The sequence below is a fragment of the Vigna umbellata genome, chromosome 4 (assembly GCF_029865625.1).
Source record: "Vigna umbellata cultivar VRB3 chromosome 4, Vumbellata_1.0, whole genome shotgun sequence".
In the NCBI taxonomy this organism is placed as follows: domain Eukaryota; kingdom Viridiplantae; phylum Streptophyta; class Magnoliopsida; order Fabales; family Fabaceae; genus Vigna; species Vigna umbellata.
The window spans coordinates 60,165,119-60,237,207 of NC_142168.1; the positions used below are offsets into that span (position 1 = coordinate 60,165,119).

General features: G+C 33.5%; 1 protein-coding gene and 1 long non-coding RNA gene across 4 annotated transcripts; both read right to left on the reverse strand.

Annotated features, from left to right (window-relative positions):
• Positions 1 to 41,765: 41,765 nt before the first annotated feature.
• Positions 41,766 to 47,182, reverse strand: LOC148200757 (receptor-like protein EIX2). Of its 2 annotated transcripts, none has more exons than XM_088114695.1 (2): positions 45,072 to 47,182; positions 41,766 to 42,764 (listed from the first exon to the last, which is right to left on the reverse strand). In XM_088114695.1, exons 1-2 carry the CDS (start codon positions 47,137 to 47,139, stop codon positions 42,721 to 42,723), a joined length of 2,112 nt encoding a protein of 703 aa, XP_087970821.1. In that variant the 5' UTR covers positions 47,140 to 47,182; the 3' UTR covers positions 41,766 to 42,720. The 2 variants fall into 2 exon arrangements, with proteins under 2 accessions (XP_087970821.1, XP_087970820.1); XM_088114694.1 differs by having other exon boundaries at positions 41,775 to 42,764; positions 43,722 to 47,182.
• A 1,610-nt stretch (positions 47,183 to 48,792) lies between these two features.
• Positions 48,793 to 53,421, reverse strand: LOC148200758 (uncharacterized). 2 transcript variants are annotated; one of them, XR_015785666.1, is made up of 4 exons: positions 53,173 to 53,421; positions 50,118 to 50,198; positions 49,959 to 50,034; positions 48,793 to 48,996 (listed from the first exon to the last, which is right to left on the reverse strand). It is a non-coding gene; the product is annotated as an uncharacterized LOC148200758 (long non-coding RNA). The 2 variants fall into 2 exon arrangements; XR_015785665.1 differs by having other exon boundaries at positions 49,962 to 50,034; positions 53,173 to 53,419.
• Positions 53,422 to 72,089: the final 18,668 nt, after the last annotated feature.

A 72,089-nucleotide genomic window follows, 5' to 3' on the forward strand; every position in this document is an offset into this window, starting at 1 on the left:
TTTAATTTTCTGTTATCGACCCTCTGCATGGCAATGGTCGGATTTAAATTTCTGTTCTGTGAGTTTGGCCCTCTGCGAGGCAATGGTCAAATCCAGGTTTTAATTTTCTGTTATCGGCCCTCTGCATGGCAATGGTCGGATTTAAATTTTTGTTCTGTGAGTTTGGCCCTCTGCGAGGCAATGGTCAAACCCAGGTTTTAGTTTTTGTTACTGATACTTTACTTGACATTGGTCGTTTGGCATCGTGACTTGAATCATTTTGTTCGTTTTGTTTTCATGATTGAAACCCAGACAAAATTAGTGTTTTTATCTTTACTTAGTTTTACTTAAATAATACGAAAAGATTAAATTTTCATATTATTTAGTAATATCTAAGTAAAGAGGGGCAACTGTCAAGACTCAATTTTGTCCGGGTTGTAAAAATTCTATTGGTTATTTATTATTTTCCTTTTATCTTATTTTACCTTTTTGTTTTATTCTATTTTTATGCTTTTAATTCAATTTCTATTTTATTTCTTATTTTCAATTTGTTTTAATAGAGTTAATTAATCAAAATAATTAAAAAAAATTAATTAATTAAAAAAATTGAAAAATAATATTAAAAATAATTGAAAAATAAAATAAAATAGAGATAAAAAAAAATAAAAAAAAATAGAAAACGTGGAAAAGGGGATATGGGGGACGTGTCTGAAGGAGGGAGACAAGGTTGTTAGAAAGGATTTTTCTAAGATTTTTTTTGGAAAGAGAAAAGGGGGAGACCAGGTGGTTGGGGAATATTTTTCCAAGAAGGCAGGAGGATTTTGGAGAGAGAAGAGGAGAGAAATCGGAGACGAGGGGGTGAGGAGGCGTTTTTCCAGATTTTCGGAGAGAAGAAAAGGAGGTTGTGGCACATCTCTGTTCTTCATCTTGGAGGATCCATCGCTGAGGAGTTTTTCACCATTTTCGCATCTGCAAAGAGAGAGAGAAGGCAACCGGAGAAGAGTACTCAGTGGAAGCACGATATTGATCAAAGCACGTAGATCTTCGAGAGGTAAGTAATGCTGTTTAGAGAGTTATTTGGCTGCCTTTACACAGATCTCTGTTGAATTTGCTATTTGTGTATTTGTCTGCATACACTGTATATGTTCACTGTTGCATCGCCTTACTCTTCATTCATCAAACACCTTACGACGAGCTTATCATCTTTATCCCCTCATGGTACTGACTCCTCTCTGCTTATCACCCCCATCCACATCCATCATACACCTCATGACCACGGTCCATTATCTTCATCCCTCTCCTCTTCATTTCCATCTTCAACACCTTATACCACGGCCTGACCTCAAACTCCTTGACCCCCTCACCCTTAACCATCCCAACCTCACTGCCTAGCCTCCACTAGGCTCCCATCATCATCTCGCCAACCCATTTTTACGTATGATCTTCCTAGAGTTAGTAGAGATCTCACACAGAGCACTACGAAGAGTCATCCCAGGGAGTGCGTTTTTGTCATTCACGAGAAGGGAAAGAGAGAGTTGAACGCCGCAACCGGCGGTAGCTCCGGTGGAGTGTGGTGTCGCTGGCGACGTCGAGACTAATAGAAGGTGGTGGCGCGGTGGCTGGTTCGAAGGCATAGTAGTGCATATGCGAAGGAGGTGGGGAAGCAGAGCTTGGCCGCTGTTAAGGGCGCTACGATGTTGAGTTCCGGCGGCCTGGACTGTGAGGAAGGTGGCCGAAGAGGTAGACGGAGATGCGGCGCGGGGAGGTAAACCCGTCCCTGGGTTGGCGTTTTCGAAGCGAGGAGTTCAGGTTGTCACCGGCGAGGCCAAGTCGTGGTCTTGGCAGAGGTGGCGGTGGCTGGTTCCAACCGAGGTGGCGGCAGCGTGCCTCCCAGATTTAGGGTTTTCCTGGTCAGAGAGAAAGAAACTTGGGTCTCTGGAGAGTGTGTGAGATAAGAGAGGGAGCTTACGGGAGGGTGTTGGATCTGAGTGGGTGAGGAATGAGAGCGGGAAGGTAGAACCCCTAGGAAATTCTAGGTTAGAAACCATTCAATTGGGCCAGGCCCAAAATTAAGCGTACGTCCAGGAACCTTTGGCTTTTTTCGAACGATCGTCATCCAGCCTCATCATCCCAACGAACGCTCGTCCATAACGAGCGTTCGTCATCCAACCTCATCATCCCAACGAACGCTCGTCCATAACGAGCGTTCGTCATCCAACCTCATTTTCCCAACGAACGCTCGTCCATAACGAGCGTTCATCATCCAGCCTCATCTTCCCAACGAACGCTCGTCCAAAACGAGCGCTCATCATTCGGTCTCCACTTCTCACATCTTCCCAACGAACGCTCGTCCATAACGAGCGTTCGTCATCCCGCCTCATCATCCCAACGAACGCTCGTCCATAACGAGTGTGCGCCATCCAACCTCATTTTCCCAACGAACGCTCGTCCAAAACGAGCGCTCGTCATTTGGCCTCCACTCACCTCATCTACCCAACGAACGCTCGTCCCCAGCGAGCGCTCGTAGACTAGCCTCCTCTTCTCAGCGTCCGTTCGTCACATCATCCAATGAACGCTCGTCATCTACCTTCCTGTACTCAACGTACGTTCGTCGTATCACCCAACGAACGCTCGTCATTCAGTCTATTTTTCTCAACATACGTTCGTCAACTCTCCCCAACGAGCGCTCGTGACTCTGAGTCTTTTCCCAACGTACGTTCGGCCTTTACCACGGACCGTTCGTTATCCAAGCTTTTCGGCTGACCGTTAGACATCATTTTATTTTTATTTTGGTACCCCCATTTGTATTATTATTTAATTATTCATTTGCCTTTTTATTTATCTTATTTCATTTCATTTTTTATTTTATTACTTTATTTTATCCACTTATTTCAAAATATATATATAATAATTTTACTTATATACACATATAAAATAGAAAATTACAAGAAAAGTTTTAAAGGTTTAAAGCGCACGTGTGACCGCTCGCGTCGTCCTTGTGCTAAAAACCTTTTCTTCTTCCTTAAATAAAATTTCAAAAATACGTTTTAAAGGTTTAAGCACACGTGTGACCGCTCGCGTCGTCCTTGTGCTAAAAACTTTTTCTTCTTCCTTAAATAAATTTACATAAAAAATAGGTTTTGAAGGTTAAGTACACGTGTGACCGCTCGCGTCGTCCTTGTGCTAAAAACCTTTTTCTTCTTTTCTTAAATAAAATTTCAAAAATACGTTTAAAGGTTGAACACTCGTGTGATCGTTCGCATCGTCCTAGTGTTCAATACTTTTCTCTCTTATTTACGTAATATTAAACGAGGGTATGAGTGCTCGTGCGATCGTCCGCATCAGCCTAGCACTCAATACTCTCAAGTCTTCCTAAATAAGTAGATAACGGTATGAGTGCTCGTGCGATCGTCCGCATCAGCCTAGCACTCAATACTCTCAGGTCTTCCTAAATAAGTAAATAACGATATGAGTGCTCGTGTGATCGTCCGCATCGTCCTAGTGCTTAATATCGTTATTTCTTTTTTTTTTAAAAAAAAGAAGAAGATGATTAAAAATATTTAAATATCATTTTAAGGGTATGAGTACTCGTGCGACCGTTCGCGTTGGCCTAGTACTCATTACCTTCTTTTTCTCAAAAATATTAAAAAATATAAAATCTCCAAAAATTAAAAACATCTGCTTTTCCAAACAACAAACAATCTCTTAACTAGAACTACGTAACCCTGATTTCTCATTTTGAATGAGAATACGTAGGAGCAAGGTCAATCCTTGTCGGGCCCAAAAAAACTAAAAAATATGTTTTGTTTATTTAGAATTTTATTTTAGGGGATAATTAAACATTTTAAAAAACCACATCATATTCGTGCATTTAGTGAAAGGTACTGCCTTAGGGCAGGCGTTGTGGGGTGCTAACACCTTCCCCACGCGTAACCGACTCCCGAACCCAATCTTTGGTTTTCGTGGACCGTGCCTTATCGTTTTGAGGTTTTTCCATAGTTTTCCATAATAAACTATGGTGGCGACTCCAAATCTCTTTTTAAAACCCGTTTCTTATTTGGATCGTCGTCCCGTCGCGATTCTGGTTGCGACATTGGTGTTAAACTAGTTTGTTGTTGAATTTTTGAAAATTGGTATGTTGAGATGTTGTTTGAACTTTGGTTGAATTTGGAGTCACTGATGTTAACTCTCGGCAAGTGTACCGAATCGTATCAAATAATAATAAAATGGTAAGACCAAGTATCGTTTCCCAAAAGACTCACGGCCTAGACAGTTATGTGATTTCTTGATTAAATTAGACTTGTGAACAAACTCATTGTGTTTGAATTGCGGAAAATAAATATGAATGCAAGTTTTGATCAATTGGATTGAAAGATGCAAAAGCGATTGATGTAGAATATGAATGATTATGTTGTTGGGGTTTCTGACGTATCCTATCCATTCTCATGTATTCATGAATTCATCTTTCTTCATTAATGTTAATGTCACTTTCTAATTTACCTTAAACCCGATGTCTCGGTGAAGAAAGCCTAATCATAATCACTAGTTTACAATGTCTTGTCTCCCTAGCAATTATTCATGCATTACATTCACACAGAAGCTTAAAGGCAACCAATCCTCCTATCCCTATGTCTAGGTAATATTGCTTTTGGGAGAATTTCCTCAGTTCTAGATTTATCTATATGTGTCCATATAAATAACATCAATGATCATGCAATTGAATGAGTTAAACAAAGCATGCACAGAGCGTAGAAGAAAAACCCTAACAATAAATGAAGCAAAGCATATAAAATAAAGAACCAATTCAATACATGATAGTTTCAAAGGATTACATCGTTTCCCTAACAACAATAAAGGTTTAGTTCACCATAGACATGGCGAAACTAGATGAAAATAATGAAAGAATGAAAGATAAAACCCTAAAACTTGAAGATCGGAGCTTTCACATCCAAAATCCGCCTCTAAAGGGTGAAGAAAGTGTGATTTCTCCTCTTTCTGCCCAAAGATACAAACCCTAGGTCGACTAAACCTTATATATTTTATTAAAAATTACAGAAAATAGGACCAAGCCCAATTAAATGGCACTCAGTGATAGTTTTGGCGCTCAGCAGTAAGTGTGGTATTTCAGAATAACGCTAAGCGGTAAAAGATGCTGAAAAACAATTTATATATAACATAAAAATATTAATAAAAGTGAAATACACAATTCATTAAAAAAAATTTAATATTAATTTATTTCAGTTGTTTATGACATTCATTTTCATATGACTTTTTATTTCGTTTATACTATTTTATGTGAACGTTATTTTATTTAGATACCATGAGGCAAGTAAATAGAAAAACTTTAGAAAAGACTTTGACAATCCCGTTTCATACGTGAAATTCTATTTAAGTGCATTGTCCCTTATATCACATTCCACAAAAACAAACAAGAAGACTTAATCGTGTATAATGGGATGGTCCCTTATATACCACTTTCTCCAAACAAAACAAAAAGACTTTTAAAATTTCATCTTCAATCAACCTCAACTCAATTTAACCATTCAATACTCAATATACACTTTAATTAACCAAATCTAATTCTTCTCCCAAATTTCAAATTTCAATTAAAACTGATTTTCTATTCAAACATCACAAATACAAATTTAGTCTCCACTTAAAATTTCAATTCAACTCTAAAAATAAATTACTCTGATTATTCCAACTACAATTTAATCTTCAAGAACAAATTCAAATTTATTTTAATTCAAAATAATTAATTTTTTTTATAACCGTTAAACTTCAAGATACTTGTATTCCATTTCCCGTAATTACTAGTTCATACCGAATATTGTTATACATTTTTGGAAGTTCTCTCATGAACCTAAAATGTAAATATAAACTCATCCATATATATAAATTTTTTCGAGTTACTAAGAATATATATAGAAATAATTTGGAGAGATGATTAAATTTAGAAATGAATAATTAAATAAATAAAATTTTAATTTAAGTTGCGATAACTATTTTTACTTTTTAAAATAAAAATATAAGTTATTCTATTTTTTAGTACATTTTTCATATGTAATTATGAAAATGAAAATCTTATTTTATTTGATATTATATAGTATATTTGCTTAAATAATTATAACCATTATGAAAGGGATACACCAGTTTTTTTGTCCATACATTTATTTTATGATTATACCCTTAATATTGTGATAATTATTTTTACTTATTTTACACATCATTTCACAAGGGATTATGAAATTCGACTCTTATTTTATTTAGGATTATAAATGTGTGTGTATATATATTTATAGAAAAATTAAAATAAGACAAATAAAAACAAACATACATCTTTTCATAGTTTAACAATTTCTTTTACAGATAAATAAGGAAAAGATAAACAATTATTTAGTACGCGTATTCTTAAGTATACTTTTTACATTTTACATTTTCATTTTTTTTGTTATAATAATATTTGTGTAAAAAATTAATTTTATTCATTATATTTTACTATCATAAAATAATTTGAAGACATTAACGCAACTATAAATACGCGCGTTTCCGATAGTTTTAAAAGAAATTAAGGCTACCGTATTCCTGGAATCTTTAAAATGTCTAAAATATTAACAAATTTAACTAACTAAATTACTATTGTATAAAAGCAATATAAGAAAATAGGGTTCATTAAGCAAATATATAAAAATCAATACTATTTTAAACTTGAAAAGGTTTATTATAATTATAAATATTTAATTGTAAAATAATATTAATACTTATTTTTTTTCTTATTATAAACATAGCAATTTGGAGTGATCATACATCTGAAAAAGTATATACTAAATCATATTATCTACTCATAAACACAATATTTGTAAACATGTAATCGACTTAAACGATGGTCTGAATATGAAAACGTTGTCCTCGGATATTTGCTTGTAATTCACGTCCAAATTTTGAAATATTTTCTAAACATCAAGTTTAGAATTTCAAAATATGATATTATTTCTTTAAGTCTAAATGTTTCATATGATTTTTTTTATTGGAATGTTTGAAAAAAAAATGTTACAAAGAACATAAACATCGTAATAAAAGTGAATTACAGAAGTCATTTAAGAAAGAAAAATATCTTATATTATTTGTTTTGAATTTTTTATGATATTCAAATCATATGATTTATTACGTTTATACTACTTTATGTGAACATTATTTCATTTTGTGATCCCATTCCAGACGTGGAAATTTTTGTGAAGTGCATTGGCCTCTTACGTGACATTCCACGAAAGAAACAAAAAGACTTGGAAAAGACTTGTAAATTGTATAGTGGAATGGTCCCTTGTATCAATATTTATCAATATTTCCGAACAAAACAAAAAGGCTGTCAAAATTGGATCATCTCATTAAAAAAACAGAACCACGTATACAATACATTTCATATTCAACCCAGCACCATGGCACTTATTTCTGTCACATAATAAGATTCCACACATGATAAATTTTTAAAATTGTAAAATAAAAATTTTAAAAATTCATTTATGACACATAAATTAACATCGTTAATATTGTATTAATGAAAATAATTAAATTATATCATATTTTTTAAATGAAATAGTAATTAAGATTAATTAAAATTTGATCACTGAATTAAAATTTTCAAACAAACATGAAAATCATACAAAAATTTAAACCTTTAATTAATTCATAAATAGTTCATATGCAAAATCCACTAAAAATAATCAAGTCCGGATATGATAGAAGAGAAAATCTTATATGATTGCAAAATTTGAGAGGTGGAAGGGAGATACTTTACCTTATAGTGGAGAAGATTTTTTCGTAAGAAATTGCACAGTTATTGATTGTAAAGGATGAATTTGAAATAAGAAAAGATTATCCTGTAGATTGATATATAAACATTTGAAATTTCATTAGACATGGATAACAATAGTGTCGTTCAAATTGGATGAATCAAATTATTGTGTGTGACATATATCATTTGTTAACCTTATAGTCAACAACCAATTTCGTTAAGATGAAATAATTTTATTAATGAAAAAAAGACATTTTGTTTTTTATGAATGGATTCTGTATATTTGATTAAAGATACGGTTTTCGGTGAGCATTGTAAGGGGCTAACACATTTCCTATGTGTTAGCACATCTGGACCCAAAATTTGGTTTTTACTTACAATGTCTTGTTTTTTATTGTTTTTGTTATTTTATATAATAAATTATATAAAATTCTGTTTTTTAATTATTTTTTGGTTAACAAACTTAAGCATGTTCTGACCAAAATAATCGATGATTTTACATGATATGCGTTCATTACTTAATAGCATTGTAGTAGGTAATAAAAGGATTGAGAAAGTGAGATGCAATATGAAGCAATGAGTAATAGTCAAATTGAGAAAGTGAGATGCAATATAGATGTAACACATTTTTTATTTGGTTACATTAGATTTACCGAATGCTCAATCTAATTTTTAAAGATCAAATTAAGAATGTGTTACACACATAAGAACCGAATTAAGAATAAGAATTGTGTTTGGTGTATCAAAATTTTCCCATCTGAATCAGACACTTACCGTTACATTATCTTTGATAAGCTCAGGTATACATTAAAAGGCCTAGTCAGAGTATTAGCTTTTCAAAATTTACTTAATCACACTTGAAAATTGATGATAAGGAGTCATGTCAGGTGTAAGTTACATACAAATCCTATATTCTATCCTCAACCTCTTTAATTTAAACATTCTACTTTTAGGAGTGAGAAGGGATCACAAGTTCAGATTTTCTTGGTTTTAAAACATTCCAAATTAGATATATACCTATAATCTTGTAATCATAAATGTGTGATAATTATAAGACTCTATTTATAAAAAATAATGAATTAAAAGATAAGTTTGTTATTAGATATGTTTAATTAATTGTGTTTGATCATTAGACCATGATGCCCCTCACCGGAATAAATAACGGAAAATAGTCTCCTTCTAACAACCTCCACTTACACATGCAACCTCAGCTTCTCGATTTCCCTTCTTTCTTCCCTGCCTTAGGTGTCATATGCCCCTTTCAGCCCATAAACTTGTTGGCCTCCAACAATGTGTATACTGTATATATTAATGGGGCTTTTACCATGGATATGATATTTTTAATTTTGCTAATCAAGTTGAGTTTTTTTCACATTTTGAATTTGGATTTGGGTGTTGTCTTTTCCTTTTATCACATATGCAACCTATTTTCCAAGTTATTTTTTATTTCGTGACAATAATTTTAACTTTGACTCTTCCTTGCTTTAACGCAAATCTATGTTTTTTTTTTGTGTCTCCAAATTTTTGCAGCTTGATAATCACTCTCATTATATAACAACAAGTAACTTGCCGTTTCTAAGTTTCATTATTTTTACTTAATAGTCTAAAAAATAACATTTTAAAATTGATAAAATATTCTAAATAATAAGACTCAATTATTCTAATAATAAAAAGTTAAACGTATAAATAAAATTCTCAGTTAGAGTTTCATCATTTAGAAAACACTATTTATCTAAAACTTTGTCTTGAAGAGTCTTTTATCCTCTCTAAGTGATTATGATTCCTTTATAATCTGTTTGAAAATCAGAAATTGTCTCACTGATCTTTGAGGCAAGATTTTCTACTTTAACCGATCAACTTCCTTAAAAGAGTAATTTAATTTCTGTTTTTTTTCTCAATTCCAGCAATTTTTATCATACATGTGAGTCTAGCTCAATTGGATGTACCATATAAATCTTCTATTAGATTCTTTATTAATTAGTGGTTCTAATACTCATAATGATTATGTGATTTGTGGGTATAGATAGAGTTCTTTAATAAGTGGAAACAATTTTAGGTTTTATATTGAGTGGTTTACACTTCTAACAGGTAAGTAAAACTAACTATCTAATTTTAAATATGTTGTTGTGTTGTTTATCAGCATTAAATGTTTGGTTTGGTTTGGTTTGAATTTGTCATTTTGGTATGTTCAGTTATGGTTGTGTTTATTGTATGAAATGTACATGTTTTTTTTATTGAAATTGAGGTCGAATTAGAGATATGATCAATTGAATGAATTTGTGTTCAATCTGACATCTAAACCTATTAGAGAACTTTTAAATGAATCAGGAATACCAATTTGATCATTTGAACATGTCTTTGATTCCCCAAATTCACAGTGTTGAAGTTTATAGTCTCTGGTGTGGTGTTGAGCATCATTGATACAGCGTTGAGCACCAAAGTTACAGAGGGATCTGCTAGCATTTTAGCTCCAGACCGTTAATCGCCACATTGTTGTCGTTGAGCGTCAGCATTGCATAGAGGGGTCTGGAGCTTATTTTGTGTTAATTCACTTAGTGCCCTTTCTAGCGCTCTTTGTAGCAAAATCAGTGCAAGTTTTCTATGATATTTATGATTTTGATGGTTGAACTAATTTAGGTAAATGTATTTACGTTGAATTGTGAATCATTTATGTTTGTGGGATGTGAATATACTTGAATCATGTATAATTTGTATTGTGAGATAAGATTTCAAAGAGAGATTTAATGTATTGGTGAATGATTAGTGTCTGCATCTCCAAATTTTTGCTGCTTGATAATCATTCTCACTATTTAACAAGTAACTTGTCGTTTCAAGTTTCATTATTTTTACATAAACCAGACATTGAACTAACATTGTTTTCACTCTTATTCAAATGTTTGAGAATGGTAACCAAAGTAAAAGTAAAAGCAAAGTAACATTTTTGCAAGTAAAAGTGAATGAAAAAAATATGTTCTGCATTCGAACAATATTTATAACTCCGTCTCTCTCTCTATATGAATTGTAAATCTCAATTTTGTTCTTACGTATGCAACTTTACTAAATCAGTCTTAAATGTTCTAGCACCGCATTAAGGATTTGTATTTTTTTTAAATATTAATTGTTAGTATGTTGATAGTGGGAGAATTGATCCGACAACATCTTTTATTTTTTTTCTCAAATCCTTCAAACCAACTTTATATTTTTCGAAAAAGTGTTAGAATATCCACAATCTCTCATATTTTTTCCAACTTTTATCATTAAACCAACATTATAGCTCCTGTCAGATATCTACCCTTTTACACGAGAATGAATGAGACCTTTTTCTTGTAACATCCCAATATCTCACAATGGATAATTCATAATTTATATATTGTAACATTATATTTACGGTAACATCCCGTAATCTCATATTTAAAAATTCATAGTTGATATATGTCTATACATATTTTAAACTTAGATTTCAACTATAAACTCCTAAATATAACTCGAATTCTTCTAACTTATTCTTCGATCTCTTTCTTCATTGGTATTGGATCAGACGACATTCCTTCATCTACTCCCGTATAACGAATTATACGATCATCGTACATACTCAAACACAAACAAGTAGGGTAAGCTAACATGCAACAAATCATTTATAAAACATGCATAATTGCTTTGATACTAACATCATATAATAATTATGTCAGACACCCTCATACCGTTATACCACAATTCATATTAGACATTCGTCCCATAATACCCAATAAACACCACAATACCCAATGGACACTCATTCGGATGATACGTTGATGAGCGGTCACGGGAGGTTATGCACTTGTGATGACTTCTACTTCTTCTTACAAATACACTTTCAAAATACTCCATACCATTCACAAGGTTAGTCCTGAACACTATGTCCAAAACCGGCACATAGACCAGGACCTCCTGCTCCTCTCACCACATAATTCATCCCTCTCTACTTGAGACTAGATGATTATTAGAGTATCAGGATAACCTCCAACTACAGGACCCTCAACATCAACATATACACAATTACCACATCATTACAGAATCTCTCCACGAGACTCATACAATGTTCACATTCCTCAACTCATATTATATCATTACGAAATCTCCCCATAATACTCATATCATGTTCAGACGCATAAATTCAAATCCAATATAATAAATTACAATCAACACAATTAAAATTCATAATTTCGTATCTACCGCAATAACATGAATTCATTCCAACGAGATATATTGCACAATAGTTTAACAATACATAATCTGTTCAACAAGATTTAAGTTAAAAGCTTGTCGAAGTAGACTTCCAGGAAAAAGAGGTGCGTCACAATGGACAACTTAAGTACCAAGTCTTTCCTTAGCCAAAGTGTTCCTCAACTAGTTTTAACAAATTTCTTATTTACAGATTCAAAATAACAGCATATAATATTGACACAGAAATTCAATATAAATAAATAGTAAGCATTAACAGTATTTACACAGAATTTCAAGACATGAATAGTAATAAAATAGTACTAAATCATAATATAAAAGATTAGAAAGGTTAGCTCCCCTACCTTTATTCCAGACTTCTCTTGCTCCGAATTTGTTTCCCCGAAAACTCTTCAGAACCTCTACTCTAAAATTTCTTCCTACTCCAAAAACTTCCTAATTTCTTCTTTTCTCATAATTCTCTCTACTTCTTGGTGCAAAAACTCCATTCCTCTGATTTCTATTTATAAGCCAAAATTTTGGCACTATCTGTTTTTTTTTACTATTCCTTATTTTATTAAAAATATTATTTTAATTCAAATTCTATCTTATTCTCTTTGCACCAACGTGGCTTTCTTATCACTTTGGCACTATTCATTTTTTTAATTTTTTTTTACTATTCATTTTTTACTATTTACTATTCACTTTACTATTCACTATTCACTTTTTACTATTCAATTTTCTTAAAAAAAATCCTAAATAAGTTATCAAAAATTTGAACCTCTCCTTTTAGAATTACTATAATTTTATATCCAAAATTTACATTTTTCTATCCATTAAAATTATTATTACTAATAAAATGCTAAAATTTACTATTATAAATATTTTTCATGAATCTTACATTCTCCCCAACAACAAAAATTTTCGTCCTCGAAAATTCATCATTTCAAGGAAACCAAAGGGGTCACGACTGTTTCATATGATCTACTAGTTCCCTTGTAAAGTCACATGTTCTCTTATCCCAAACTACTATAACTAAGTTGATATTTGTCCTAAACCATTTTATTTTATGGCCTTCTATCCCGAATGGTTAAACTTCTACTAAAAGATCCTCTCTACTTTGAATATTTCATACTTCCAAAATGTGGGGAAGATCAGATACTACTACCTTTATATATATATATATATATATATATATATAGATATATATATATATATATATATATAGATATATATATATATATATATAGATATATATATATATATATATATATAGTATTATGTTCTTTACTTCTCTTTCCTTTTTCTCTTTTTCTTACTCGTTATATATATATGTTGTCATATTAATGAACACTTTGTCTTAAAACACGGGGTATATAGGCTGGAAAACCGTTGTTAATCTCCCTTCGTTTGAAGGTATGAAAGAGACATTCGGGTAGAACAATGCCACGTACCCCAATTAAAACGAACCAAAACAAACTTTTATTTCCACTTAAACAACAATAAAATATGGACTCTGTGGACTTAGATCTAGTTAGGATTCGTTGCGAGGATCGTGAAACGGATCTATTTTTTGGACATTGAGACTTCAAAGACTGAACAATGAAAATTAAACTAAAAAGAGAAGAAGAAAAATGGAAAACTTGACTTAAATTGGAAACTTGACTTCAACGTAATAAATCTTTTTACTTTTACTTTACTTTATGAACACAAACTTAGAAAAAATGGATATCGAAGCCAAGACAGTTTATAAACGATGGCGGTCCACCCCGGAACAAGTTAACATCTTGTTGAACATCTTCAACCATGGGATCATTAATCCTAGTCAAGATCAAATTCGAGAGATTACAGGACGACTCAAGGAGTACGGAGAAGTTGGAGAATACAACGTCTATTGTTGGTTTCAAAACCATGGAAATCGGGTGAAGCATCGACGCTTGCCGCAAGTCGTCCCTGGTACATCTGAACCTTCATATTCCCTCCTTCCGTCGTTTATGTATGGTAAACTTTCTTTCTTTTCCTTTTTTTTTCTAATTTCTTTATTTATTTTATTTATCTCTGACTATTATTATTTTTGCACCACCGGAGATCCTTCATGGGTAATTCCACAGGCTCCAAGGCTCCTAAATCTCTTTCCCATCCCCGTTATACATGAAGAAGAAGAGAAAGTTACTCAACCCATGTCGTTTCGCATCAAAGCCCCTTCCATAGAGCTTTCTTTGAGATTGTCGTTCGCCGATCAACAGTCTCCTTAAGGAGACTATTTTTATTTATTTATTATACTTTTATGGACTGTACTCTTAACGGCCACTTGTGGCCGACACGTGAACATTTTATTTTATTTATGCATTGTGATCTTTATCTGCTTTGCTAGTTAATGATTTTTTTTTCAGCCCTATAAGATATGTTTGCTTAGCACATGGGTGATATATCATTTTCACATGAAGATTAAGGCACCTGGTTATACCTATGAGATTCGAACAATACAAAATTGCATCAATTGAAAAATTGTGTAGTCCTAATGACTCTATAGACTTGAGTTATTGAAATATATGATATTTGTCATATCATACACCATTGTTTTATTCATTTTCAATAATGAAATTGAAATTTCTTTGAGAATAGCTCTCATTTGTATACTCTTATGCTAACACATATTTGTAATTCAAACTCAAATTTAAACTATAACGGAACAACTAGCATAATTATTAATTTCACACAAGCTGAAAATCATATTTAATGTCGTCTTTACAGAATTCAAAAGGATCGAATATTATAGGATCATAATCATTGATATGGCACATATTTTTATCAACATAACACATATTAGTAATACCACAATCATGAAACAAGAGCACAAAGATTATATCCTTCAAAGTATCTACATAAATTATACTACTAACTGCGCCAAACAATATATCCATTAAAGCATCACGACTGACTTTGAAACACCCTAATTTGTATACATTTATATATATATTTTCTCCTCTTACAACCTTACACCCAAAGGTATAAGGAATTTATGGATCACCAAAACATGTCATAACACAAAATCATTGTGCCAAGTATCACTTCCCACCACTCTATTCAAGAGCTCTTTTAGGTAATTACATCCTCCCAACCATTTAACCACCATGTTACTTCCCACCACTCGCCTAAAGATTGTCAGGGCAATTCCCATCACTCAAAGAGCTTATCAGGGCAATTCCCACCACTCAAAGAGCTTATCAGGGCAAGTACACAACGCCGCCCCCTCCCGAGCTGCACCGGGTAAGTGTAAGTGTACTTCCCACCACTCTCCTAGGGAGCTTATTAGGGTTGATGACAACAACGCCATCTCAATTGTAACGTGCTTCCCTAGACCAATACCATATCCCAAGGATATTTAGTATTAACCAAATCTCAAATTTGTATCTTATGTGAATTAAGAGTAATAAGTATAAACTCACACACGCATCACTAGTCAAAGATCAAGGTGAGACATACAAATCTTCATCCATCTTTCACATAACCATTGAGGTTAACAATTTTAATCCCACTTTCTAACCTAACCTAATCCTATAAACTCACTGTTGTCTATAACCTAGCACCTAACAACTATACCTTTCTGATCAGACTCAACATATCACTCAATATCACCAATGTTATAAATTATGAAACCATATATTTTAATCTCGATAAGGCTGAATTTAAAACTAACTAATTTCCCACTATCATATCTTATCAATATTACACCTACACATTTAAATAAACCGCTTATGTCACATAAGTTAAATCCATCTTATGACATTAAAATATAGTTTAATGGTTGTACTAATTAATCCTCTAATTCTTGCAATACAACTCTCATTCTCATAACACATAGCCATCCAAACTTGTATCAACCCTTATTAACTTGTATTACTATTTAAACTGACACTTAACAAATCAACTTCTAATTGTATTTCCAATTTAAACTTGAACTACTTCCCCTTCCAGTTTATCTTACCATGTTCATATTAATTCAACGTACACTACCTCTATTAACTTTAATATTTCAAAACCAATAAGATTTACCACCATTAAACCATGAACCATGAACCATGAACCGTGATCCTTTAATCCTCTCATACTTTTTCCTTTGAGAATTAACAACTATAACATGTTGCACAAGCCGAAAGCCAAAATTTTCGTACCTGGATTTTCTCCACTGCTCATCATACCAAAATCTCATACTCTCAAATCTTAACTCCAATACATTTAATGAAAAAAAATCTAACCATCTCCTTTTAATCATCTTAGCTTAGAATCCTTTCAATACTTCATTCTTTTCTAAACACCTTGTGTTCTCTTAACTTATAAATTTCTTCTCCTACTAAACTTTCTCTAAATCCGCTATATGCCTTATACAACTCCTCCTCTACTCTTCGTATAATATTTGATTTCTCCTTAATCTACTTCAGTATTCCTATCTCTTTTCTTTTTTAAAACTTTAACTTCAACTCTTTCACTATTTTCTTTTCTCCAATCTTCAAGCATCACCTATATGCAGAACTAAGTTGATTTCTCAAACCTTGCCACACTAATGCTTACCCAAAAACTCATTTCATTTAAACCTTTGAACTTAACTCTTATTGTACAATTATTGATATCTGATCCTCTCGCTCGGTTCTTGAAACACTTCCAAGTAAAAACAACGGTTCTATACTTCAAGACCAAAACTCTGGTGTTTTTACTTTCGAGCTCCAATACACAGCATCTAGCTATCTTTGAGAAGAAAAAAAAACTTGTCTCAAAGGGTTTGATTAAATCTAAAGAAGGTATAAAGGTAAAGTTATCCTTGAATCTGTATCCCTATGTCACTATAGAGCACACCACAAAAAGACTCAGACCATAACTCTTCCATCCCGAAACCTTAAGAATTAAGAAAGGAAATTCGTCTCTAATAAAGTCATGAGTGTGCACCCTCATTACTCTTATCAAGACGTTTTTCTGTTCTTAAAGCCTTCAGTGGACTGCACTCACTCTACGATTTAAGCTTAAAAAAAAACAAGACAAATCATGTCACTTAGACTCAACTCTTCACTGAAAGGCAGGTCAAACGTACAACCCGCAGGTCATCCTAAGGACGAACTGCTCTGATACCATTAATGTAACATCCCAATATCTCACTGGATAATTCATAATTTATATATTGTAACATTACATTTACGGTAACATCCCGTAATGTCATATTTAAAAATTCATAGTTGATATATGTCTACACATATTTTAAACTCAGATTTCAACTATAAACTCCTAAATATAACTCGAATTCTTCTAATTTATTCTTCGATCTCTTTCTTCATTGGTACTAGATCAGACGACATTCCTTCATCTACTCCCGTATAACGAATTATACGATCATCGTGCATACCCAAACACAAACAAGTAGGATGAGCTAACATGCAACAAATCATTTATAAAACATGCATAATTGCTTTGATGCTAACATCATATAATAATTATGTCAGACACTCTCAAACCATCAATCACAATTCCTATTAGACATTCGTTCCACAATACCCAATGAACACCACAATACCCAAAAGACACTCATCCGGATGATACGTTGATGAGCGGTCACGGGAGGTTATGCATTTGTGATGACTTCTACTTCTTCTTACAAATACACTTCCAAAATACTCCATACCATTCATAAGGTTAGTCCTCAACACTATGTCCAAAACCAGCACATAGACCAGGACCTCCTGCTCCTCTCACCACATAATTCATCCCTCTCTACTTGAGACTAAATGATTATTAGAGTATCAGGATAACCTCCAACTACAGGACCCTCAACATCAACATATACACAATTACCACATCATTATAGAATCTCTCCACGAGACTCATACAATGCTCACATTCCTCAACTCACATTATACCATTATGAAATCTCCCCATAATACTCATATCATGTTCAGGCGCATAAATTCAAATCCAATATAATAAATTACAATCAACACAATTAAAATTCATAATTTCGTATCTACCGCAATAACATGAATTCATTCCAACGAGATATATTGCACAATAGTTTAACAGTACATAATCTGTTCAACAAGATTTATGTTAAAAGCTTGTCGAAGTAGACTTCCAGGAAAGAGAGGTGCGTCACAATGGACAACTTAAGTACCAAGTCTTTCCTTAGCCAAAGTGTTCCTCAACTAGTTTTAACAAATTTCTTATTTACAGATTCAAAATAACAGCATATAATATTGACACAGAAATTCAATATAAATAAATAGTAAGCATTAACAGTATTTACACAGAATTTCAAGACATGAATAGTAATAAAATAGTATTAAATCATAATATAAAAGATTAGAAAGGTTAGCTCCCATACCTTTATTCCGGACTTCTCTTGCTCCGAATTTGTTTCCCCGAAAACTCTTCAGAACCTCTACTCTAAAATTTCTTTCTACTCCAAAAACTTCCTAATTTCTTCTCTTCTCATAATTCTCTCTACTTCTTGGTGCAAAAACTCCATTCCTCTGATTTCTATTTATAGGCCAAAATTTTGGCACTATCTGTTTTTTTTTTACTATTCCTTATTTTATTAAAAATATTATTTTAATTCAAATTCTATCTGATCCTCTTTGCACCAACGTGGCTTTCTTATCACTTTGACACTATTCATTTTTTTAATTTTTTTTTACTATTCACTTTTTACTATTCACTATTCATTTTACTATTCACTATTCACTTTTTACTATTCAATTTTCTTAAAAAAATCCTAAATAAGTTATCAAAAATTTGAACCTCTCCTTCTAGAATTACTATAATTTTATATCCAAAATTTACATTTTTTTATCCATTAAAATTATTATTACTAATAAAATGCTAAAATTTACTATTATAAATATTTTTCATGGATCTTACATTTCTATCTTTAGGTTGGCAAAGAATACCTTCACCAGGTTAGGGTAATAGTCACCATCCATCTAAAAAAATTTTGACATCCATTCCTGAAAAATGAAGCCTTCGTTGCGAAAAAAAAAAAGGACTCATAAACTTATGCCGAATCACTTCCTTAAACCTCCAGAAGCATATGCTCTGCATTCATCATCATTGATCCAGCCACAGGAACTAGCATGTCTCTCAACTGGTGTAGCTTGTTTGCCATGACGAGATGATGAAGACGTCATTTAAGAATCAGGATTTTACAGAGAAATTATGAAACTATGAAACTATAAAACTATGAAACTATGAAACTATACAATTATAGAATTATAGAATTATAGAATTACAGAATTACAGAATTACAGAATTACAGAATTACAGAATTACAGAATTACAGAATTACAGAATTACAGAATTACAGAATTACAGAATTACAGAATTACAGAATTACAGAATTATAGAATTATAGAATTATAGAATTATGAGATTGTGAGATTGTGAGATTGTAAGATTGTAAGATTGTAAGATTATAAGATTGTTAGATTAAAAGATGGTAAGATTGTAAGATTATAAGTATAAAGAATGAGAGAAGTTAGTCTTGGGAGTGAACAAGTGGCAGCAGATAGTGAGACTGAACATTTATTAATAAAATAATGTTGATATAAACGGTGGATTCAAAGTTCGTTTCATTATCTGAGAAACCATTATCACTCTTCAAAGCTCTGTTCTCTTTTCTCCTCATTTTCTCTAGATTTTCTTCATTCTCAACTCATCTGTTCCACAATCAGGTTGTACTTGATTAGTTCTGGTGTCAAGGGCTTGCTGATACACCTATCAGTTTGTTGTGTTAGAACTCGTAAGTGATCTCTCCTGTTTCTTGTAATTTTCTCTAATTTCTGACATATGCAAGTACTGTTCATCTTGCATGTGTTCATCAGCTTCAATCTTGTTCTAATTCCTGTTTATGGTTGGTTTCTTTTCACCAACTTGAAGTTATAGGTTGTTCTAGGATCTTTCGGTTGTCAAAAGTGTGAAGAAATTATTCGGTCAAGCTATTTTAAGGTAAGGGAAGCCAATAATTTAATTGTATTTTCTCGTGTTCAAATGTGGTGTTTAAATGATTGTAAAAATGTTTGATATTTTTGTGTTGATTATGGGAAAACTGGAAATTTTTTGAATCTGTTTGGAGTTTATGCAAATTACCGTTCGGTTTGTACTAGTTGTAGGAAGGGAGGAAGTGAAAATGAGAGTTTGGGGTGAAGATTGAATTCTGGCAGTAGGGTGAATCTGGGTATGGGAAATCTGAAGTGTTAGAACTCTTAAGTTAGTTGAAATGGTGTTTTAGTAGTGTTCAGTCTTAGGAAGGAAAAATGATGTTTTAGTAGCGTTCGGTCTTAGGAAGGAAAATAGTGTTTTAGTAGCGTTCGGTCTTAGGAAGGAAAATTGATGTTTTAGTAGCGTTCGGTCTTAGGAAGGAAAATGGTGTTTTAGTAGCGTTCGGTCTTAGGAAGAAAAATGGTGTATTAGTAGCGTTCGATTTTAGAAAGGAAAATGATGTTTTAGTAGCGTTCGGTCTTAGGGAGGAAAATGATGTTTTAGTAGCATTCGATCTTAGAAAGGAATTATGGTGTTTTAGTAGTGTTCGGTCTTAGGAAGGAATATGGTGTTTTAGTAACGTTCGGTCTTAGGAAGGAATATGGTGTTTTAGTAGCGTTCGGTCTTAGGAAGGAGTATGGTGTTCTAGTAGCTTGGGTATTTATGTTATGGTTGTTTGTAAAATGTTTGAATTAGGCTATGTGAACTTTATTGTGTATGGATTATGGTATTAATATTTAATAAGGCATATGTTTCAAGTAATGTGGAAGAGAATTCCATGGAGGAATGTCTCATGATTGGTTATTGAACTGTAAAGTATGAATATGGATATTGTGCTAAGTTGTCGTTCATCCTGAAATTATATGATTACTATTCTCACATAAACAGAAGTAATTCATTTGTGAGAATATCAGGAGGTCCTTTAACCTCGGGGTATCGAGGTAAACATCACTGGATTAACCTTGGGTGGTAGCTTGATTGGTGTCTGCTATTTCACCACCGTAAGTGCAAGGACGACCGTAATTACATATTCATATCCGAATAGTCCAGTCTAGTGGTCAGTTATTATATGTTTGGTGTTCAGTCAATGTATGTTGAGTGTGCGGTTTGTGCATTGTTTGGACTTATGTTAAGATTATATATATTGTATTGAGTTAAATTACATTAGTTTACCCTTATTTTCCTGTTTTGTCCATGTTTTGTATTCGGTTCTTTATTTGCAATGATCACCTTGTGGGTGTGAGCAGAGGGAGGCGTCTGTTCACTGGAGGAAGCATTGGATGGCGAAGACCTAGTTGTTTAGTCTATGACTGTTCGGTCATATAAATATATAGTTGTATGAACCGTCCGGTCATGTACATAGTTTTGTAGTAGTATAGGAATTTTGTAAAGTTTTAAATTTTATGGTTATTTTGGAATAACTGTAAGGTTAACTTTATTTCCAGTAACTGTCCTACCGTATTATTATATGATAACTCCTTTATATAGTTTATTACTATATTTTTGGGATGTTAGAATAAGATTATAAGATTATAAGATTATAAGATGATAAGATGATAAGATGATAAGATGATAAGATGATAAGATGATAAGAATATAAGAATATAAGATGATAAGATGATAAGATGATAAGATGATAAGATCATAAGATGATAAGATCATAATATGATAAGATGATAAGATCATACAATCATATATATATATATATATATATAATTCACTAAGTTAAAGAAATATTAAAATCTCCTATAACCTGATTTACTATTGTAATTGAAATTATGTAAAAAAAAATATAAGATTATAAGAATATAAGATTATAAGACTATAAGACAATAAAAATATAAAACTATAAAAATATAAAATTATAAAACTATAAAATTATAAAATTTTAAAACTATAAAATTATAAAATTATAAAATTATAAAATTATAAAATTATAAAACTATGAAACCTTGTGCTAAAATGATATGTTATTCCAAAAGGTTATACATTCCATATCAGACAAACAAAAGCTTAAAAGAAAATGCTTCCAAAAATGATGATCTTGATCATTGATTGATCAAAGATGTATAATCCTTTGGAGCTAGATTCTTTATATACTTGTTCTACTAGCACTTGTATTATCTTGTGTTATGAGTAAAAGGGTATTGGACACTTGGAGAAGAAAAGACAAATATTTGCAACAAGAAGACTTGTATGTTGTTGTATGTCAACTTGAAGATTTGAAGGCAAATCCTTTTCAAGAGGGAGGGAAAGATGAAATACCATGACCAAGCAATTTCAAAGAAGAATTGAAGTCATCTGTGGAGGTTGAGCCTGTAACACCCAAATATTTTAAAGGGTATTACTGATAGTAGAGACTAAATTAATTCGATATCTCATATAAACAATCAAACTTTATTTCAATTACTCCAAAGTACAATACCAAACTTACAAACTTTAAACAATATAGTCTTCACCGTTGACATTTCAACTTTTAAATTTTACACAACATAATCTTCCCAATACAAATTTATTCTTTTTACAAAAAATCCATGAAAGGTTTTCCCCGCATCTCTCTCGTCTCTAAGCTTTTTCAACCACATCTGCAACATTATCTAATCACATATAACATGAGTTATATGATCATAGCATAAACAAATAAGGGTAAGCCAACCATATCAAATCAATCATTAAACTTGTAATAAGAATAGTTTAATCATTTATTTCTACAATTACTCAAATATCATTACCCCGATGTCATTAATTCATCATTATCAAAATCATCTTCCTCAATTTCATAAACCTTACAATTTATACTATGCTTACTCACGAAGCCTTATGGTCAGACCGCTCTCTGCCTGCTTCCTTAAGCCTCACCTGTATACTATGTCTTACTCTCTGAAGCCTTATGGTCAGACCGCTCTCTGCCTGCTTCTATAAAACTTATGAACCACATATTTATGTCAAAGCCTTATGGTCAGACCACTTGCTGCCTGCTTTCATTAACCTCAGGTGTTACTTTGTTCATACCAAGCTCTCATGGTATAACCGAACATACTACTTCCCGTAGGAAACATCATTTCATAAGCAATAATTTCTTATATCCACTCCAACATTTCATCACATCAACATTTCATACTCTCTTATCCACTCCAACATTTCATCAAATCAACAATTCATAATCTCTTCTCCACATAACTCAATCATGTTCATTCTCTAATCATAATTTGACAATAACCTATTTTGGTGTCAATAAATTAAACATATCGCCAGCTATCATACTTCATATTATAAACTCATTTTTGACCATAACGAGTATAACTCAACATATTTTCACCAATTAAAGATTCATAGATCAGCCAAAACATTTCATCATATCTTAGCCACTACGTATTAAAGTCTGAGCTCAATGTAACGATAAATAAAATATATATGAAGTTTTTACCATGATAACTTTATGCATCTCCAATTAACTTATTTTATTTTAATTTCATCCTATTAGAGATCTTTCTTTACCCCAATTGGTCACCGGAGAGGACCCAGATGTCTGAACGCATCAAACTCACCTTCGACGCCAACACATATGACTAGTCACAACTGACTGGACCAGGCCAGGGCTGCTCTATGATCAGGGATGTGCCAACTCAGGTTTTTAAGGTTCCTTTATCCTACCAACAAAGGGAGGCCTTCAATAATTAACAATTTATTTATTTAAATTATCTACCTTGTTCGCTTATGCTCTAAATCTAAAATGCCTAATTTTAATATTTTTACTTCCTCTTACAACAACCTCAAATAGTATCACTACATCTATTTAATACTCATATACAAGTTATTACAGAATCCTTACTCCAGACCTTCCAACAAGATCAATTTCAGCCAAGAAACTCATTCATGATAGAATTCATACAAGATAATTATAAACAATTACCCATAATAAGATATTACTATAAATGGTCATAGAAGAATACAATATTTGACAATCATAAGAATAATCTTAATATAAAAATTCATGGGAAACAAGAAGTTGAATCTGGCAGAGCCGGTTAGACAACTTCTACTCCATCCCAAAATACAATATAATTAAATAACAAGAACAATACATGTCTGGGGAAATAAGAAGTTGAATCTGGCAGAGCCGGTTAGACAACTTCTAATCCTTCCAAAAATGCAATAAAATAAATAAGTAAAGCAATAAATAGTTTGGGGAAACAAGAAATTGAATCTGGCAGAGCCGGTTAGACAATTTCTAATCCTTCCAAAATACAATAAAATTAAATAAGGAAAACAATAGAATGTTTGGGGAAACAAGAAATTGAATCTGGCAGAGCCGGTTAGACAATTTCTAATCCTTCCAAAATACAAAAAAAATAAACAACTAATAACATACAAGTGGCATAACATAATCAACATTACATTTTACAACTATCACACTTGGATATCAACACAAAGTATACTCTCATTTAAAATTTAAGATCATACAGAAACAAAATACTCCATATACAAGATATAAGATCAGAAAAAGCAAAATATAGCATATCCAAGACTCAAGATAATACAAAAGGAAATACTCAAAGTTAGCTCCCCTTACCTCTATTACAGACTTAATCCACTCGTCCTCTGAAAACTTCCAGAATATCCCCTTTGAAATTCTTCCAACTCTCTTCTCTCAAAAATTTTCTAAGTTCTTTGGTGTAAATTTTCAGCCTCCCCCCTTGGCTATTTATAGCAAAAAAAAATTTACTATTCATTTTTACTATTCATTTTAACTATTCATTTTTTTATTCATTTTACTATTACAAAAATAATTTTTTATTTGCAATTTGATAAATTCTGATCTCAAAGCTACGTGGAACACTTATCCTTTCCAAAAATATTTTTTTTTTTTTTTTTACTATTCACTTTTTACTATTCACCTTTTACTATTCACAATTTACTATTCACTTTTTTTTTTTTATCTAGTATTTAACTTACAAATATTTTTCAAGGATCTTACAATCTCCCCAACAACAATTATTTTCGCCCTCGAAAATTATTTATTTAAACAAAGACTATCTAACAAAAGATTACTTACAAAAGAGATATAGATATTCCTTTATCATAAATTCTTCCAATTCCCAAGTCATTTCCTGTGTGTCTTCATTCCAAAGTACTTTTACTGTGCGAATATCTTTCCCTCTTAGCTTTTTCATTTGAACATCTAGTATACGCACTGGTCCAACTTCCATTGTTAAATTTTCCTTGACCTGAATTTCATCAACTTCTAACACATGCTTTGGATCTGGAATATACTTCCTTAGTTGGGATACATGAAAAACGTTATGCAAATTTTCCAATCCAGGTGGTAATGCTACCTCATAAGCCACTGGCCCAATCTTTTTGAGAATCTGATACGGTCCGAGAAATTTTGGTGTCAGTTTCCTCATCTTGATAGCTCTCCCGACTCCTGTAGTTGGTGTTACTCGTAAGAATACATGATCTCCTTCTTCAAATTCTAACGGTCTTCTTCTTTTGTCGGCATATGACTTTTGTCTACTTTGAGTTGCTTTCATCCGATCTTGGATTAATTTTATTTTTTCTGTGGTTCGCTGTAATAGCTCGGGTCCCACTGTTAGTGCTTCCCCATCTTGAAACCAACACAACGGGGTTCTACATCTTCTTCCATATAAAGCTTCATATGGTGGCATACCAATACTGGAATGATAACTGTTGTTGTAAGTAAATTCTACTAATGGTAGTATCTCATTCCAACTTCCAAGATGATCTAATACACAAGTTCTTAGCAAATCCTCCAAAGACTGAATAGTCCTTTCTGTTTGACCATCAGTCTGAGGGTGATAAGCCGAACTCATCCTCAACTGCGTTCCCAGAGCCTTCTGTAGCGTCTGCCAAAACCTTGAAGTAAACCTTGGATCTCTGTCTGACACAATGCTTGTAGGTATTTCATGCAACCTCACTACTTCCCTGATGTATAACTCCGTCAGCTTTTCTAGGGACATACGTTGATTAATGGGCAAAAAGTGAGCACTCTTAGTTAGTCTGTTAGTGATAACCCAGATAGAATCGTGACCTTTTGATGATTTTGGTAAATGTGTTACAAAGTCCATCGAGATATTGTCCTACTTTCATTGAGGAATGTCTAATTGTTGTAACATCCCTCTTGGTTTTTGATGCTCCACTTTTTCCTTCTGACACACCAAGCAGGCTGCTACAAACTCGACCACATCCCCTCTTCATTCCATTCCACCAAAATGACTCTTTCAGGTCTTTATACATCTTAGTCATACCTGGATGTATGCTAAGACGACTTTTATGGCCTTCGTCTAAAATTAAATGTTTTAATTCACTATTTGCAGGTATACACACTCTGTTCTTAAATCTAAGGATGCCATCTTTACTTAGAACGAAGTCCTTAACTTGATCGGTGTCCAACAACCTGATCTTTTGCTGCAACTCTTGATCCATCGACTGCTCAACCTTCACTTGTTCTAAGAAGTCACTAGTGATTACTAAATGACCACACCATATATGATCTGGGGTTAACTGCAACCCCAAGTTCATATCACGTAACTTTTCTAACAGTTCTAATTCCTTCACCATCATTGTTGTTATCTGAGCTTGTCTCCTACTCAATGCATCTGCCACCACATTGGCTTTTCCTGGGTGATATAAAAGCTCGAAATCATAGTCCTTCATATATTCCATCCATCTTCTTTGTCGCATGTTCAGCTCCTTTTGATCGAACAAATACTTTAGACTCTTATAGTCACTAAAAACTTGGAAACTTGCCCCATAGAGGTAGTGTCTCCATGTCTTTAATGCAAATACTACTGCTGCAAGTTCTATGTCATGCGTTGGGTAGTTCTTCTCATGCGCCTTTAGCTGCCTAGATGCATAAGCTACAGGTCTCCTTCCTTGCATTAGGACGCACCCCAATCCTTGATATGACGCATCGCAGTACACCTCAAAAGATTTGCTAGAGTCTGGAATGATTAATACTGGTGCTGACGTTAGTCGTTGCTTCATATCCTCAAAACTGGCTTCGCACTTGTCAGTCCACAGAAATGGTTGATCTTTACGAGTTAACTGAGTTAGAGGACCTACAATCTTGGAAAACCCTTCAACAAAACGTCGGTAATAACCGGCTAATCCTACAAAACTTCGTACTTCAGTTACAGTTTTCGGCCGCTCCCACTTTAGCACAGCTTCCACCTTTGCTGGATCCACTGAGATTCCTTGAGCAGAAATCACATGACCCAAAAATTGTACTTTCTCTATCCAGAACTCACACTTTGACAGTTTCCCATACAGTTGATGTTTTCTTAAAATTTCCAACGCCACCCTCAAGTGTTCTGCATGCTTTTCCTTATTCTCTGAATAGATAAGAATATCGTCTATAAATACTACCACGAACTTATCTAAACATGACCGAAATATTCTGTTCATGTAGTCCATAAAAATCGCTGGAGCATTCGTCACGCCAAACGGCATTACCACGTACTCAAAGTGTCCGTAGCGAGATCTGAAAGCCGTCTTTTGCACATCTTCCGTCTTGACCAGAATCTGATGGTACCCAGATCTGAGATCAATTTTTGAAAACACCTCTGCTCCTCTCAACTGATCTAATAGATCATCGATTCTTGGCAAAGGATATTTGTTCTTTATTGTAACCTTGTTCAGCTGTCGATAATCCACGCACAACCTTGAACTTCCATCCTTCTTCTTCACCAGCAATACAGGAGCTCCCCATGGAGACACACTTGGACGGATAAACTTCTTCTCCAGCAGATCTTCGATTTGCTTTTTCAACTCTACTAGTTCGGCAGGAGCCATTCTGTATGGAGCCATAGAAACTGGGCCAGCTCCAGGCATTAGATCTATTGTGAAATCGATCTCTCGACTAGGTGGTAAACCTGGTACTTCTTCTGGAAAAACATCAACATATTCTTCTACCACATGTATTCCGATGATTTGTTCTTCAATATTCTCTCTTTTCTCCTGAGCTAACACCACAAAGCAGGTAGCTCCATCTTTGATATCCTTCGCAACGACTCGAGTTGAGCTTAGTTCTAAATCGTTCAAATTTAGAAACTCTATCTTTTGTTTCCCACAGTCAATAAGAACGTGATTGGCAGTCAACCAATCCATTCCCAAAATAATGTCTAGATTTTGAAGGGGTAAGCAGATCAAGTTCACTTTGAACTTGCGTCCTGCAATTTGGATCGGGCATCCGACACAGACTGAACTGGTCGTAACTGGTCCCGATGCTGGTGTAGAAACTACTAATTCACACCCTAGATCAAGCATCGGTAATCCGAGTCTTTCTAAACATGCTAGGGATATAAAGGAGTGTGTGGCTCCAGAGTCAAACAAAACATATACGCATTCTCCTAACAACATACAGGTGTGTAAGATTAATGTACCTGGCTTAGTAGCCTCTTCTGCAGACATTGCGAATACTCTCCCTGTTGCCCGGGGCTTTACTTCAGCAGAATCTTGTTGTTGTGGTTCTCCCACCTTCTTTTTCTTTGGACAAACATTAGCAAAGTGTCCCGGATCATTGCAGATGAAACATCTCTTCCCTTCAACTTTTTCCCCAATAAGTTTAGGGCAGTCACGTCTGAAATGTGCCCCTCCACACTCAAAACACTTCACTGTTCCTCGATATGATAATTGTGGTTTTTCATAAGGTTTTTTGTTGAATTTCATTGAAGATTCTCCCTTGGCAAGTCTGGAAACTCTACTTGGATCAAACTCCAATAATTCTATCATTCTGGCTTTCTCTACCAATGCTGGAAACTCTTGTATTTCCAATGGCATAAGTACCTTCTTCAGTTCATGCCTTAGTCCTCCCTCGAATTTTCGACATCTCCATTCTTCTGTGATATTCTGAGTATAAAACCTCGAGAGATAATTAAATTTTACTACGTACTCTTGTACTGATAACCTCCTTTGTTGTAAGGTCAGGAACTCCGCCTCCCTTGCAAATTTTGCACTATTTAGAAAATATTTTTCCAAGAACCTTATCTTAAAGTTCTCCCAATTCACAGCCTCACCACGAACCGTCATCAACCGAAAAATCTTCTCGTTCTGCCTTAGCCAAGAGTCAGCCTCATCCGGAGTAGCCTCCCCATTAAATTTAGTTGGATCATGCCTTAAGAAGTCATTCAAGCTAGAATGATTTTGAGGTACTTGATCAACTTGTTGTTGCTGCATCTTTGTCGAGTTTAAATGATTTCTTCAAAAAGATAACAATACAATTTAGCATATGATATCAATTTCCTCCAATAGTCGTTTTCATCATAACAATTAATAGTTTTACTAAGAATAATAATTTCACTCCCCATAGTCCCAAAATACTTTCGAAAACCATTGCTCTGATACCATATTGTAACACCCAAATATTTTAAAGGGTATTACTGATAGTAGAGACTAAATTAATTCGATATCTCATATAAACAATCAAACTTTATTTCAATTACTCCAAAGTACAATACCAAACTTACAAACTTTAAACAATATAGTCTTCACCGTTGACATTTCAACTTTTAAATTTTACACAACATAATCTTCCCAATACAAATTTATTCTTTTTACAAAAAATCCATGAAAGGTTTTCCCCGCATCTCTCTCGTCTCTAAGCTTTTTCAACCACATCTGCAACATTATCTAATCACATATAACATGAGTTATATGATCATAGCATAAACAAATAAGGGTAAGCCAACCATATCAAATCAATCATTAAACTTGTAATAAGAATAGTTTAATCATTTATTTCTACAATTACTCAAATATCATTACCCCGATGTCATTAATTCATCATTATCAAAATCATCTTCCTCAATTTCATAAACCTTACAATTTATACTATGCTTACTCACGAAGCCTTATGGTCAGACCGCTCTCTGCCTGCTTCCTTAAGCCTCACCTGTATACTATGTCTTACTCTCTGAAGCCTTATGGTCAGACCGCTCTCTGCCTGCTTCTATAAAACTTATGAACCACATATTTATGTCAAAGCCTTATGGTCAGACCACTTGCTGCCTGCTTTCATTAACCTCAGGTGTTACTTTGTTCATACCAAGCTCTCATGGTATAACCGAACATACTACTTCCCGTAGGAAACATCATTTCATAAGCAATAATTTCTTATATCCACTCCAACATTTCATCACATCAACATTTCATACTCTCTTATCCACTCCAACATTTCATCAAATCAACAATTCATAATCTCTTCTCCACATAACTCAATCATGTTCATTCTCTAATCATAATTTGACAATAACCTATTTTGGTGTCAATAAATTAAACATATCGCCAGCTATCATACTTCATATTATAAACTCATTTTTGACCATAACGAGTATAACTCAACATATTTTCACCAATTAAAGATTCATAGATCAGCCAAAACATTTCATCATATCTTAGCCACTACGTATTAAAGTCTGAGCTCAATGTAACGATAAATAAAATATATATGAAGTTTTTACCATGATAACTTTATGCATCTCCAATTAACTTATTTTATTTTAATTTCATCCTATTAGAGATCTTTCTTTACCCCAATTGGTCACCGGAGAGGACCCAGATGTCTGAACGCATCAAACTCACCTTCGACGCCAACACATATGACTAGTCACAACTGACTGGACCAGGCCAGGGCTGCTCTATGATCAGGGATGTGCCAACTCAGGTTTTTAAGGTTCCTTTATCCTACCAACAAAGGGAGGCCTTCAATAATTAACAATTTATTTATTTAAATTATCTACCTTGTTCGCTTATGCTCTAAATCTAAAATGCCTAATTTTAATATTTTTACTTCCTCTTACAACAACCTCAAATAGTATCACTACATCTATTTAATACTCATATACAAGTTATTACAGAATCCTTACTCCAGACCTTCCAACAAGATCAATTTCAGCCAAGAAACTCATTCATGATAGAATTCATACAAGATAATTATAAACAATTACCCATAATAAGATATTACTATAAATGGTCATAGAAGAATACAATATTTGACAATCATAAGAATAATCTTAATATAAAAATTCATGGGAAACAAGAAGTTGAATCTGGCAGAGCCGGTTAGACAACTTCTAATCCATCCCAAAATACAATATAATTAAATAACAAGAACAATACATGTCTGGGGAAATAAGAAGTTGAATCTGGCAGAGCCGGTTAGACAACTTCTAATCCTTCCAAAAATGCAATAAAATAAATAAGTAAAGCAATAAATAGTTTGGGGAAACAAGAAATTGAATCTGGCAGAGCCGGTTAGACAATTTCTAATCCTTCCAAAATACAATAAAATTAAATAAGGAAAACAATAGAATGTTTGGGGAAACAAGAAATTGAATCTGGCAGAGCCGGTTAGACAATTTCTAATCCTTCCAAAATACAAAAAAAATAAACAACTAATAACATACAAGTGGCATAACATAATCAACATTACATTTTACAACTATCACACTTGGATATCAACACAAAGTATACTCTCATTTAAAATTTAAGATCATACAGAAACAAAATACTCCATATACAAGATATAAGATCAGAAAAAGCAAAATATAGCATATCCAAGACTTAAGATAATACAAAAGGAAATACTCAAAGTTAGCTCCCCTTACCTCTATTACAGACTTAATCCACTCGTCCTCTGAAAACTTCCAGAATATCCCCTTTGAAATTCTTCCAACTCTCTTCTCTCAAAAATTTTCTAAGTTCTTTGGTGTAAATTTTCAGCCTCCCCCCCTTGGCTATTTATAGCAAAAAAAAATTTACTATTCATTTTTACTATTCATTTTAACTATTCATTTTTTTATTCATTTTACTATTACAAAAATAATTTTTTATTTGCAATTTGATAAATTCTGATCTCAAAGCTACGTGGAACACTTATCCTTTCCAAAAATATTTTTTTTTTTTTTTTTTACTATTCACTTTTTACTATTCACCTTTTACTATTCACAATTTACTATTCACTTTTTTTTTTTTTTTATCTAGTATTTAACTTACAAATATTTTTCAAGGATCTTACAGAGCCTATACTCTATCTCTTAGGCCATAATGGAACTTTTTAGAGAAGGAAATAATTTTGGCCCTTGTATTTTTGACCAAGTAATTTAAGATTTATTTTGGGTTTTATATTATGGGCCTAGTAATGTAGGTTTTATTTTGAGCTTTGTATCTTGAGCCAAGTATAATAGGATTTTGACCACTTAAGTCAACAAAAGGCCAAGGCCCAATGTTGACCCAAGTGGGACGTCCAAGGAGCTAGTTTGATCAAGAGATGAAAGTTTTCCAGCTAGCTTGACGGACAAGGAGGTATGGGACGTCCAAGCCATGTGTGCTACTCCCTTTGGAGAGTTTTCCTTAGTTAAAGGCCACATGTCCTCTTCCAAATGGAGAGGATTTTTGCAACATGCCATTCTCCTGTTGGAGAAGTTTTTCTCTTTGCTCTGCAAGTTAGCCAAGGTATAGGGTTTTAGGTCTAGCTTCTACATTTTTTGAGGCACCCTTAGCCTATAAATAGAGGTGTCTCCCATTCTTATATTCACTTTGAATTTTGAACAATATTATGCTATCAAGTTTGAGCCATAATACTCATATTAGGTCACCCAAGGCTAGAGCACCCAAGTGACTTTCTGTATCCACCTTCTTCCAAGAGTTGGACTAACCTCTCTTAGAGCATCACCAAACACCACTTCCCTCATCACCAACCACTCAAAAACTGAGATACTTAGCTCCATTGTCCACTTTAATTCCACACCATATCTACCTTCATCCACCTCCATATATTTTCTTCTAGTGTTAGTCCAACATATCTAAGAAAGGTTGTCATCAAGATATTCCAAATTTCATATAATTTTCCATTATTATATTCTATATATTATACTGTGTTTGTTCTAAATTCTATATTTTCTTATACAACAAACCCTTCTTTTGTATTGAATATTTAAGACGTCTTGAATTTAAAATGATTATTTTTCATTTGGTGTTCTTATCAACTATATCACTACAAAAATAATTAATTTTAAGAGGGGTTATTTTTCGGCGGTTTTAGAAACCCTGAATAATTTCTGACGGTTTATGTGTAAAACCGTAGATATCTTTATTTTTATTATTTTTTTTTAACTTTTCGGTGGTTACTAATAATAATCGCCCCTAAAATATAATTTTTTTTTAATTTTATAATACTTACTACCCATATCCCCTACTCCGTCTTCGTTCATTCCATCTATTCTAATTTCACATATTTTCGAACCCTAAAACCTTTTCCCCGTCTTCATCAAAATTTTCCCGAACCCTACCCCGCACTACAATCTTCTCCTGCTTGGCTTCTTCTTTGGCTTGGTGTTCGTCTTCTCCTGCGAGGTGGAGTGTCGAGGTGGAGGCGTCGAGGTGGAGGCATCAAGGTGGAGGCGTCGAGGCATTTTTGGGTTGAGCGAGTTCGAGGTGCTCTGGCGCACTCCTGCACTGACCGTCAAGGTAAGACTATGTTTGATCTTTGGTTCTTCGGTTTTGGCTCTCGTTCTTTGTTCGATCTATTGACGTTTAATGTTTTTGTTGTAACTCAAAACATTGTCTCTGGTTTGGTCTAACACTTTAATAACAATTTTTGAAACATTGAACTCCACAATCTAACAAGGCTCGCGTCTGTAGAAGTGATTTGCAATGTGTTATATAACCATATAACGGTATCTAGGTTCTTCTAAATTTCAAAGCATCTGTTGATTTTGTAACATCACTGTGGCTAGAATCCGAGGACTCCTCTCTTTCTTTCAAATCTCTTTGTGATTTGTCTTCCACTGGTTTTTCATATTTCATTTCTAGTGAATTAGTGACCTTATCTTTGTGGTTTTTCATTTCTGAGATGGCTAAGACAAGTAGACTAGGATGGACTTGCTTTGATGCCAACTTAATGTTAAACAGAGGGAAAAATATGTTTTTCATGGGATAATTCACACCCTTCCTCTACGTGTATATGTAGAATTTTAGGGAGCTATGATCCATAAATGACAACTGCCTATGAACGGGAAAGCCACTAAAGCATACAACTCACACAACTAGCAATAATTAACATACAGTTAACATTTTCTTATTCTAACAGGAGTGTTTTTATGTACTGAACTTCTCCACTCTGTGATGTATATTCTCTGTTCTTCTAAATTTTAAGAATCTAATATTCATTTATCCTAAAATGAAAATGATTGATTTCATTAAAACACCGACAGAGACAACTGAATACAAAAGTAGTGATATACAACTACCAACACCATTACAGACAACGAAAATCATAGTGACGAAGTTATAGGAGAAGGATGAAGAAATAAAAATCGTGTGAGAATGAGATCAAACCAGAGGAGTTTGATCTAAAAGGGAGTTGCTCAACGGGAATGACATCAGAGTGGGAAAAATCGTGTGAGAATGAGATTCTAGGACTCACATAAGAGGAAGAAACTCCACAGTTTTCTGAGCAAAGATCAACTGCCATTTGGTTGAAAAGTTTGAAAGTTGGAAGAAGGGTCGAAGGATAAAAGAAAAAGAAAAGGGTTTGATTAGAGAAACATGAGAGTACAACATAGGATTTAAATGGTTGGAAAACTTAGCAGAGTAGTGAATTTGATTGATTCAAACCTAACAAGGAATGCAATAAAAGAAGCCTTTAAAAGAAGCATTTAAGATTGAAATGAAAAAGAATGCCATAAAGAGGGCTTTGAATTATTAATAAAGGTAGGAGGATGTTGAGTTTGCAACTTTACTGAGTGGTCCAAAGTGGACAAAACGGGATTAGAGGGTTGGCTAAAAGGGGATATCCCTTCTGGTTTTTGTTTGAAGTGTAGCAAAGACTTAAACTTTTTGGTGCATGGTAGGTATATAGTGAGAGGATTTTGAATTGTTACCTTGATAAACTAGTGCTTTTAATTACTGATTGTTGTAGTTTTATCGGATGGGGGGTGGGATTCCCGTGTTTAACAGTATGTCCTTGTTACGACATTTAATATTATATGGTGGAATTAATGAAATATATTATAAATATGGACATTCTTCCAAGTGGCTTGCATATGAGGATCACTGAAAATTGAAGCTGGCTTGGAACTTGGTTTTGTCCAACCACAGACTTTGTCTTAGATTCATGTCAAAGTTTTGGCTTTATCATGCTCAAAAATCACTACAATATGAAGCCCTGGTCGGTTCAACCCTTGGTAGATAATCTCAACAGCAGAGATATTTCATCCCATAGATCCATTATTATTTACCCCTCTTGTTTTCTACATTGTTGGTCAAAGATCTAAGTAGTAGAAGGTTTTTATTTTGCAGAATAATATATTGTTGAATATTTTTGACAGTGATAATTCAGTCTATTTAAGATGTTATCATGGAAATTTGTGTGCTGGCATCGCTGTCCAATCTTGGTTCACATATATTTGCTCCACTTGTTCAAATTATGCCACACACTCCCTTCACTATCTTGCCCTATTTCTTCGTACTGCATACAAATCTTGGTGTCCTCTCTCCCCTTGCTGGAGGATACAAGGCCATTATTTTGTTTGGATTTTGACTGACATACAAGGAGTTTAACGATCATAGTGTCTCCTTTTTGCCATAAAAGTGGATAAATTATTTCTGTACAACCAAGATTAATCATGAGAAAAACGAAATAATAGTGTGGATAAAAGTCATCCACACTATTATTGAGTTATATATGAACTGATGTATATATATATATATATATATATATATATATATATATATATATATATATATATACTTAGATACTTGATTTAATAATTATTTTAAATTGGAATATATCTAAGATTATTTATTTTTATATTAAAATTAAGTTGAAAAAATTAATAATGTAAAACTTTGTTAAGAAAATACTATATGGGTAATATAGTTGTAAAAGTTTAGAGTGTTCTATATATGATCAAAATAAACGGTGAAGTTGGTCAGAATAATATTAGAATTTCCCTAACTAGTAAGAGAAATATTGTCTATTTTTAACCCTAAACTCCTTACAGTAAATGTGTTAAATAAATTTTTCTTTGCTTGTGCAATTAATTAGTAACTATTTTATTTTGCAATACTGTGTATGATGCAGAAGCAAATTCATGACTTCATCATATACAAGAAAGGAGTAAAGGTCCATTGCCTTCACAATTTGCAGTATTTCAAAGATCATCGGTAATAATTGTTAAATTTATTTGTATGATTTTTTTATTAAATATATTATCGACTAACTATTATGTTATATTGTAGGTATCTGATCAAGGGAGTGGGGCAAACAATGGATGTAATGAAGAAAAAAATTACATATTGTTATTGAATAATTTTATGAGTCATACTTTTAGTATTGAACATCTATATTGAACATATCACCAGTAAAAAAACAGCTTTAGAACGCGTCTGATATGCCTCGGTTTTAGCACACCCGGTGCCTATACGTGATACCGCCTCGGTCCTTTGCAGAACCGGTGTCTAAAGGGTATACGACTTCGGTCTACAAGGAAACCGAGGCATATAATTATTTTGAATTTTTTTAAAATGTTTAGGCATCGGGTTTGTGTAGAACCGCTTTAGTAGTTCGCATACTGTTTCGGTTTTCTATGAAACCGAGTTAATATCTTTGCTTTATTTTTCGAAGCCATTTAACGTTCTGCCTTCCACTCTCGTTTCTGAGAGTTTCTCTTCCACCAGCACCACCCTTCTTTCTCTCCCGCTGCCATCCAACCCCTGCTCGCGCTTCCCCGCTACTACTCCCTCACCGCCGCGGCCTCCCCGTTGCTGCCTCACCGTCGTCGATCCGCTCCAGATCTGCTTCGTCCAGATCCACCGCCAGCTTCGTCGATCCGCTCCAGATCTGCTTCGTCCAGATCCACCGCCAGCTTCGTCGATCTGCTTCGTCGTTCCGCCTCTTCGTCGCCACCACTTCGTTGCTCCGCCGTCGCCACCTCTCCTTCAACACTGCCGCTCCGTTTTCGCTGCCCAAAGCCATGGCTGCATCCCACCCCGCAACCCCAACCCATGACGCGATCTCAGATCTCATCTCCAGCACCGGACGCAATCTCAGATCTCACTCCACCCGATCCAGCCCCCTTCCGGTCCAGCCCTCTTCTGGTGCCAGTGGTGGTCACGACAAACCGATTTGGGGGTTAGGGATTTCAATGGGGTTTTGATTGGATTTGGGGGTTAGGGATTTGAAGGGGTTTTGACTGGATTGGGGGTTAGGGATTTGAACAGGATTCATGTATTGCTGATTCAAAAACATTCATTTGTGATGAAGATCACCTATTTCCTGATTCAATTTTTATTTCAATTTTTGGTATCTGAATCTGCTTTGGTATCTGAATCTGCTTGTTTACTTCAAATTTTTGACTGTTCAATTTTTGGGTTTCTACGTTCCAGGAACAGAGGCTCTGGTGGAAAAAAATTACAAAACGAACACGTTACTGCCTCGGTTATTCAAAAAACCGAGGCATAAATTCTATTTTTTTAACCCAGTTCACAACCGAGGCATAAAATCTACCATTTTTACCTCGCTGGTATATACACCGGTTGTAGAACCGGTGCCTATAACCAAAAGTAACCGGTGTCATATCCTGATAGTGTACTAGTGTATGTAATGAACCTCTTTCTTTTTAAGTTTTATGTATGAACAATTAGTTGTATGAATGATATTAGGTTGAACAATGTAGTTTATTTTATACAATATTATAAAATTTTAGTTCATATTAATTTATTGTTTGTTTTGTCAATAAAACCATTTTTATTATAATCTAATTTTATTACAATAAAAAAAATGAATTATATAAATTCCCGGCGGTTTTAAAACCCCGGTAAACTAAACCATCAAAAGTAGGGGCGGTTTTGAGATAACCCCGGCTAGTTCCAGCGGTTTTTGAGTAGCCCCGCTATTCCCGGCGGTTTTCAAAAAGCCCCGACTAATTCTGGCGGTTTCTACAAAACCCCTGAAAATTCCGGCGGTTTCTACAAAACCCCTGAAAATTCCGGCGGTTTCTGGGAACCCCCGCTAATACTGGCGGTTTTTTCAGAACCGCCGGTACTTGCTTGGCGACGGACGTTTTCCCACCGGTTTTTCCAACCGCGGGAAATATGATTTGCGGGGGTTAAAACCGCCGGTAATGGTTTAAAAAACCCCCGGTAAAAAGAAAGATTTTTGTAGTGTATGTATGTAGTAAATATTTAATATAAATAAGTTTAAATTGGTGTTCATCAACTATGTGATTTATAAAATTGAAAATAAGGCACTCATCAAAATGATTAAACTTTCATGGGGTAAATATATGAAATTTAATTAACTAAATAGCATGTCATATTGAAGTTTGGATTATAAGAAAAGTACGAGTGAATTATTAATATAGTTTACAAGCACAATGCTTAATGAATTTTATAATTTAATAAAAAGTACAACTTCAAGGAATAAGAACATGTACTAGTTTATCAACATCATAAGGGAGTTCGTAATAAAAGATTTAAAGAATAATTCTAATGTATTATTTGAAAGAGTAGAGTAATATATATATATATATATATATATATATATATATATATATATATAAGGATCCTATAATTCTTCTATTAAAGGAATGACAGATGCACAGATATGCACAAATTATAATAATTCTAAATTATAACTAACACAATATTTGATTGTCTAATATCCCTTAATAGAATATTTGACATATCTTAACACCCCCACTCAAGTTGGTGCATGGATACCACACATTCCCAACTTGAATAAAGACTCATTAAACAATCTTCTTGACACTCCTTTGGTGAGAACATCAGCCAACTACAATTGTGATCTTACAAAAGGAAATGAAATTATTCCAGCTTCAAGCTTCTCTTTAATGAAATGTCTATCAATCTCCATATGCTTTGTTCTATCATGTTGCACAAGATTATGAGCAATTGCTATAGCCGAAATATTGTCACAGTACAAACTCATAGCTTCATTTGGTGTAAAGCCCAAATCTGATAGAACCTTTTTAGTCCACAAAAGTTCACATACACCTAGTGCCATGCCTCTGAATTCTGCTTCAGCACTAGATCTTGCTACTACAGGTTGTTTTTTACTCCTCCAAGTTACAAGATTCCCTCCTACAAAAGTAAAGTATCCAGAGGTAGATCTTCTATCATCTTTTGAACCTGCCCAATCTGCATCAGTATACCCTTTTACGTTCGGTAATTACCGAAGGCTTCTACCCTTCGGAAATTACCGGAGGCTTCTGCCCTTCGAAAATTACCGAAGGTTTCTGCCCTTCGGAAATTATCGAAGGCTTTTGCCCCTCGGTAATTACCGAAGGCTTCTGCCCTTCGGAAATTACCGAAGACTTTTGCCCTTCTGTAATTACCGAAGGCTTTTGCCCTTCGGAAATTACCGAGGGGCAAAAGCCCTCGGTAAATGTTAGCGACAAGGGATTTACCGAGGACTTTTTAGCCGTCGATAAGCCGTTTGTAATTACCTTTTACCGACGGTTTTGGGCTGTTTCCGAGGGCTTCTGGCCTTTGGTAATGCCCTTCTTTTTTGTAGTGTACCTTTAAGTTTCCATGATTTGAGAACATAATTCCTTTTCCCATAGCATACTTCAAATATCTCAAAATCCTCTCAACAACATCCATATGAAGCTTTCGTGGGTCATGCATAAATTGACTAACAACATTCACTACATAGGTGATATCTGGACGTGTATGGCACAAATAAATTAATTTTCCTACCAGCTTTTGATATCTTCCTCTGTCTATGCTTGCTGAATTTGAGCATTGAAAGAGTTTATGATTTTGTTCAATTGGTGTATCGGCTAGTTTACTCCCAAGTAGCCCAGTTTCTGATAGTAAGTCAATAGTATATATATTTTTTTGGCATAGGAAAATACCATGTTTTGATCTAGCTACTTCAATACCCAAAAAATATTTGAGGTTTCCAAGTTGTTTCATCTCAAATTCAGATGCAAGGTATTGTTGTAAACTAGAAATCTCGTCTTGGTCATTTCCTGTAACAATCATGTCATCTACATATATAATCAAAGCTGTAATTTTTCCTTTTCCTCTTTTAAAAAATAAGGTGTGATCAGAGTTACTTGCTTTATAACCAAAAGCCTTCATACACTTGGTAAACCTTCCAAACCATGCTCTTGGGGATTGTTTCAATCCATATAGAGTCTTCTTTAATTTGCAAACCTTCATTCCAATTGAATTTGTCATGCCAAGTGGAGAATCCATATAAATTTCTTCGTCTAGAAAAAAACTTTCACATCAAATTGTAGAAGAGGCCAATCTTGGTTTGCAGCTAGCGACAAAAGTATTGTCACAGTGTTGAGCTTGGCTACCGGTGCGAACGTCTCTTGGTAATCTACACCATAAGACTAAGTGTAACCTTTAGCCACAAGTCTTTCTTTATACCTCTCAATAGTTTCATCAGCTTTATGCTTAATTGTAAAGACCCATTTGCAGCCCACCGTTTTCTTCCCTCTTGGTAAGGACACAAGATCCCAAGTGTTTTCTTTTTTCTAAAGCTCTCATCTCCTCAACCATTGCTTTGGTCCATTTAGGATCTACCAAAGCTTCCTGTATATTACAATGAATAGAATTTGAAGATAATTGAGATACAAATGATGCATATGACTGAGATAACCTGTGAGATGACACATATTTACTAATGGGATATTTAACGTTGGCTTGGAGGTCTGGTTCATATTTAGATGGAAGTTGACCACAGTTAAAAGGAGGTGGAAGGTAGACTCAGTGTTTGGTGTGCTGGTGGTCTCATGCAAACAAGAATCAATTCCATAATCAATTTCATCTAAATTAGTGTTATTAGAGATAGGATCAAAAGGTACCTCTAAAGAGTCAAGTTGAACCTATGGAGAAGATTGAGCCAATTGGTTATAATAAGAAGATACTGTATTATCCATAAGAGAAGTGTCCATATTTAGGATTGGCTCACTTCCTGCAGAATGATCCTCACACGATAATTTATCTTCATTGTATAATTTGATATATGAGATATCAAACATACTAACATCATGATTATGCACTTCACTTTCATTGCCTCCCTGAAGTGGAGAATCAACATAAAAAAATTCATGTTCATTAAATGTCACATCCATAGAAATATAAAATTCCTTTGATGGTGGATGGTAAGCATGATAACCTTTTTGAGTTGATCCATACCCAACAAAAACACATTTGATCGCTTGTTCTTCAAGCTTTGTACGTTGATGTGGGTGTAAGTGAACATATATAACACATCCAAAAATATGAGGTGGTAAATAAACTATGGGAGAAATGATACAATGATCAAACAACACATCAAAAGGCCTTCGAAAGTTAAGCACACTAGAAGGGGTTCGATTAATTAAATAAATGGCAGAGCTCACAACCTCACCCCATAAATAAGATGGGACATTACCATCTATCAAAAGTGATCTTGTTACCTCTAATATATGTCTATTTTTCCTCTCCGCCACTCCATTTTTTTGTGGTGAATAAGGACATGTAGTTTGATGAAAGATGCCTTTAGAGTTCATGAACTCTATTAATTCAATCTTAAAATATTTTCCTCCATTGTCTAATTAAATAACCTTAATAGATGTGTTAAATTGTGTAACGATCAAATGATAGGAGGAGCGAACCACATCACACACATCACTTTTATGTTTAAGCAAATATACCCAGGTTACCCGAGTACAATTATCAACAAAACTAAATAACCATTTTTTTTCTATTATGTGTAGATTGTGGGGCAGGGCTCCAAACATCTGTATGAATTAATCAAAAAGGAAAATCAGTTTTGTTATTGCTTAAAGGAAACACAACGCGATGATTTTTTACCATAACACATATTTCAAAAAAAAAATCAGAAATATTGCAAAAAAAATCAGATTTTTAGCCATAACACATGAATCAATTATCCAATTACTACCGTTAGTGATACGGAAGTGCATGCCTAGAGAGAAGTATACTAATGACATTTAAAAGACTGAATGGAAAATAAAAGCGGAAAAGAGAAAGGAGGAGGAAACTTATGACTCGTAGACACGCCACTTGAGAGAGGACACCAAGATAAGTGTCGAAGAAGGACCGTCACTCTCTTTGCGCAAGATAAGGTCTGCCCAAAATGGACTAGAGATAGAAAACTATCTCAAGAGGAATGCAAATTTGCAATTCAACTCAAAGAATTCATTCAATTTCCAAGTTAATCCAAAAGGAGACCCTAAGCCTTCTTATATAGCCCTTGGAGTGAGTTTGAAGAGTGAAATTAAGAGATGTGGGACTTCTAGTATCAAGGCTAGCCAACAGCTCCTAAGGTGCTTTGAGTCCCACATTGCTTAATTCCCTTCATCCTAAAGGGTTTATAAGCCAACTAGTTCTCCTAAAGTTCAAAACAAAGAAGAAAAGTTATGCTACCTTGCACTTTCATCTAAGACGCCTTTCTTCTGATTCCTATATTGTAAAGGATATCAGTGTTTGGCTCTTGATACCATAATAAAAGGTTTAAAGAATAATTCTGGTGTATTATTTCAAAGAGTAGAGTACCATGTATATAAATACAAGGATCCTATAATTCTTCTATTAAAGGAATGACAGGTGGAATTCTAAATTATAACTAACAAAATATTTGATTGCCTAATATCTCTTAATAAAGTATTTGACATATGTTAACCGTTTGAAGAAATCATTGCCTTGTCCAAGAATTAACAAGCTTAAAGGTAAAGTCGTGCAAGAGGATCGATAGGTTTCAATTGCCCTGAAATTGTAAATTAAAATGAAAAGAATGTTAGTTATTGAAAATGTGTACATTAAAATAAATAAAATTCTTATTCTTATTCCCTATAAATAAAAATAAAATATAGTTGATATGTTTAAAATTTTGAAGTAATAAGAATAATATTCAGGTTAATTAGAAAAAACAAATAATGGATAAAAATCTCCAAAGTTTACTAGGTGAGAAAACATGATTCATGGTAGTAAGGAAGCCATTGCTTTTTTTTAATAAGACTATCAAGTATTGAATAGCAATGTTTTATTTCTAGTTTATTTAGTCATGCAAAACTTTTATCTAAATTTGCAAAAAGGTTGTTCAGGATGTAACTTTACTAAAAATATATAATATAAGAAGTCTTAATAAGTAAATTTTATGTCTAAAATTAGTTTGTAAAGTGATGTTTTTACTTATTCATATATTGTGACTTCATTTTATTTTTAATCGATGTGAGATCTTCAACACTTCCTTATATCAAAACACATAAATTTTAGATGTGAGACTAGACGTCAATAAATGGTTCAACAAAAGTCCAATAACGGATGATAAGAAGACTCAACAACAACAAATTATGCTAAGATAAACTTTAATAAGTAAATTTTAAGCCTAAATCAATCCTACAAAACTAACTTGTAATATGAGATTTCTATACACTCATGTATTGTAAATTCGTTTTATCTCTAATTGATATGAAACATCTAATAAGAAGTCCTGATCTTGATTAGTTAACATGCTATATTTACACATTTAATTCCTCTTTGGACGATATAAAACCTATGTCTTTGACACAATTAGTTTCAAAATCAGCTCATTGAATTCTAAAAGTTATTCTATATATAACATAAAATAAAAATATTTTAAAAATAGTAAAGAAGGGATACATGATAATGTGCATATAATATACGGAGAGAGCAAATTATATAAAACCTATGAAATTATTACCTGTTAATATTTGTCGAGCTTAAGTATCCTATCAAATATTGTATCTTGGCATGAACATTATTGTCTTCTGAGTTATTTAAGAATTGAAATATGCACGTTGCCGAGAACTTTTGAATAAGATTGAGCCAAACACCATGAAGAAGCTTATAGCAAATCCAAATGTCATACTTACAAAAAAATCATTGAACAATGAATAGTCATGTTCGTGAACTTCAACATTTGGTTCTTGTGTTGATCCACCCTTAATACATAATTTCTCAAGTGGTGGTCCACAAAGATTGAGATTATCTTCATAGCTTGATATACTAAAACTCTGTAATTGCGTGCCTATTGGAATTTCTCCAGTTAGATGGTTATGAGACAAATCTAACACACCAAGTCTATAAATTTGAGCAAGGCTTGGAGGAATTGAACCAACAAGTTGATTTCTTGACAAATCAAGAGAATCAAGTGATGTTAACTTTCCAATGTTTGAAGGAATTTTTCCGTTCAAATTATTTCTTGATAAGTTCAATGAAATCAACCCATATAATTTCTCTATTTCTGTAGGAATTTCTTCAGAAAAATGATTGCTTGAGAGATCAATGCTTTTTAAAAGTGACAAACCTTTATTCATAAACATTTGTTTTGAACCTTTCCATGTCAACCATGCTTTCAAATTGTATGACATGCCGATTCCAGTAGAACAATAAAACAACATATATGAATGACCTTCATAATCTACTAAAGATGTTGTTTGAAGCATTGAAGTAAGATTTTGTATGCATTTAGGAATTTTTCCTGATAAGTTGTTTAGAGAGAGATCCAAGACTTGAATGTTTCTTAAACAACAAACTTCTAACGGTAAACTTCCATAGAATTGATTCTTTCTCAAATTTAATATTTGCAACTCTTTATTAGTCCCAATCCAATCAGGGATAGATCCTGATAATTTGTTTTCTGACAAATCAAGCATTACTAGCTCTGTGCAATTTCTTATGGATAAAGGGATTCCTTCTATTAAATTGTTGTTTCTCAACAATAATGCTTGAAGATCAAGAAGCCATCCCATTGAAGTTGGAATTTTTCCTGAAAAGTTATTGTAACTCAAATCTAAATAAACTAGTGAGTTGATTTTTTTCCAACAATCTGGGATATCTCCGGATAACTGATTATATGAAATGTCTAAAACAACTAGAACTGAAATTGCATTATCTCCACACAAAAATGAAAGAGGATTTGAGAATTTATTATATGATAAATCAAGAAGTTGAGAATTTCGTAGAAATAGAGGAATAGAACCTTCAAATTGATTTGATCCAAGGAACATGGATATGGAAACATATGTTGATGAAACATTGGGAATTGTACCTTGTAGATTGTTGCATGAAATATTCATCTTCATCACTTTTTGTAGTGGTAATTTAACCCAAAACCATTCAGGAATAGTATCTGATATTGTAGCATTTGAAATGTCAATATGGACAAATTTATATTGCGTCTGCAACCATTTGGGAAATGTTGGACCTAGCTTGCAAGATCTCAATTCTATAATTAACAATTGAAAAGGTGGGACCCAATTTTGAGTAAATTCCAAGCCCAATGAGTTGTCAGATAAAGCCAAGACTTGTAACTTAGACATATTAGCAAATTGGTAGTCGGTCAGCACACCCTTTAAAGAATTTGAATACATGTAGAGGCCTTCCAGTTTAGGTGGAAATTGAATGTCCCTGTGAATCTCTCCATTTAGCTTATTGTTGTAAAGATGTAGTGTTTTTAAAGATGTGAATGTTGAGAAGTCAGGTAGTGTGCCATTGATTTGATTCATGCCAAGACTTAATTGTTCCAATGAATATCTAGCACATCCAGACAAGTGAAAAATTATCATCGGAAGCTCATCACTCAAGTTATTATAAGACATGTCCAATGAGAGCAAAGAACATGCATCCCCAAATGATTTTGGAATTCCACCTTCTAATGAATTGAATCCAATTGACAAGTCCTCCAAAGTAGACGGTAACTCGACGCCTTCCGGTATTGCTCCACTTAACTTATTTGCATCAAGAAGCAACGTTTCCAAAGAAGAGAATATTGAAATGTTAGGCAAAGTGCCAGTGATGTGATTATGTACTAGACCCAAATCTTGCAATGAGTGTATAACGCAACCACCGGACAAATTACCGAGAATGGAGGGAAGGTCTTCAATCAAATTGTTTGAATGCATATATAAAGAATTTAAGGTGCATATATTCATGAAAGATTTCAAATCCGTGGCTTTGAAATAATTATCGGACAGGTCAAGGTACCTAAGCGAATGCATGAGCATGCCAAAATCACTTGAGGTGGAACCCTTCAAGTGGTTACCAGTAAGGTCAAGCTCAACAAGGTTGGAAGTGATGTTTGACACCCATTGGAATACCATTGAAGAAGACGTGAAGGTGTTCCAAGGAAGATAAAGGACTGAGAGGGAAGTAGAAGAATTGAACTTAGAAGGCATGGATGACATCATGAAATGATCGGAAAGGCTACAATTAACTAAACTTAGTTTTCTTAGTTTTGGTAGCTTTGCAATCGCTTGCAACAAAGTAAGTGACCGATCAAGATTTGGTACAGAATCCAAGTAAAGATGGGTTAAAGAAAGGAGATTTGGGAGCCACTGACCTCCATGGGCAAAGTTGATGTTATCAGAAAGATAGAGCTCTTGTAACTGGGAGAGATTTCCAAGTTGAGATGGTATACTTTGTTCAAAATAATTGCCACTGAGACCAAGATACTGTAACCGGAAGAGATTTCCAAGTTGAGATGGTATATTTCCTTCAAAAGAAATGCCACTGAGATCAAGATGCTGCAATTGGGAGAGATTTCCAAGCTGATGAGGGATTGAACCCTCTAAAGAATTCGAAGCCAGATTTAAGTATTTCAAATGAGAAAGAGAGCCTAACTGACTGGGAATTTCTCCGCCAAAATGACAGTACGAGAGATCAAGATATCTCAAGTTTCTGAAAGAACCAAGAAACTCTGGAATGTGACTCCCAGGAAAATAATTAGTATTGAGGTTCAAATACTGTAATTGTCGCAACTCCATCAACGACTTGTGAATCTCTCCACTCAGATAAGGTACAAAGATTTCTATATATTGATCATCATATCCAATATCAATTTCACAGTGAAGGTCGAGGCTTAGAATATGGGAGGTGACGTTGCTGCAGCGAATTCCTTCCCATTGGCAGCAGTCGGGAGTGGTCCAAGAGGATAGCTTGGCGTAGCGATCGACAATGGCAGCCTTGAATTGGAGGAGTGCTTCCCTCTCCTTTGGAAGGCATCTGATTTGCTGTTCTCCATGAACAACCTGCGACACCACACACAGCATAAACATCATCAATCTTAAACCAACAGGATTCTTCGTTGACATGATTGTGGGTGTTATCATCACACACATAAAGTAATGGATAGAATGCCGTGAGTATCAAAACTAGATTGGTGTTGGTGAGTTAAAACACTTTTCCTAACCACATATATAAGAGAGTTCTATGATTGCAACATCTCAAACTATAAAATACAAAATTACAATATTATTTAGCAATAAAACTTTTCCAGAGCTAAATAATTATTATTTCTATTTCATTTTTACATCTTTAAATTTCGTTATATTTACTTTTGCTTAAATGTTATTAATTATGAACGAAATATTTACCATATTTATTTTTTCCTGTTCTTTCACTTTTTTTTTTATATTTGAACCAATTAAATATCAAATTTATAAAAAAAAATCTATCTAGCATGAACATATTTAATATTTTACATTTTACAAATCGTACAACATTCTCTTTGTATATTCATAAAAGTGAGACATTTAATTTATACTCCTGAGTTTTGTAATAAAATATATATTTGAACCCACTAGTATATCAACCATAATTCATAGATGGAGAATTGTATATTTTATAGTATATTTCTCAACTCAAGCAGAATTGTCTCTCATAGAGAATTTTAATTTCCAAAATACATAATTTTAAAATTTTAATTTTTGTAATTTATGAATTAAATATATCCAAGTTGTTTATAATCAATTCTGTGTAACCTCCATTAAAAGCACTCATTTAACACATAGGTGATGCTAACCGACAAGAAGATGTAACGGTATTTAATAAACGTAATTTTTTTATAACTCCTCTACCATCATTTTTCCAAAATTTGTCACTTAATTAGCATGAGAATATTTCACACTTGTTGTTCTCTCTAATGCAAAACAGGTATATTGCATTTATTATATTAGATTTATTCAGCAACCGATATAATATATAAAGATATAAATTATGAAATGCATATTAGATTGATATATTAGATTGATTCAACAATATAATGTATAGAGATATAATATGTCAACGACATAGTAGATCTGTTAACTCATATTAGATCTAAATCAACAACTAATCCTTTTTGTTCTTCTTTTTCTCTACCTCCAGCTTCATGATAGCTACATAATTCTCAGTTCTCTTGTACGTGTACTTAACCAACTTCTCTAGATCTAACACGCCCTCCACACTTACCACTGAGATTTTAAGATTGGCTTCAATTGATTCCATTCTTGCACAATTTTAATAGTAATAATAAAAAAGTTACACCAAAACACCACAACAACATTACTTCAATCTAAATCCGACCACTACAAAAAAGAAGGGCATTACCGAAGGCCAGAAGCCCTCGGAAACAGCCCAAAACCGTCGGTAAAAGGTAATTACCGAAGGCTTATCGACGGCCAAAGAGCCCTCGGTAAATCCTTTGTCGCTAACATTTACCGAGGGCTTTTGCCCTTCGGTAATTACCGAGGGCCAAAAGCCTTCGGTAATTACCGAGGGCCAAAAGCCCTCGGTAATTACCGAAGGGCAAAAGCCTTTGGTAATTTCCGAAGGGCGAATTTTCTGTTGTCCAGTAACCAATTATGGTGCAGTTTATGATCTGCTTTGGTGCTAATTTCGTGTGATTTTTTTATTACTCTCCTGCATTATGGTGCAGTTTATGAAATTTTTCATGACATCAAGTCAAACTAACCACTGATATTTCTATTGGAGAAGGATAATTGAAAAGGAGATATCAAATTATATTGCATAATATGTTTGTAGTCTTTTACATAAGATACTTGTTGCCATAACACTACAACACTACAAGTTTTCACATCTCAGTACATAGGAAAAACATTTAAATTCTAAGAGCAAATATAAACGAGAACTAATAATAAAGACTATCCAAGTTCAAGCGGCATGATGAAGCAGACTTTGATCAAGGTGCCACACACCTGCAAACCATAAAGTATAAATGTAAGTAGAAGTCATAGGTATTGGGAGAAAATTACCATATTGCTGGAAATGTTCATTTTTTTCATCCAATATGAGAAGTAACGGTATAAATATTACCAATATATCTATAATATGATATTATATAAAAAGTTATTAAGTCTAGAAATACAGAATTGTCAAAAAAAAATGTTTAATTTTTTAAAGACAATATAATTTAAAAACACTATAATTTAAACATGATGGGAGATTTATAAAAGTTATTGAATCAAAAGTTTAAAATAGTACAGTTTATGCATCAGTTTGTGAAGAAACTTATTTTTTAAAAATATTATAGAATAAAGAGTCTAAACAAATCTAATTCTTTTATGTACACTATATATTCAATTAAGTATTATGCGAAAATTGTTCGAGACTATGATAACCAAGCAATTAAATACCATAAAATAATGTATTTAATATGTCATGGATGTACATACATGTACCAAAAACGATATCATTTTATTAAGAGAAACATGAGATATTGAAAAATAATTTTATAATTATATTATTTAAGTATGAAAGTATACATTCTAGAATATAATCTTTGTATTATTGAATGTATAATTTTTATATTTCAAATTATATATTCTAAAACTTAAAATGAGAAAATAAAGGATAAAATTATAATTTTTAAGTGTACTGATGCAGGAAGAAATTATGGAAACGCAGGAAGCTCTTGGATATAACATTTGCTTGCTTACCGTCAAATATTCAAAGGAAATTAAAACTCTTTAGAGTTCAAGATTTACTAATTGTTCACTTTACAATTATATTTATTTACAATGTACAATAAGTTTATTATAAATTTATAGTTTTTAAAGACTACTTTAATAATGACAACGAAAAGAAACTAAAAAAGATCATAATCAGAAACAGTAGACACAAAGAATAACACAAAAGAAGGTATAGAGACAGGGCTCACAACTTTCTCAATGCTTGAAAAATGTTGCATCCTATTTGATAGAATTTTCTTGAATGAGTGAAGCCATAGTTGTTCCCTGCAATTGTTGAGACAATCAGCACTTTTGTTCCAATGACGAAAAAAGTAATCACGAAAGTAATAATAACTACAGATTACAACCTCTACAACATCCACGACAACCCAACCAAGGTGGACAATGAACTTCTTGCAGCTACATGCACAACAATTGATCCTCCCATGCTTCAATAATGAAACAAATTTTGATCAATGACTTATAATAATAATATACAACAAAGTGAAATGTAATTTATACATGTGGAAAACTGCTCATGCTCAGTACACCAAATATATTCATAGGAAAAAAATTCAAAGAAAATAAGTGAAAAATAAAGGCAAGTGGTGCAGACCCAAAAATATAAAAATAAACACAAATATCTACATATGTGAAATTAAAGGGGTAATATAAAACAATTATACAAAATATCCTTGTAATCATGCCACATTACAGTCTTATAACAAATGTATTATGGTTATGAGCTATGAAGCATGATGCACAGTGATTAAAGGATGATAACTCTGGTCAAGTGTAGTAAAGCTATGGTGAAGAGGCAGGTAGCAAATATCAGGGAAAAATGTATGACCTTTGACACTTACGGATTTCCTGTATCGAACAGAGTACATAAGGTTCTTCTTTAATCAACTTAGTAGCATATGACTTGGTTTATTGAGCTTAAAATATTACTTCAGTTTGAAGTTATAATTGTTTCAAAATCGTATAATTTTTTAAGCATCAAACTTACTTTAAGTTGAAGGCCCTATAACAAGAATCCAAGAAAATTAATTTAAGAAACATAATCACCTGTGACCGACAAGAATCATTGCTCCCACTTGCTGCATAACATAATAATCGTTGCTTTAGACCATATTCATTTGTTAAGCTGAAAACATAATGGCTGATATCGCAGGGTAAATGATTTACAACTTCATAGTTAATCATAAAAAGAATAACAATATAGATTAGAACATGAAATGCATAAACTAGAAAAAAGTAATAACCTTTCCCACATTGATTGGAAGTGATTCAACAGCTCAATTGATGCATCAAACAAATTTTTATCATCATTTTAAAGATATTTAAACACTGAAACAGTTTGAAAACAGATTGCAATGTGAATTCTCTGGTTCACTTCTATTTTAAAGCCAATTTTGATGGTTTAAGACATGATTCTACATATAGGCATAAAAACGATCATTTCAACAGTGCACACAACTTTAAAATGGCAAAATAAACTTGCTCAGGCGTTGTATATGCACAAACACAGCAAGATTCAACAAATCATACTTACTATAGCCAAATATGTATGAAAATGTCACCAAAACTACATTAGAATTTTGTTGTATGCAGGTGTGATTTGAAGCATCTGGTTGTTTCTGTGCATTGTGAATGTTTGAACAAGTTTATTTTACCATTTCAAACCTGTGTGCACTGTTCATTTCGTCAAATTTGAGCCTACATGCAAAATCACTTCTTAAACCATCAATTTTGCTTAAATTTGGAAGTGAATTAGTGATTTTTGAGTGTAGTGTGATTCCTTGTTGTTTTCAATGCTAAAACCAAATGATTTGTTGTATTCTAATTGAGATTAAATTTGATGCAGTAATCACAGCAAATATTCAATATCAAAATTCTGCAACTATACTAGAAAAAGTGTTTAAAAATTGGTGGTTTGAATGGCAATTTTGCACAAACACGTTTGGACACTTAATTTTATGATTGGAACAACTTTGTTTTACCAAATATGACTTGTTTAAACTGCCAGTGGAGGCTCAAAGCTTGGAATTCATATTTTCACTGCTTCAGTTGCTCTTTGGCACAAAAAATTGGTCCAATTCACCAACCAAATCTCAAAAGAAGAATCAAACTTATTTGTAATCAACTAAAATGACTCTAGGACAGCAAATTAAACTTGAACAACTAGGAATGAAATTAAAGATGTACAGTAGTGAGTTCTATACTAAACAGAATTAAAATTCAGAAAAATTCAAGTAAAATTAATGTAGATCGGTCCTACTGCTCAAGCAATGATTTCTGGGCATTTTGCAAGATAGTGCAACCAACTTTCTAGTTTTGGACAAGTTACTATGCATATGGTAGGCACACTTTAGAGTTGCAGCAATGCAAACACAGCCAAATGACAAACTCACACGATTCAGTTTCAACATTCAACTTAAATTAGAATTTTAAACAGTTTCAACTTCTGCATTAAATGGTATTGCACTATGATGGAATTCAAGGACTGTCATACTCTTCGTTGTTACACGGTTGGACCTTTCTTAATTCATCAAGGAATAACATAATGAAATTTTTCACTAAGAATTTAAGAGGACAAAGTCACTCTAGACTACCAAGGATCGGTAATATCTTTTTGAAATTAACTGGATCAGGTTGGCTTTAATAACCATCAATTACACATCAGATTTGAATAGAATTCAGTGAACAAAATTGTCCATGCTGAAAATCTAAGTTTAACATAAATCCATCATGTATGCAGGTCTACGGTATTACAAGAGAGAAGAGAAACAACGCTTGGTACATATGATTAACTTTTTGGTCTATAATTCAGGAAGGTTCAGGAAACCTCCTCAACTGTACATTACTACATATATATATTCACCTTGATTTCATGCAATTAATGGACATGTTGGATCTCATTGGATTAAGGGAGATATATGAGGAAATAAAGCTAATTAAGATGAGCATAAAGGAAAAGAAAAGAAAATCCATTTGGAGTATCCCAATACTATAAGGTAAGGCTCTATCAATTATACTTTTATGTTCCAATTTTTGCTCCATGTGCATAAGGTGAATGAAAGAATATAATAATAGAAGAAACAGGTTGTTTGTAAATGAGCAGAAGAGAAAAATTATTACAAAGTTAAAATATCTGAGAGGAAGGAAGAAGGGTAAAGGAATGCAAGAGTTTGCTTTTCAAAGGAATCAATATCAATGCAGAATAGGCTCATGGTTGCTCTTTCATTTTTCGACAATGCAACATATAAATATGTAACAAAATGAAAATAAAAAAATAAAAACAGAATCATCATAGCAATAGAAGTTAGTAATATTTTCACAACAAACTTGTACATATTTTCAACAGTTTATAAAACAAACTCATTTCAGAAGCCATGGCAATGGATCAAAAAGCTTCAATACCTTACTCGTCCAAGCTAACTGTTGCACCAACCTTCACCTCCCTGAACGGACCAGGTAGTTCCTCAGCATTGTTGCCTCCTCTTTGTACGTCGACGAACGATGAAGCCTCCACCACCCACCAAACAGTCGTGGCACCACGATTGAACTCCAATGCAGCCTCCTACCAACAACGTCGCGATTCAAACAAAAGCGATTCCACAAGACAGTGATCAGATTAGGGGAAAACACAGAAACATAAAACTTAAAAACAAAAGGAATGAATTCACATGAATTGTAAATGAACATACCCACCACGTTGCCACAGGGATCACTACAAAGCACTCCTTCAACGCTTTCGTGCCCAAGATTGATGCAAATAGCAAGGGTTTTGTGCAAAGGGGAAGGGTTTGGTGTTTTCGTTGTCACTTGGGTAGAGGAGAGGAAGATTAGGTCTTGGGGTTTGGTGTTCTCATTGGAGAGGAGAGGAAGATTACGTTTTGGAGGAGCAAAGGGAAAGGGTTTTGGACGAGACGACGAAAAATAGGGCTGGTGGTGGGAAATGAATTGCAGAGAAGGAATGACTTGATTTTGGCAAAAATTCTTCGAAGATATTACCGAGGGTTCGTACGCCGTCGGTATTTTATTTCACCACTGCATTACCGAGGGTTCCTAGGCCGTGGGTAATTATCCGCCGGAAAAACGCTTTTTTCCTGTAGTGGACTACTTTAATATTTTAATTAATTCAATTTAAAGTTACGGGATAGTAGAATCATGAAAGGAGTGTAATGAAATAATAATAAAAGTAATTCCAATAATCCCTTTTACATGGATGATTCAGATTCAAAAAGGGAAGGTACTTTTCTTTTAAATTGACACAACAAACAATAGAACGTTGATGGATTGTAGCTTAGGAAAAATTAAATCAGGCTATCGTTCATCTATATATATGTCTTTTGATTTTCATTGAACAAGCTTCGCAATTCCTTTGAACTTTCAAGATTGTCAAAATTTGTGATTGGTACGAAGGAAAAGATGAACTTAGAGTGTTGCTCCAAAACAGTGCGACGCTAGTAATCCAATAGGAAAATGGGCTTCACATGGATGAAAGAGACTCTTACCATAATGTATAAGAATTGGAAAATATTTTAATGCGAACATGAAGAAAAATGGTTAGAGAGAAGATTGGGATTATAAAGTAGAGAAATGAAATGAGTTACAATGATGAATGTCAAAGTATTCATAAAGAGATCAGATTGAAGAGCAAATCACAACATCCACATGCATAGTTCATTGTATATCTCAATTGAAGAAAACATAAATTTTACTCACAAATACCAACATTCTATTTTTTAAGCTTTTTTTTTAGTGTAAAATATCCAAAATTATGTTAACTCTATCAAATTTATTAATATCACGTCTAAAACCTAATACAATTATCTGGGAATTTGTATCTTGACTTCAAAATCTATTTTAGTAATTTACTTTATCTAAAATCTATTTTTTTTTAATAGTTAACCATTATGACTTAAATTTTAGATTTTTTTAGTGTAATGTTTGAACCAGGTTTTAGATACGACTTTTTAGTGTAGTGTTGGAAAGACAATTTATATATCACATTGTTTTTAGTGTAGTGTTCGAAAGACAATTTATATATCACAATGTTTGGGATGTAGGGTTTTATGTAAATGGTCTAAATTTTGGTGGGTCGTTTGAAGTCTGAAAGTTGTCTAGAAGTTTTATTGTTTTAGGTTGAATCGATCGTCCAAGTTGCTTGTCCAAACCTTTCGAAATGTATCTCTAAAAGACACTTTAATGTCAAAGTCAACTCAACGTTCGACAATTTAAATATAAATGGTACAGTAAATGTAGATCACCTACTTCCTTACTTCAAACCTGTATTTATAAGTTTCATAGTGGGCTTTTGATTAACTCGAGCCTGATTATGGCCCAATTGCATACACTTATTGCTTAGATTACAGGAAAAATTAAAGATCATTCAAAGTTTGCAAAAAGATTTAAAAAACATTCGTTTTTAGTAATCACCAATTCACCCCCTCTTGATATTGAGAAACAAGACACTTCTTTTCTAACAATTAGTACTAGAGCTGGTTTTCAAAAGTTATTTGAACTAATCAATTAATTTTTTTTGTAAAATCGATTAAGTGATCCTGATGGCCTCTGTTTCTCAAACCCTCGGTGAAGGTGCATCTACAAATAGACATTCGCTATTTGCTGGTGAAAATTACCCATTTTGGAAAATCAGAATGAGAATCGTTCTTGAATCTGTAGACAAGGGTGTATGGGATGCTATTTTAAATGGTCCTTTCGAACCCACAAAACTAGTTGATGGAAAACTTGTTTTGAAAAACTTTTCTGAGTGGAATGAAAAGGAAAATAGCAGAGCTTAATATGATATTAAAGGTAGAAATATTATATCTTCTGCACTTACGATGGATGAGTATTTCAAGGTGTCAACATGCAAAAGTGCCAAGGATATGTGGGAAGTCCTAGAGGTGACTCATGAAGGGACGAATGAAGTGAAAAGAGCCAGAAAGAACACTCTAATCGAGGAATACGAAATGTTCAGGATGAAGACTAGAGAGACCATCTATGATGTACAGGAAAGATTCACCCACTTTGTCAACCATCTGATTGGACTTGGCAAAGTCTTTGAGATAGAAGAAATCAATATAAAGATCTTAAAGAGTCTCAACAGAAGTTGGCAACCAAAGGTAACGACTATATCTGAATCTAGAGATCTAACCACTATGAATATGGCCACACTATTTGGTAAGCTTAGGGAACACGAATTATAGCGGGGAAGATTGAAAGAATAAGAGGAGACTGAATAGAAACAGTCAATTGCTCTCAAAACAACCAACAAGAAAGCCTCCAAGAGAAACGAGTCTGATGCAGATTCTGATATAGACATTTCAAAAAAAGAAGCCATGAATATGATGGTAAAGAAATTTACAAAATTCATAAGAATAGAAATATTGTATCTGACTTTGTAGGGAATTTTAGAGGTGGAAAAAGGAAAGCAAAAGCTACAACTGTTACTTGCTATGAGTGTGGAAAAGAAGGACACATAAAGCTTGATTGTCCAGATTTAAAGACAAAGCAGAAAGTTGATGAAAGATACAATCAGGACAGAAGAAGGAATAAGCAAAAAAAGGCATACATTGCATGGGAAATAGTGATGATGACTCGTCTAGCGATGATGATCAAAGTCTAAAAGAAGAGACAAATTTATGTCTTATGGCTGGATCAGTGTGTTCAGAAAGTAGCAACAACAACTTTGAAAATGAGCCGATAGAAGTGAGATATGACTAGTTGTTGGATGCGTTTCAAGAGCTACATGTTGAGGCAATGAAACTACAATACAAGGTTAATCGATTAAATTCTAAGAGAAGAGATTTTGTATATAGAATAAATAACCTTGTTGATGAAAATAATAAGTTGAAAATTGAACTTGATCAAGCTTTACAATATGTTGAAAATCCTAAAATAGAAATTAAGATAGTTGAAAAAGATTGTAAAGAATGTCATGCTCATGCTGAAAAGGTTGAATATCTAACTAGTACTTTGGCTAAATTTAACCTTGGGAGATCAAATTTAGAAGTTGTATTAAGATCACAAGGTAGAGTAATCAATAATCAGGCAATAGGATATAAAGCTCAAAGTGAAAGAGTTAACTCGAAAAAATTCATTTATCTGAGTAAACCTTTAACTACTACCTGTTTCTACTGTAACATTATTGGCCATATTGCTAGAAACTGTTATTATAGAAAGGTAGGTGTTCCAAAGGGAAAATTTAAGTGGATTCCCAAAGAACAACCTCCTGCAACTAACATGAAAGGTCCCAAATTCATTTGGGTACCTGCATCCAAACCTTTTGAAAGTTTTGCAGGGAAGTAAAGTGGAACTGCAATAGACAATACGCAAGAAGGAATCTCAAAGGACAAATAAAAAATCTCTTGAGCATCATCTTTGGTAACATTTGTTATTAAATCTTGTACTCATGCACATTGTTCTTATATGTGAATGTGTATTGATGTGTGTGTATGATTGTCGCAACTGGGATCACGACGGGACGACGAACTGAAAACAAGCGGTTTTGAGAAAAGATTTTAGGAGTCGCAACCATAATTTTTCTGGGAAAACTATGGAAAATCGTAAAATAAGACATATGGTCTAAGAAAACTGGATTTTTGGTTCGAGAATCGGTTACGCATAAGGGAGGTATTAGCACCCTAATGCACCTGCCCAAAAGCAGTACCTATAATTAAATGTATAAAGTTGATGTGGTCTTTCAAAATATTTAATTTTCCCTAAAAAAATAATATAAAGAAACTATTAAGAAACAAAAATTATTTTTTGTTTTATGAACCCGATAAGGTTGACCTTGCTCCTACGTATATCCATTTATTATGGATAATCAGGGATCACGTAGTTCTATATCTAGAAAAAAGGTTTGTAAATTTGTTTGAAAATTATTATGGATTGTTTTATATTTTAGATTTTTGAAAAGTGAACCCGATAACGATTGACCTTACTCCTACGTATATCCATTCATGATAGAAAATGAGGGATAACGTAGTTCTGGTAGAAAAGGGTTTGGTTTAACAAAATTAACATTTTTTGGTTTTTAAATATTTTGTATTTTTTTTTCAAGAATGGCGGGAAAAAGGAAAGAAACTGGCCATAAGCCGACGCGTACTTATACTCCAAAATTTATGATTTTTAAAAACGTTATTTGTGTGTAGTAAAAAAATAATACCTTTAGAAAAACCTTCAGAGTACAATACCATTTTAGCTTTTAGTACCCCCTAGTTCTTCCTTGGTAGTTTCTGTTGGCAGAGTCCCTCTAGCGTTAGAACTTACTTTCCTCTATACTCTCTCACTCTTTCTATCTATTCTAAGTATCTTTCTCTATTATTATTTTTTCGTCCCCCTCTTTTCTATCACAGGGTGCGTATATATATATATATATATGTATATATATATATATATATATATATATATATATGTATATATATATATATATGTATATATATTAAAAATTGTAATATTATGGTAATCTTGCCTTAATTGTGAATTAATTGACAATAAACAAAATAGGAAAAGAAAAGGTCTTGGTTTTAGGAAAAACAGACCAAATAATGTTCAAGACTGACGTAGGAAATTATATCAATATATTATTTTTAATTATTGCTTATAATTATTGGTCTAATATTGATTCAAATTATTACCATATTAAACATTCTTTATCTAGAAAGTAAAATTTCAAAAATATTTTCTAGCGATGTGTCCTGCATTAACGTTACATTTTTTTAAGGAAATTATTTTATTATTTTCTTCTTCCTTTTTTTTCTTTACCCACCATTAATTATTATTCTCTTATTCTTTATTTTTATTTATTTACTTACCCTAATGAAATTGGGTGTTGACAATGAAGTATGCTTGTCTGCTTTGTAAAATTTGTTGAAAAATTAATTTCACGACCTTTAATTGAATGCATTAGTAATGAAATCGATTAATGTTCTTTGTATTTATGTACCTGTCAAAAATGAGACTGTGTTAAAACTTAACCGATTTCAAAACTAATCAAATCGATTAAAGTGTTACAGTGGACTTTCAAACTTTTCAAAAATTCAAAATTTTTCTACTGAAACCTATTAGATTCACGCCTATAGAAATGGATTTGCAAATCTAGTGGTGCTATCATTGTGTTTAGACTGAAGTGTTAAAACCCTAGGCCGTGAAAGACATTCCAAAAATCCTACTCAAAAATGGCCTCTGCATCGTCATCGTCAAGAAAGGGAAAGAAGGTAGCTCGGACTGCAAGGAATGCAAGTCCAACCGGGTGGATAAGCGATGATGTTGTTTGTGACCTGTTCTTAAGTTGGAGGAATATCAAAACAGTGGTTCCTCATAAGTCATTAGACCTTCAATTGTTCATAAATGAGGGCTTTCTATTTCCGGGGTGGCTTACTCATCAGGGTCTTGCAACTTTCGTTCAGATGAAAGGAGATTGTTTCCCTGATTTGGTTGAAGTCTTCTACACCAACTTGAGAGTTATTGATGGGGTCATTCACTCTAGAGTAAAGGGTGTAGACATTACAAATGATGATGATGTTTGATTATTGCTGTTGGGCTGAAGGCTGAGGGATATATGTCTCACAGGCTCGACTCTGATCACAATAAGTGGACTATCTGATGACAAACTCCTTGGCTAGGTTTGGCCAAAGCTAGGAGATGTGCATGGACGGGTGTTCCTTGGATGAATTGTGTGGAAATGTGGTGGTAAATGGTCTAAGGATGATGAGCTAATGTATGAATGGTGTAGAAGCTCAAAGCCTCTAGGAGATATAGTGGTGGTGGTGTAGTGTTTGGTGGCTCCTAGAGAGGTTAGGCCAACTAAAGGAGGAAGGTGACTAGAGGGGCCTCATGGGTTGCTCTAGTCTTGATCTAAGATGAGTAGTATGGCCAAAAATGGGCAGCATAACATTACTCAATATCAAAGATGAAATACAAGGGTGGAGACACCTCTATTTATAGGCCAAGGGTGTTTCCTTCTAACCCTAGAAGCATGATCTCCCACCTTTTCTCTCATTGGCCAAAAATGAGGCCTTCTAACCTCTCCAATGATGGGAGGACCTGTGCCCACTCACAAAACACAATCCTCTCTATTCCTAGAGTGCCATGTGGCCACTACTAAAAGTAAATCCTCTCCACTCCTAGGGTGCCATGTGGCTACCTTTTTAAAAATCAAATCCTCTCCAATGGAAGCATGACACATGGCATACACTTTCCACTTGGTTTGGATAACTAACTTAGGGAAAATCTTATGCTACTTAGGCCTTAATACAAGCCTTAATCAAACCTACACTACATGGCCAAATACAAGGCCAAAACCTATACTACTCCTTCTTCTTCCATGATGACTTAAGATGGCCCAAGAGAAAGAGTCAAGGCCTATCTTCCATAGATGCCTCCAACTCTTCATGAATGTGCTAGGTCATGGCAAGGGATATGCCATCATCCCCTCCCTCTTGAAAAGGATTTGCCCTCAAATCTTCAATATAGGCTAAAGGCAACTTCCTTTTCTTCATAATCTTCAATTCTTCCTTATTTTTCCACCAGGGTCAAATACCTATTTTATAACACATGTTAGAACAAGTGTTACAATAGTGAGTATGTGAAGGATGTAGCTCCCAATAAGGATACACCTTAAATCAAGTGAATGATTAAGGTCTTGGTAAGTAGGAGCTTTTTTCATGAAAATTTTATTGCCCACACAATGATGCTTTAGGTCTTTTCTTGCCATGCTTCTAGAGGAAGATGGCAAGGAGACCTTTACACTTTTACACAAGATTTTGGCCCTTAACATAATAATTTTCTTGTTAGGGCATTCTTGAGACTTGTGCATCATGCTTTGACACTTATAACAAAATTTGTCTTTTATTTTCTTCTTACCTTCTTCTTTTTCTCTTTCTTTTTCTATTTTCTTTGTCATCTGTGCTTGATCCTCTTGCACTTGAGAAGGTGTGAGAGGATGAAGTACAAACTTCTTTTTATAAAGCATGAACTATGAACGTGTAGTGTAGTATCAACAACAAACAACAATAATAAACAACAAACAAGTTCAATCAAACAACAACAAACACGTTCAACCAAACAACAACAACAAAAAAATTCAACAAAAACAAACAACAAACAAGTTCAACAAATAAGTTCTTCAAAACGAAAATGAAAACTAACCTTCAAAAGGTGGGTTCATCTGAATAAAGTGTTGCCACGAGTGAGAGAGAAAGCAAAATGTGTCTATGAAGGACAAGAGCACGAAAATAATCGGTCAAAACAAATGACAAACATACCTAAAGTAGTTAATTAACATGCATTTATAACAAATGACAGAAATAATACATGTGATGGTTGTTAAACTTCATTCTAGAAAAGCTTGAGTAGAGAAGAGGATATCGCGCGCTAAGATAAAGTGAATGAATTTTAAATCTCCCGCTCAACTTTTTATTGAATTCACACCTTTTAGCGTCTAACGCTGGGGCATTCTACGTTTTATATCCTTTTAACGTCCAATTTTAGGAAATTCAATGTCATACCAAAATACATTTTCACCTTTGTGCCAATCATTTTGCAAAATTTACACAATATAACAAATTGACGTTGAATTACAATTCTAAACAACGTCTAATATTTGCATTTATTTATAAAAATGCCACCGGTCTTTTTTAACATTGGCTATTCAGTGGTTGGACGTTGAACGTTTGACGTTATATGTTGTTTTTGCACTAGTGGTGGATATTGGTTGATTGAATTTGAATAAGTACATTTACTGAATGTGCCGTATGAAGGCAATCTATGTCATTCACTGTTACATTTTTCTTTTGTATACTCATACTCATTTTATGATTGTTGTCGCAACTGGGATCGTGACGGGACGACGAACCGAAAACAAACGGGTTTAAGAAAATATTTTGGGAGTCGTCACCATAATTTATTATCGAAAAACTATGGAAAACCATAAAATAAGACATGATCTACGAAAACTAGATTTTAGGTTCGGGAATCGGTTACGCGTAAATAAGGTGTTAGCACCCTACCGCGCCTGCCTAAAGGCAGTACCTTTAGTTAAATATATAAAGTTGACGTGGTTTTACCAAATATTTAATTTTCCCCTAAAATAAAAAAATAAAGAAATTATTAAGAAAAAAAATATTTTTTGTTTTATGAACCCGACAAGGATTAACTTTGCTCCTACGTATACCTAATTATAATGGACAATCAGGGATCACGTAGTCTTTATCTAGAAAAAAAGGTTTGTGAGTTTGTTTAACACTAATTATGGATTGTTTGAGATTTTTGAAAAGTGAACCTGACAAGGGTTGACCTTGCTCCTACGTATATCCATTTATGATGGAGAATCAGGGATCACGTAGTTTTGGTAAAAATGGTTTAGTTTAACAAAAATTGACATTTTTTGGTTTTAAAGATTTCATTTTTTTTATTTCAAGAATGGTGGGAAAAAGGAAAGAAATATGATTTAAAAAAAACGTTATTTGTGTGTAGTAAAAACTAAAATCTTTAGAAAAAAACCCTTTCAAAGTACAATAAAAAGAGAAAAAGAAGGGTGCAGAGGTAACATACCTTTTTAGCTTTTAGTACTCCCCTAGTTCTTCTTTGGTAGTTTCTGTTGGCAGAGTTCCTCTAGCGTGAAAACTTATTTTCCTCTATACTCTCTCTCACTCTTTCTATCTCTATTATTTCAGAGTATCTCTCTATTTTTCTTTTTTTTCTCCTCTTTTCCATGACAGGGTGCGTATTTATATACACACATTGTAATATTATGGTATATTGCCCTTAATTGTGAATTAATTGGCAACGAACAAAATAGGGAAAGAAAATGTCTTGGCTCCAAGAAAAATAAATCAAATAATATTCAAGACATTAATTATAATTATTGTCAGAAAGTTTGTCCATTTTAAAATCATGTTTTCCTCTTTAAAAGCAACTTACGCAGCAAATTATATTAATATAATATTTTAATTATTGTTTATAATTATTAGCATAATATTGATTCAAATTATTACTATATTAAACTAACATTTCAAAAATATTGTGTCTGGTATTATATTTATTATTCTTTTTACCCACCATTAATTATTATTCTCTTATTTTTTTTATTTTTATTTATTTACTTACCCGAACGAACTTGGGTGTTGACAATTGTGTTATTTCAGAATGATGTTATATTTGTATTGAGCCTCAAAAAATTTGAGAAGAAAGTTTAATGCAGGTCTGATACTGGAAATAAGTTTGATTAATTATCTGAGATGGTGCTTCAGTACCCTGTTGATGTAAATCGATTGAAGAGGAAGTATAATCGATTACTTTTCGTGAATATGGTTTGAGTATCTAAACTGTTATATCATATAATCTATCACATTTTTACTGTTTTTTGTGTTCATTCATTCTAAATCTCATTGTTTTTTATCTGTTGTGAATCTTTCTGAGTTTTATGAATGATAACACTCAATTGTCTTGGCTTCAAGCAATATCTGAATTACTCTGATTTTTGTCATATCTTTCAATACATGCTTGAAACTTATTCTGATATACATGCTCTGATAAATCTCTATCTTTTGCTCTGATACTGAATATGCAATTGAAAGACTTTAGAGATTCTGCATATTGATAGGGGGATCTAAAACATTTGTTTGATTAAATTCATTTCTATCATCCTTTTACTGATTGATAAATTGAAACTATTTGTACTGATTATTATTGTTAGGGGGAGCATTAACTTTTGACATTACTATGTAAATCTGTTAATGTATCTTTGTTTGCTTTACATAGACATTGTGCAAAGGGGGAGAGATTTACTTTTTGGCTAATGCCAAAAGCGGTTGAGATATTGAAAATATTTGAAATTGTTCATATCAGTGACTATGTATCTCTGTGTATCTCTGTTTGAAAAACAACTTCTGTTTGTGTATTGTACAACATTGTTGTTTTTTGTAGGTATCAAGGAGTCGCGCAACGGATTGAAAAACGTTCGTTAAGAGCGGAAAGCGTCTAGCGGTCAATAAACAAGTTATAGTCGTCCATTTTAAAAATTTATTTTCTTAGAGAACTTTTATCAAACTATTGGTGTGCTAAAAGTGCAGATAATGTAGGAAGAGAAAAATCAGACAAATGATTTTTATCTTGGTTCGATTCAAAGATTCTTTGTCCAGTCGTTAATCACTATAACGAGTGATTCACTATTTCACTAAAATCAGTTTTACAATTACAATAAGATGAATAGAAATTAAGAACAACAAAGACCTTCCTTCGACAAACGAACTGAAGAAACCGCTCAGCCAACTTGAATTTCAACAGGATGTTCAACATTTGTAATTTCTTTCATTTCTAAGTTGCAGATTTTATTCCTTAAAATAACTTCTTCATCCAATGCCTTCTCATATTTAATTTTCAAATCCTTAAACTCATTTTTCAAAATTTTATGAGTAGCATTCAATTTCTCATATTCATCAAGTAATTCAAAAAATCCTTTTTGTACATCAAATTCACTAGTGTCAAGTCTAGAGCAACTTACTTGGCTTGTAGTGTCATCAATATTAACTGTCAAACACAAGTTTGCTTCTTCAACAAAATCACTTGAGCTAGTTGAACTTGAATCATTATCATCCCAAGCTATATAGGTCGCCTTCTTCTTGTGAAATTTCTTTTCTTCACTTTTCTTGTTGTTTGGACAATCTATTTTCACATGGCCTCTTTCATCACATCTATAACATTTGATGTTTGATGAGGAGCCTTGATTGTCCTTCTTTTTCTTCAAGTGTTGTCTTCCAGATGATTCACGGTTGGCCATTAAGCACAAATTTTCTTGCTCATTTGAATTGTTTGAGCTTGAGGAGGTTGATGTAGAGCTTAAATCAAAGGTCAACTTAACCACATTTGTGACTTTATCATGGATGAATCTTAAAAGTTCCCACATTTGCTTAGCACTTTCATAAACAGAAACTCTAAAAAATTCATCAAGGGTTAGTGCAAATAAAATTATATTTATGGCCCTAACATCATATTGTGTCATTTTGTTTTCATCCATAGTCCACTATAAAAATGGTTTTTCTACCTGCATATCATTTACAGTAACAATGGGAACAATTGGTCCATTTAAAACAGCTTCCAAAATACCCTGTCAACAAACTCCAAAAATATTTGCATTCTTATTTTCCAAAACGCATAATTTTCCCCCGTAGACAAAGGAGGTTGATCAATAGAAGCACCCTTTGCATACATTTGGTTATGACCGCCCATTTTCGAAAAATTTGAAAAACTATCAAAGCAAGCTTTGATACCAATTGTAGCTATCAGGGAGTCGTGCAGCAGATTGAAAAACGTTCGTTAAGAGCGGAAAACGTGTAACGGTCAATAAACAAGTTATAGTGGTCCGTTTTAAAAATTTATTTTCTTAGAGAACTTTTATCAAACTTTTGGTATGCTAAAAGTGTAGAGAATGTAGGAAGAGAAAAATCACACAAATGATTTTTATCTTGGTTTGAATCAAAAGATTCTTTATTCAATCATTAATCACTATAACGAGTGATTAACTATTTCACTAAAATCAGTTTCACAATTACAATAAGATGAATAGAAATTAAGAACAACAAAAACCTTCCTTCGACAAATGAACCGGAAGAAACCGCTCAGCCAACTTGAAGAGAACCGCTCCGACCTTAAACACACTAAGCGCGAGCTTCTCCTATTCACAAGACTTGACAAGAGCATACTATCACTTAAGAACTTCCTAAGACAAATTGTATTTTCAAATGGCATAGATTTCCTTTTCACTCACAAAGAGCTTCTCTTAGGCACACAACTCTAATACTCTCAAATTAAAAGTTACTTTCTAAGAGCTGTAAAGACCTCTATTTATAAGCCAAGGTTAAGAAAATGAAAAGACAACTCCCAACTGCCAAATATAATTCATTTTCATAAGTGATAATCAATTATTTGTGTCCTTTATGGGGTTTTCAAAAAGTGATAATCAATTATTTGTGTCCTTTATGGGGTTTTCTTTGACTCTATAACTCTCGCTTTTAAACTGTTTGACAAAAGTCCTAAAAGAAAATCATAATTTTTAAAAGAATCAATTCACCCCTCCCCTCTTAGTTATTGATTGTATTCATGCTCTTTAAAAACATTCCGTTGCGCGATATCAATCTCTACAGATTTGGTAGAGTCTTTTGTCTTGGTTAGTCACAGAACTAAAGCAGTATCAATTGACAAAAGTATTTCAGAAAGTTCATAGATATGAATAAATTTAGAAATAAATAAAATTTAAATTTAAATTGTGATAAATAATTTTACTTTTTAAAGTAAAAAGTCAATCATTCAATTTTTCTATAGATTTGTCATATGTAACTATGAAAATGAAACTCTTATGTTATTTGATATTATATAAGTATATTTTCTTAAATAATTATAACCATTAATAAAGGGATACACCTTATAACAACACTTTTTTATCCATACATTTTTATTATTATACCCTTAAAATTGTCACTAGTTAAAAACAAGCTTTTTAACACGTATATACGCTTCGGTTTCGCAAAAACCGAAGCATATAATAACGTCGTGGCATTTTCATAGTTACGGCGACATTATATGCCTCGGTTCTTTGAGAATCGATGTCGAACGGGTATACTACCTCGGTTGCTGCTTAGAACCGAGGCAGTATCTCCTTCCAGAACCAAACATCCTCTGAACCGAATGTTCTAATTCATTCTGTCCTACCACAAGCACACATCCTGTGAAACCGAAAGTTCCAAAATCCATTTGGGTAACCTTTATTGCCTCGGTTCCCCCTTAGCCGATGTTGTAGGCTCTTTTTACCTCGGTTCATTGAGAACCGATGCCGAACGGGTATACTGCCTCTATTGCTGCTCAAAACCAAGGCAGTTCGAACGTTCCAAAATCCATATTGGTAAACTCTATTGCTTCAATTCCCTCGTAGCCGATGTCGTAGGCTCTTTATGTTTCGGTTTGCCCATGGATCGAGGCAGTATCTCCTGTCACAAGCATACATCCTCTGAAACCGAACGTTCCAAAATCCATTTTGGTAACCTCTATTGCCTCGGTTCCCTCTTACTCGATGCCATACGTGTTTTATGTTTCGGTTTGCCCACGGGCCGAGGTAATAACATGCGTTTAGGTTTAAATTTCGCGAAGAGAGGCACTTTTAGATAGAATGCCTTCGTTTAGGTTTTGCGTTGCTATTCTCTCTCGCCCTTGGAGTTCTCTTCGCGCAATGTTTTGTTCTCTTCTTCACTCCTCTGTCGCGACTTCACAAGAAGGAAGAAGCACCCATCTTCATCTTTTTCTTTTCTTCTCGTTTCGTTTTGCCTCGCAATAAGGGAGGCGTCAACCTCCTTTTCCTCTTCTCCAACTCTGGTTCGTGTTTCGCATAGAGGGAAAAGTCCATTTTGATTCTCGGCGTTGGTTTGTTTATGCAGGAAGGAAGGTGACTTCGACAGCTTAGGCACATCTTAAGATTTGAAATTAGGGATTTAAATATTCTTTGGTTTTGGAAATTTTTGTTCTTGTTATCTGATTTTGCGATTTAAGGATTTAAGGTTTTCGTTTCGAGTTGGGTTTTTTATCTCATGGTCTTGCTCGTGTATTTTCTTTTACGGTTCGGTCTGGCTGTGGTGGTTTCCACATTCAAAGCAACCTAGACGGTGGAGGCAAGTCACAATCGATCGATCTCGCGAGAGGCAGAAAAGCTGGTAAAACCGAACGTAAAAAAAATGGAATAAAAATACTTTACTGCCTCGGTTCAGGTCCCAACCGAGGCAATAGAGTCTAACATACTACCTCCGATTAGTAGGAACTGAGGCAAAAGCCTATACCTTTTTGCCTCAGTTCACAACTGAGGCAAAAGCCTACCCGTTTTTGTCTCGCCTGAATATACCTTGGTTGCAGAACCACTGCCTATAGGCAAAAATAAACACTTTCGTTTCCCTTGACTACACTAGTGTGTGATAACAATTTTTAGTTATTTTACACATCATTTCACGAGTAATTATGAAATTCAACTCTTATTTTATTTAGGATTATAAATGTATATATATTTCTATCGAAAAATTAAAATAAGAGAAATAAAAAAAAATATTTTGAGTTTGGGAGCATAGAATGAAATGTTAAGGTTTGAGTCCGTAGGTCACTAGAAACTTTTGAATCTATAAGATGGTGAGATAGTTGGAGAATATTTATATGCAAACATAAAGAAAAATGGTTTGAGAAAAATATATGTAGAGAGGAATGAAATGAGTTATAGTGATGTATATCAAGTATTCATATAAAGTGAGATAATATTATTGCAAGCAATTTATTGTATGGTTCACAAAGAAGGTGGAATAATAAAATAAGTTACTAAGTTTCAATAATTCAATTCTAGTATCAAAGTATGGATCAGAAATCATGAAAATATTTAAAATATATACAAAAATAAATACTAATTTGAATTTTTTTATTATAATTATAATTGAAAATTATATTAATATTAATTTTATATTTTTATTATAAAAGTTGATTAACAATGTATACGTAAAGACATAGAAAATGATATTTTAGAAGTGGTGGTAGTTTAAAGGTAGTGAGACTTGATTATTTTGATATTAAAAAGTTGTAATATAAATAGTTTTGTTAGGAAGGAGTTTCATTAATTTAAAACCTATCATCTCTCTAAAAATCATTTTTCTAGAGTTCTATGAATTCTCTATAAGGTTCTACCCTATGTTCGTCTGATTGTAGAGTAAGTTGGTTTTTTGCTCTTGTTTTTAGTTTATTTTGCCTTACTTTGCATGCGAGAGTATGTTGTGGATGCATGTGATGTTTGAGTCGTCTATAAGACTTTATAATAACCAATGGTCCTAATAGTGTTTTTGTGGTTCGTAGGAACAAATAGGACTTCCTATGCTTGTGGAGCTGTTTTAGGCTTTTTAGAGCAGTTTGGTCTTCTCTTAGACAAGGGAAGCTAATTATTGTATTTTAATATCAATTAGCTAATTATTGTATTTTAATATCAATAAGCCAATTTATGTATTTTAATATCAATAAGCTAATTTATGTATTTTAATATCAATTAGCTAATTATTGTATTTTAATATCAATGGCACATTTTTAGTTTTTGTGCATGTTAAACTTGAACTGTACTTTGTAATTGGATTGTAAATTCTGTTTTTGAAGAATTTAAGAGTCTAAAATGGTTTTGATTGAAGAAAATTATTGTCTTGAATTAGTGATATTGTATGCTAAAATTTGTTATAAAATTTGTTCTGAAATTTGATTGTGATGTTTTGTTCAGAAATTTGATGATATGTGTTGTTTTGGATTTGGTTTGGTTTGGTGGTAATTTGATGCACTAAGTCTATAGTCATTTGGGCAAATTGGTATCCCAGTTGACATTAAAACTTGTTTTTATACCTAACTATTAGTTAGTGATACTAAATTGGTCATTTGAATAAGCCTTAAATGCATCAGATCAAAGCTAGACTATATTAGATAAAAAATTGGACTGTTGTATTTTCTAGTATGGCGTTGAGCCTCTGTTCCACCATTGAGCGATCAGACCTGGCATTGATGCTCTTTTTTGTTAGAGTTTTTGCGCTAAGTGTTAGCTTGAGCATCAATGTGTTGTTCTCTGACTTTTCTAATTCTTTGTCTTTTTGAAGTGATTTACTTTTGTATTCTATGCATGTTTGCTATAGATTAGGGATTTATTATGGGACTTGTGCATGCTTAATATGTATGATGTCATTTCTATGGATGAAGAATGTGATTTGAGATGTTGTTAAGAGAATTTCAAGGAAAAATTATGTAATGTGGTAATGTGAGTGTATGCATTGACATATGGAAAGGTTAGTAAGGAAGTATCTTGAACTGTAATAACTATTAACACTTAAATAAAGTAGAATGAGTTTTGTGGTGAGAGTGGTACGATGAAGGGAACTAACCTTGTAGGTGGTATGGTGATAACCCTTTTTGTTTATGACTCTAGAGAGTATAAATATCATTACAAGTGCACACCTACAGTGAATCACTGTGTCAAAGGCATGTATCTAGATAATTGAGTTCGTGTAAATTGTTGTATGGATGTATGAATCTGTGATATGTTTGGCATGTGTGATTGATGAATGGATACATTATAAACGTTTAGAAAAAACATTTTGGTACATTAGCTTACTCTTTCATTTGTGTTGTTGTTTGGGGATGATCGATTATCACTGCAAGTTTAATATTGTTCAGGGTTTGTCAATAATCGATTATCACTAAGGATAATTTATTATCACATTTTCTAAAAACCCATAACGGCCTGAAATAATCTATCACTTATGATAATCGATTATCACTGATAGTTGGAAGCATGTTTTTCATTTTCTGACCATTGGTCTATATATACAACCCTCTTAAACCTTTAAGAAGTTAACTAAAGGTTTAAACCCTTTAGTGAGTCATTAAAAGTGCTAATTTGAATCAATTGAGCCATTGCCGTTAAATTTAGTTAACGAGGTTAAGTTTTTGTATAGGTAGGAGGTTGATGTGTCAATTTTTTGAAACGTGGCATGCTGATGTGAGAGTAATGTGCTTGTGAACCTCTCTGATTGTTTTTTCCAATTTTTCATATAGTCACTGGAGTTCATTGTCCACTCCACCACCAACACAAACCCTCACGCTACAACAAGAAGAAGCCATCGCGAGACGAAGCTCCTCGCTTCATCTCCTTTATCGCGAAACACTTCCTCACAACCTGCAAAACCTGAAACATAGAAAGCCCCAAATCTCTTTGCACCAGAAACCCTAAATTGCAACTTCGTTCATCTTCCAACCATCGTGACGGAGAACTCCTCCTTTATCGCGAGCCATCATCTTCGCTGACCTACAAATCACGAGCAGCCACCTCGAGCTTCTCACACTACCAGAGCAACACATAGCCACCAAGGTTTTTTCATTACCACAATCACATGGGATGCAAATCACGAAACCTTTCCCTTCGCCCAAATCGTGAAATCACGAAACAGGTCCTCTTTGTAAAACCCAGATTCGTGCCTCTTTATCTTTCTACCTTGACCATTATCAGACCTAGAATCTGAAATAGCATCTCCATGATTCACAAAGCTATTTTCCTTTATAAGCATCCCAGAAAAGCCGAAACTCTTCCCTCTAAGTTCAACATTTCTCTCCATCATGCCAGTCGAAAAAATCGCTCCCGTTATTGTTGTCCTCGACAATGACCAAGAAGAAAAATGAAACAGAACAGAGGATATGAAAACCTAACCCCTGCACAAAAAATAAAGAGCGGAACTGAAGTTAAAGAAAGGAGGATTATTGAATTGGTAGCTTTAGAAGGGGAGCGTACCTATTTACAGAGAGTGTTGAGAATGAAGAAGAAGATTGGGATTGGGAATGGCGAGAAGATGTAAAAAGGAAAAGAAGATGGCCAAATGCGACGTTTCAACTATAAACATGCCACGTTTAAAGAAATGAACACGTCATCTTCCCACCTGTGTAAAAACTTAACTCCGTTAACTAAATATAATGGCAGGGGCTCAATTGATTCAAATTAGCACTTATAAGGACTCAATTGGGGATTCTCATAAGAGGGGGATCAAAATGGGAAAACTCCACATAAATAAGGACAACTAAAGGGTTTAAACCTTAACTAAACTACTTGAGAGCATAGATCAGTCCTGAGGAAGTTTTCTGAGTTTAAGTAAGAGTTCAATCAAGTCTTGTAAAAAGGAGAAGCTTGTGTTTAGTGCGTCTAAGGTCCAAGTGGTTCTCTTCAAGTTGATTGAGCTAGTTTCTTTCCATCGTGTGTCGAAGGAAAATGTATTTTGTTCCTCATCTTTACATTATTCTGATTGTAAACTGAAACTGAATTTTAATGAAAAGATAAATAACTTTTTATAGTGATTAACGACTGTATGTAGAATCTGTTGATTCGAACCAAGATAAAAATCCTTTGTGTTTTTCTTTATCCTTTTAATTTTTGTTTATTAATTGTTCCATAAAATTATTGAAAGAAAATCATAATTCTTAAAAGAACCAATTCATCCCTCCCCTCTTGGTTATTGACCGTTTTGACGCTTTTAAACATTCTGCTGCGCGATATCAATCTCAACAATGATCACCTTAATAGTGTGAGCAAATGAAGATATTCTAGTTGATCTAGAGTAGGGGAGGGAGATGTCATAACATAGTTAGGTTTTGTTTTATCATGTATAAGCCTTCTTTCTTTGAAAATTTTAGTTCCCTATTAGTGTGTATATATAACCTGTCATACTCACTGCATACTTTATGAATGACTGTAATATAGTAGTTATATTTCTATCTCTTGTTTGTTGATT

Excerpts from the sequence above, each read along its gene's own strand:
- LOC148200757 (XM_088114694.1), bottom strand. The coding sequence starts at position 47,139 with ATGTGTGTGATGATAACACCCACAATCATGTCAACGAAGAATCCTGTT.